The sequence below is a fragment of the Ailuropoda melanoleuca genome, chromosome 4 (genome assembly GCF_002007445.2).
Source record: "Ailuropoda melanoleuca isolate Jingjing chromosome 4, ASM200744v2, whole genome shotgun sequence".
NCBI lineage: Eukaryota > Metazoa > Chordata > Mammalia > Carnivora > Ursidae > Ailuropoda > Ailuropoda melanoleuca.
Genome location: NC_048221.1, coordinates 55335357 through 55407445, shown reverse-complemented (window position 1 = coordinate 55407445; position 72089 = coordinate 55335357). Strand labels below are relative to the sequence as shown.

The 72089-nt window shown below is 47.0% G+C and overlaps 1 protein-coding gene and 1 pseudogene across 1 annotated transcript; one reads left to right on the top strand and one right to left on the bottom strand.

Annotated features, from left to right (window-relative positions):
• Positions 1-24580: 24580 nt before the first annotated feature.
• On the bottom strand, positions 24581-51729 carry RPN1 (ribophorin I). The gene is made up of 10 exons (XM_002917637.4): positions 51399-51729; positions 47017-47081; positions 43051-43357; positions 37595-37804; positions 36066-36258; positions 31295-31394; positions 29969-30107; positions 29659-29778; positions 26289-26534; positions 24581-25192 (listed from the first exon to the last, which is right to left on the bottom strand). Exons 1-10 carry the CDS (start codon positions 51657-51659, stop codon positions 25010-25012), a joined length of 1824 nt encoding a protein of 607 aa, XP_002917683.2. The 5' UTR covers positions 51660-51729; the 3' UTR covers positions 24581-25009.
• Positions 51730-70306: 18577 nt separating this feature from the next.
• Positions 70307-71332, top strand: LOC100482749 (annotated as a pseudogene).
• Positions 71333-72089: the final 757 nt, after the last annotated feature.

Here is a 72089-nt window from a genome sequence, read left to right as displayed (position 1 = left end):
CATTCATTAGGGTTACGAAATGGTGCCATTCAATTTCCATTATTCCTCTTCATTCATTAGTAGGAATACATCCATAAAGGAAAAGTTTGTCTCTTCTACTATTTGACTACCCAGTGGTGCAGTAATATAGGAAAGGAAGGATAAATGCTAAATTCTTTCCCTCTTGCATACCATTTTTCAAAATGATGAGCAGATTCTCAATGGTGATAGTGAGTTTTGTTATTTTAGTTCTGTATTAGCATCAAACGGATGGATTTAAGCATAAGTGTTTACAATCCATTACCATTCTTATTCTTCTTGATGGTCAGTGGTTGTCCAATCTTTGGCTAGTGGGAATCATTAGAGTTGGCTCCTGAGTCTTTTTAACAGAACCCTAGTACAACCCTAGGTAACATAGCAACCTCGTGCAACTGGGTGTTCTAAACTCATCTTGTGCATCTCCTGTCCTAGACCTGGAATCAGTCATTTCTCCATGGACCTCTAATATCATTAAGTGGAGAAGGGTGTTTAGAGACCACAGTTTGAGTGCAGGGGTGTTCACTGCTATGGGTTGGCCTTGATTTGGGGCCTTTCATTGACTAAAACACAATTAACATTTTAACACAAAATACATGAGCTCATACTTCCAAACAAATTCAATACCATGGGATTTTTAACTTAAGCTTTTTAGTTGGATAAGTATCTCTTTTCTCCCAAGTAACGAATCCAACTTCACAGTGACATCAGGTATGATAGAATTAGGATGCCCCATATTTGCTCATTTGCCTTGCCCCTCATGGCATGATCAGACATGATAGGAGCTCCAGTCAGAGTGGCACGTCAAGCATTCTAGGAAGAGTCTCCACAGACTGGCTGGGAAGGGAGGCCTGAAGGATGACAGAATTGGCTGAGTTGGGACAAAATGACATGACGCCTATAGGTCACAAAGGGGACAACAGAAGGGGAGGTCCATCTCAGGACTGCACAGAATGGAAGGCTTAGGTAGGAGAACACAGGCAGGAGAAGAAAGGTCCAAGGGGTAAGACATCGCAAGCCTATGAAAGGGACTGAGGGTGGGACCCTTCATACTTGAGTCCCACCGGCACATAAAAAATTAAAGAAATGCCAAAACATGATTACATAAATTAGAAGACATTTTAAGACACTTCCATTGAACAAATTAAAACTCTTATGAGAAAAGGTAGCCACAGTGTAATTCTACTCCCACAAGATAATTAGGAGATTTATACAAATGTGTATCTATTGATTCGGAGTCTCTATAAGGAGTGAGAACAACTATGAAACACAAATTTAAAGCCAAATGAGGAACACCATCTTCTTTCAACCCTGTCAGTGGATTTCTGTGATTTTATGTTCTACCTTTTAGAAAGAAAAAAATAAACTATCTTTTTTAGAGGAGTTTTAGGTTCATAGCAAAATTGAGTGGGAAGCTTGGAAAGTTCCCCTCTACCCCCTGCCCCCACACATGCAAAACCTCCATGTCTTTTTGTGGCTTGGTAGCTTGTTTCTTTTCAGCACTGAATAATAGCCCATTGTCTGGATGTGCCGCAATTTATCCATTCACCTACCGGAGGACATCTTGGTTGCTTCCAAGTTTCGACAGCTATGACTAAAGCTGCTATAAACACCCCCGTGTAGGTTTTTTGTGGGCATGTTTTCAACTCCTTTGGGTAAATACCAAGAAGCACAATTGTTGGCTCATATGGTAAGAGTATGTTTAGTTTGCAAAAAACCACCAAACAGGGGCACCCTGGGTGGCTCAGTCGGCTGAGTGTCTCACTCTTGATTTCAGCTCACGTCATGATCTCAGGGTTACAAGATCGAGCCCTGCATTGGGCTCTGTGCTGGGCGTGGAGCCTGCTTAGGATTCTCTCTCTCTCTCTGCCCCTCGCTCCTCCTCCTCTTTCTATCTCTCTCCCTCTCAGTAAAATAAAATAAGATACATCTCCTTAAGGCAACCTGCACTTAAAAAAAAACAAAAACTGTCTTCAAAAGTCGCTGTACCATTTTGTGTTCCCAGCGGCGATGAATGAAAGTTCCTGTTGCTCTACACCCTTGCCAACATTTGGTGTTGTCACTGTTCCAGATTTTGGCCGTTCTAATATGTGTGTCGTCGTATCTCATTTTAATTCGCATTTCCCTGACGGCAGATGAGTGGAGCATCATTCCATGTGTTATTTGCCATCTGCATACCTTCTCTGGTGAGGTGTCTGTTCAGGTCTTTTGCCCATTTTTTAGTTGGGTGGTTTGTTTTGTTACTGTTAAGTCTTAAGAGTTCTTAGTGTATTTTAGATAACAATCCTTTATCAAATGTGTCTTTTGCAAAGATTTTATCTCAGTCCGTAGCTTGTGTTTTCACCTCTAGCTGTTGACTTGTTTTAGGGAGAATGTTGAAGGACTGAGTTTGAGACCCCCCCCACATGCAATATGAGGGTGACCCCCACTCTCTCATGCCCTGCGGTCCCTGAGGGGTGAGGAAGGGCCCACCAAGGAAAGAACCAGACCTCGCAGGGAGCAGGGAGGAGGAGGCCCGCAGCTGGCAGAGTCCGTGGCAGGTTCCTCTCTTGAAGGAGACATGAATGTGGGGGAAGCATGAGGCGGAGCTGCGTGTGAGGAGAGTCAGGGCCCCCCTGAGAAAGTCCGATGAGGAAGATGTTCAGAGGCCGGGGGAAGTGAGGAGACACTTGGACGCAGGCCGTGCACAGGCAGGGAGACCTGGTAGGAAATGGAGTTCAAGGAAAGCTGTTGTCCCCGAGGCTGGGGTGACACTGCTGGGACATCCTGGAGGCAGATCCACGTGGACTGTCCTGTGCCAGGGCAGGTGGACCCTGGAGCCAGCCAGCCAGCAGGACCAGGTTCAGGGACGGCACAGCCCCAACGCTGTCACCAGGGGTCCTTCTTGAGCCACTCGGAAAGCTCGTCAGAGTGCCCTCCTCAGCCCATTCCTCACACAAGACCACCCCGCACTTTCAACAAACAGATCCTAAAAGGGCCAGTAACCAAACGCCAATGTCAGGTTTTGCTATGTTCACCAACGCCACACGTCCTGGAAAAATCCACAGTCCAAATCCAAACCATTCCTAGGGCCCCACATGGGAGAATTGCATTCCAGGGAGAACCTTCGTTTAAACATTCCCTGACTTGACTAAACGGGCTGTGTTAAGGGCATGTCCATGAAACTGTTGGCATTGGATTTCCTTTTTTTCAAAAGCCACACCACCAAAAATAATCAAAGAGGTAAACATGACAGTAGCCCGGAGCCCAGCTGGTCTCTTCAGGCCTGAGTTGTTGCCAAGTTCACACAAATTCATCAACTGTCAAAGCAGAACTAGAGCTCTATCTCCACCGCCCCAGGAAGAACCGAGGCTGTCACCGTGCCCCTGATCATAAGATCTCAAATGAGAAACCTTAGCCACATTTTCTCAGCTCCCATCTATCTGGAAATACCCCAATAAGGAGCCTAAATTCCAACAGTCCCGGTTCAGGATGATCTTTCCAACTCATTAATGCTGGGCAATCTCCACCAGATCTCAGACTTGGTACCCCTCTTTGGGTAGGAGGGCATAAGGCACGGAGGCTGGAAAAAGTGAAAGGCAGAAAGGAAGTAAGATTAACATTCAACAGCATTCTGAGTCACCAACCTGCAAATGTCACTAGTAGGAAATGCGCTGACACATACACCCCCGTGACAACTGGGCACAGAGACTCCCTGGGCCTCCAGGACACTCGACTTCTGGGGGTCAAATCTGCTCCAAGGAGCACCCAGGACCTCCTGCCCCCAAGTGCATAAATCTGTTCCTGTCACTGTGGCTGGCATTCCACCGTGAGAATTTCTCATCTCCTGCAATACACACGGGGGCCACCGGGAATCAGCCTCAGGGGACGGAAATAAGAGACTTTTCTTAAGTTACAGCACACGCATTGCAATGGAATACCATGCAGCTGTAGAAAGAGGAAAGCGAATCTATCCTTGAGAGACATTGTTCGGGGAGACAGATCAAGGCGCAGAATCCATTATTATTCAGCCGTAAAAAAAAAAAAAAAAAAAGAAGAAGAAGAAGAAGAAGGAAATCCTGGCATTTGTGACAACGTGGTCAGACCTTAGGGCATTATGCTAAGTAAGTCGGAGAGAAAGACAAATACTATAAGAACTGCTTATGCGTGGGACCTAAAAACAAGTAAAAATGAAAAAAAACTGAGCTCATAGATACAGAGAACAGACTGATGGTTCCCAGAGGCGGCGTGGAGGCCTTGAGGGGGACAAAATGGGTGAAGGGAGTCAAAAGGGACAGACTTCCCGTTATAAAATAAACAAGTCCTAGATAGTAACGTACAGCATGGTCACTGTAGTTAATCACACAGTATTGTACATTTGAAAGTTACTAAGAGAGTAGATCTTAGAGGTTCTCATCCCAGAACAAAGTCTGTAACTGTGTGGGCGTGGGGTGTGGTGGCTCATTTTGCAATCTACACAAATATCAAACCATTACGTTGTACACATGAAACTAATACAATGTTATATGTCAGTTAGACCTCAATAAAAAAGAAGGGGGGAATAATAAATAAACATTAAAAAGAAGGAGGGGGAGAACTGATTTGCCTATATGCTTATACGGGAAAGCCGTCTCTGGAAGAATACCAGCTGGGTCTACATAGCATATCTGGGGTAGGGACAGCGGAAGCAAGGGGCTTTCCCTGTGCACTCTTTTGTACCTTGTGGATCTTAAATGACGTGAATGTATTATCTTTTAAGATACATTCAGATTTAAAGGAAGGGAATGAAAACAATCCATATGTAGAGACCTGGAGAGGTACACAAGATCATGATTAAATGATAGACAGTTGCTAACAGGGGGTCTAGTGTAAGTCAATCTGCGTTCGCTTTTTTTTTTTTAATAAAAAAGAACATTCACATATAGACTTGTAAACACGTAGGAAAAGACTAGAGGGTTACGCCAAAAAAGAGGTTCCTTTGAGGATCCTAGAAAAACAGAGAGGTGTTAGACTTTCCATTGTGTCCCCTTCTGTCCTGTTTGACCTTTTTTAGGGGAGATAGGGGCCGTTTCAGCTCCCAGGGAGCCAGGAAAGCCTCTCTGGGGCCTCATCCAACCCACCGTGTGCCCTGTCCAGCCTCAGCTGCATTTCAAACACACCGGAGTCAGCGGGTAAATACTGGAGGATTGCACATTTGTGAAAAATCCAAAATTTGGATTTCTCTAGGGAAAAAAATGGACGGTCTGCCAGCACTGGGCCCAGACTCTCACATCGCGAGCCTCAGGAGGGGCTGAGTAGCAGTCGCCTGCTTACGCGTGGTACATGTGCTCCCCGTTCGCCACGGCCACCCCATCCCACTCCCTTCGCCACCAGGACACAGCAGCTGAGGCATTGGCTCCATTTCTGGAGGCCTCTCTTCTTATGGTGGAGACGTGGCTCTTCGTATCCATGTCTCTATCAAAAATTGGAAAATGGAAGTAAATCAAAGGGCCATGAGTTTTATTTTATGGAGGTGAAGAATATTCGTATGGAGTCAGTCTGCAGACACGTGTCCTGTTCGCTCATGCGCACAACCAGCAGGGCCACAGCTGCCTTGTAAGGTGGTAAAGGGTGTGCACTGCTCATCTCCGGGTGCAGGGGGCGAGCAGTTGTGGGGGGGCGAGCGGCAGGGGGTGATCGGGTCATAATCTGTGTGAATGTCACCTCCTGTAGTCCCCACCTGCATGGCCCGACACAGCGTTGGCCAACTCAGGGAGCAGGGCCCTCAGTCCCTCGTCCCCAGCCCTGCATTCACGTGGTGGTCCTGTGCGCCCTGTAGTCCCCCTCTGTGGTGTGCATCCGTCTCTCACAAGAAACCCGCAGGGCAGGGCCGAGGCTGGGGCTGGGTCATTCTCTCCCAGGCCCCCCGCACTTCCTGAGAGTGCTTCAGATAACAGTGAAGATGACGATCAGCGGTAATGACACCCGGGACCTCGGCACTTCCCATAAGCCTCCGAAAAGTGATCTGAGATACATCCCGTGATCTGTGAAACCCCCGTACTCAGCCTCCGCAAATGGGAATTTTCACACCAGAGTTGCTGCTAACCCGTGAGAAAACACCCCACAGCCCCGTTCATCTAGTTGTTGAAATATCAGCCTCAAAAATTCATACAATAAAAGAAAGAGAGAAGGAAGGAAGGAGGGAAGAAGGAGAAAAGGAGGGAGGGAGGGAAAGAGAAACAGAGGAAAAGTGATATCCTTGAAAATGTTTGCTGGGCAAAAACATGCCCGGATGATCACCGTGAGTATGTAGTTCAGTGGGGAAAGGTTTTATTCATGTTGTTTTTGTTATTTTGAAAACTTTTTGCAATGTTATGTTAGTTTGATAATTCAGACTAAATCAATGGAACCTTAAAACTGGAGGCATCTCGAGGACTCCAGGCCACCCCGCGGACCCGCGTCGCCGCGCAGCTGGTGGCCCAAAGCAGACCCTGGAGTGAGAGTGGCCAGGTTCCTAGCCTGGCACCTCCGCTCCCCGGCTGAGGGGCCCTGGCAAGATCCTTGACCTCTCTTTGGCTCCATGTCCTTATTTTTAAAATGGGCACAACAGTAGTACCTATCTCGTAAAGTTGTTGCAAAGACCAAATGAGTTAATAAACGTAAAAGTGCATAGAACTATACCTAGCTCTTAATAAGTCTTTCGAAGTTGCTATTAGTAGCGCTAACAGTGGGTTGTGCTATCATTTCTGACTCACCCGCTCACCATTCTCCAGCATCACCTTGCCCATCCTCCACCCTCAAACACATCCCGAACCCAGCTCTGCCCTGAACTGCCCGCAGCATTCGCCTCCAGCTCCAGCGGACGGGTAAGGAGGAAAGATTGAGCGCTGAGGGCCACCCCCACAGCCACCCTGCACCCCAGCTGCCTCCTGCCAGAACCTCTGGCCCCCTCTCCCTTCTCCAACCCCACCTCCTCAGCTTCCCCATGCCCTGCCTTTGATGAGCTCTCTGTCCCCAGAGCCACCTCTTCCTCAGTCTGTCCCCAACTTTATGACCGTCGTCCCTCAGGGGCTGACGTGAAACTCTGATCTGAAGTTAAACAGCAGAAGGAAACTCTAATAAATTTTATTTTGTATGCTGACATATTTCAAAGTAAATCACAGGTCTCACATCACCAGCCCTGCAGGATGAAGGACACGTCTTGAAAAAGAATACCATCTTTTGGTCCATAGCTGAAATACATTATCATTAACAAAATAGCATTTCATTGATGCCATCTAATAGTTCAGAGGCAAATTCAGAGGCATCATTTTAAATTTGTAATGTTTCTATTCATCTTTTTCATTTAACTTCATCAGACGTCATTGATGGGGACCAGCAGAGGCACTAAAATGTGTGAAGGGTGCCAGGGTGGCTCAGTCGGTTAAGCGTCTGCCTTTGGCTCAGGTCATGACCCCCAGGTCCTGGGATCGAGCCCTACATCAGGCTCCTGGCTCAACAGGGAGTCTGCTTCTCCCTCTCCCTTTGCCGTTCCCCCCTGCTCATTCTCTCTCTCTTCTCAAGTAAATAAATAAAATCTTAAAATAAAATAAAATAAATAAAAATAAAACAAAATGTGGAGCACCTGGGTGGCACAGCGGTTAAGCATCTGCCTTCGGCTCAGGGAGTGATTCCGGCGTTATGGGATCGAGCCCCACATCAGGCTCCTCCGCCATGAGCCTGCTTCTTCCTCTCCCACTCCCCCTGCTTGTGTTCCCTCTCTCGCTGGCTGTCTCTATCTCTGTCAAATAAATAAATAAAATCTTTAAAAAAAAAATAAAACAAAATGTGCGAAGACCCTGTGGGGTGAGTCTGTGGGACCACAGCACATCCTACCCTCCCGGGGTGGGTGGAAATTAGAAGGTGATATGGCCGTGGCCGACGCCTATTACAGGCACAGGTCCTCTGATCCACCAAACCTACTCCAAGGAACTTATTCTGTGGGTATTCTTCCTGCTGACCAAAGATGCATACGTGAGGCCATTGACATCAGTGTTGCCAGTGGAGCCAAAGATGGGAACACCTGAAATGTCATCACGCGGGGCTGTTCATTCATCACGATGGGGACATGATCTGGAGGCTTTCACAAGTCCTGGGAGAAGTAAATGCAGTCCGTGACCCTCAGCTGGGTCTGTCTGAAGGGGAGGCACTCAACAAAGGGCATTATGGGGTCAATTGGCAGGACAAGATGACAGACAGTAAATTAGAGAAAAGTATGGCCCTGAGACGAAAACTGTGTTGTGTTTACGTGAAAGACTATCCCTCTTCTCAGGAAGTCACACCGAAGTCTCTGAAGACTTCTCACGCAACTTATTCTCAGATGGTTTCCAAAAATGCATATTAAGTATGCGTATGACACGTAATACTGTGTGCTGGCATATAGGGAGAGACGGAGGGCGAGAGGAGGGGGAGAAACGATAAAGTAAATTGTAAACGATGGACGAATTGGGGTAAACAGTATACAGGCGACGTTTTTACTGCTCTTATTGTTCACTTTTTTCCAGGTTTGAACTTATTCCCCCAGGAAAAGTTGAACCCCAAGAATAAGAGAACAAGGCAGATGACGGCAGCCAATATTCAGTCTCCCAAAGAAAGGGAAGAAGCGGGTGCCGCAGGCTGTGCGGCCGGCCCCCTCCGTTGCTGCTAAGGGAGGAATAGGAAGGGCCATGGGCCTGAGCAGGTGGGGGTGAGGACCGCCCAGGGAAGTGCTCAGAAGGGCAGCAGTGGGGGGTGGGGAGGCCATGTTCCTTTAGAGGACAAGGAAAAAGAAATGGGTGTGGGGACTCAGTGAGTTAGCCAGAGGGACAGGAGTCCTGGGTTTGCCGGGGCCATCCTGACCCCAAACGCTCCCTCTGTCACTCTTGTTAACGTCCGCAGACGTAGCCGGCTGGGAGGCCCAAGGTGGTGGGTTGGAAACCGGGTAGCCATAGTTTGGGCATGTGGCTAGATGGCCCCCGCCAGCCCGGTCCTCCCCTCAGCCCTGAACAGGAAGGCAGGGCTGGTCTCCTGGGCGCTCAGGACCTGGAGCCCCTTTCTTCATAGGCTAGGCTGCCACCGAACTTGGCTACAAGGGCTTTGCAGCAGCCCCCGACCCCCTGCCGACCCCCCTTCCCCGGGGTGCTCGGGCGTCGCCCGGACAATGCTGCCTGGAAGCAGCTTGCTGAGCAGACGGCCCAAATCCCGGACTCTTGTGGGAAGGATATCCTGTGCCAGCCAAGCCCGGGCCCCACTATCACGTCCCACCCAGGGCTGGGGCCCCCTCACTCGTGGTCGGAGGGAAGCCTGCAGAGAAGGAGACGTGATTGGTGCTTCCAATCCCGGCCCTGCTGAGGCCCTCCAGCAAGGCAGCTTCCCAGAGGAAGGGCCAAGACATCTCAGAGGATTTTAGGGAGCAGAGTGGGGACCCCTTGCCCTGCCAGTCTACACCACTCCCATCAGTTGGGGCCGGAATAAGAAAGAAACTTCCTCTCACATGCCTACTCTGGTCAGCTGGGATGCTGTCTGGGCCCTGTGGTGAGGATTCCGAGGCACAGGCCAAGCGTGAAGGAAAGACGGTACTGGTGACCTGGTGGCCATGTCTGCACGATGTGGAATGGGGGCTAGCAGTGTGCAGACCCCGTATTTGCCATCCCTGAGGTAAGGTCTTGCCTTTCCCCACTTGTTAAGCATAACCTCCAGGAGAGAGGGGTGGGGAGAGGGTATCAGCAGACTACCACCACTATTACTACTCTCCCAGCAAACGGTTCTCACGCACCTACTGTCAGCCAGGCACTTTGTAAATGCTGTCCCCATAAAGTCCTAAAAGTGTGGAGAAAATTAGGAAGGGGCGCCTGGGTGGCTCAGTCGGTTAAGCAGCTGCCTTCAGCTCAGGTCATGATCTCAGGGTCCTGGGATCGAGCCCCGCATCAGATACGGCTCTCTGCTCAGTGGGGAGTCTTCTCCCCCTCACTCTCCCTCTGTGCTCTCTCTCTCAAATAAATAACTAAAATCTTTAAAAAATAAATAAATAAAAAGAAAATTAGGAAGGGCTGGAGTCTCACCGATCTCTGACTCTCTGCTGAACCGAGGGGTAGGCATCATAACCCCATTTTACAGCTGAAGCAACTGAGGCTTACTAAGTATTCGCCAAGGTCCCACTGCTAGGAGGTGGTAGAGTGGAACGGACCCCAAACCTAGCCGCTCTTGACCCCCCCACCTTGCTTCTCCTCTATCCACCCTTCCCATCCCAGGGCCCGGCCTCCTGCCACCTTTCCTGAACCTACCCCCCCAAGTGCCCTGCAGACATGGGGGAGGGGGTATCTGCCTGCAAAGCTGTGGGTGTTCTTGGAGGGGCAGCAAGGTGGGCAGGGACTCACCACCCCCACAGGCAGTGGACAGGGGCCTCCCTGCATCCGTTACTTGCCCCCAGCCCAGGCTCTGCCCACCACACAGCAGTGATAGATAGTTTGTGAAATACCCCAAGCTTGCGGTTGACCAGAATTCTGAAATAATTCCATTGAGACCGGAATTCATGCAATGTTCTGTATCCTGATGTGGTAAAGAAGGCAGCCCGCGGGAGGGGCGAGGGGATGTGAAGGCCCAAGGATGGTGAGGCAGCCTCCAGGCCCTGCAGCAGGGGCTCCTGCCGCACCCCCCCCTCGCCCACGGGCTCCGGAAGGCCCATCTGACAGGAGCGGAACCCTGATAAGCACCACCTGACCAGGAGGCCCCAGGCAGAGAGATTAATGCACAAATTGTCAACAACCTCCCCACGATGCACCCCCCCCCAGGGGGAGCAGGGGTAGATGGGGGGGCACACTGGGAAAGGAAGGACAGAGAGGCCTCAAGCAGAGATAGGCAACAGGACAGCTCTGCCTGCCCCAACCCCTCAGCTTCAGCCTCTGCAACCTGCAGCACCCCAGCCCTGGGCGCCCTGAGCGGGAGGAGGCCAAGGCATAAGGCCGAGCGAGCATCATGGCGGCCCGGTTATTCCTCATCTGGCCCCGGGGCCTCAGCAGACTCTTGCTGTGCAGGGGGATGGGTCAGGTGCCTGTGGAGCTCCCCCTTGGCCTGGAAGCTTCCCACAGGTGTGGTGACTCTTGGGCCTCCGTGCCCACCACTGGAGCTTCGGGGGCCCGGGGGCTCTACCCAGCCCTGCTGGCCTCGTGGACGACGGGCTAGATGGAGAGGTGGGCTTCTCCTCGGCTCATGCCCCCTCTCCGTGCCACAGAGCATCCCTCTACCCCTGCAGCTGGGCAGGGACTCTAGGCCCCAGCTCAGCAGGAGGACAGGTCCAGAGGTGACTGTGGGGTCACCACAGTTCGGGGTCTCCTTCACACAGTCAATAGGTTTAGGCCAAGGAAGTTTCCCCTCCTTGCCTAGAAACCAAAATCCCAAGGGCAACCCCAAGGGTTTCCATAAAGCAAAATGCAACCACTGGGAGGGCTGCCCTGGACAGGGAGATGATGGGAGCCCCACTTTTTAGGGGAACAAAATAAAGAGAAACCTTTCCCCCGAAGGAAAGGATGGTACTCACCAACCAGACACGGCGGAGCGAAGGCCCACCGGCATATCACGTTTGCTGCGTGGGTAACTAGGCTTGCATCTCTATATCTTAAATTAAGGCCATTCTTCTAAGTTGTATTTCCAGCTTTGTTTCAGAAGCTCTGAGCCACAAGCCTCCCTGTGTGCCCCAGGCCCCAGCTCTCCCCTTCGCTCCCTCCCCTAGGCCGGCCCCTTATGATTCCCGCTTGGGGCTCTGCGGAGTTAGCCACGCCACACACCTGCCCCACACCCTGTCCACCCGTCCGTGGCCTGCGTGTTCCCAGCCAGTCCAAGCCCCGGGCCTCGCCCTGGAACGCCACCCTCGTGTGTCTGAATCCCTCCACGGGTGAGGTGCCCTGGGAGCCACCTGCCCAGGGCCACTGGTGTCCACAGCAGGACAGGCTGAAGATGCCACGCTGGGCTGTACCCTCCACGTGCTGGGGAGATGTCCACCTAGAGAACAGCAAGGACCCAGAGGAGAGACCCCAGTGCCGGCCTGGGCGATTCCGATCTAGGAGAGTGGCTCCTGGAGGGCTTGGGGGGCCACAGACTCAGCGGCCTCGGGCCAGGCAAGGGGCGCTCACAGTGTGTGGATGGCAGTGGGGGGTGGGAGCACCGTCGGCCGTGGGGGCCGGGCACACGGGAGCAGCTGCTGCTCTAGCCCGGGGCCACCAGGGGCCCTGATCCATTTTTTCAAGAGATGTAAAAAATGCCAATTTTTAGGGAATATCACCTGGCTTTTAAAGGTTGAAAATTAATTCAATATTTCATGATGATAATAACATTCTGCAGGAAAAGAAAATACAAATGCTGGCCAGCTGGTACAAACGCCCACCAGCAGCAGGGACATGCACCAGGTCCCACATGACATATGGCCAGTGTCGTGAGAACACAGAAGCAGCCTGGGCAACCTCTTCTGGGTGTGCGTTCTGGGCCCGGCCCAGGGCTGGCGCCGGGCAGCCACCTAAATCAGACCCCATCCCAGGCCTCTGGGATGTAGACGTGGAGCGACGGACAGAGACAGGTCACTGAGGTGCAGAGAAACAGGGCGCACGTTCTCCCACAGGCACCGGGAGTTTTCTGGGCGCTCACAAGTTGCCGACAAAGTTTTCCTCTGGGAGAGTGGTTGGCAACTGTGGGCAGGTAGGAAGGCAGAGGCGTTTACTTTTCTTTTCCGATCTGCTTGAATATTTGCCTCAAGCATGTATTACTTTCACAACTTTAAACCCACAGGACACGTGTTTACAAATCTGTCTGTAAACCAGGGCAGGGATACGGCTAGGACATCGTAACTCAAGTCACAGAGCGCCCAGCAGGGCAGTGGCTGTCCTCCTCTGGGGGAGAGAAGGACGGTGCCATTAAGCCTTCCCAGGGGTAATGCTGGTGGCTGGGTTTCGAGAATGAACAGTTTTTCCCAGGCAGACAAGGTGGGAAACTTTGTTGCAGACCAAGGAAATCGGTGGCTGTCGGGGTCACTGGCAAAGTGGGGCCTGAAGAATAAGCAGGCTTGGAATGGCAGAAAGGATTAAGGTGGTGGACGTGGTGCACACATGGACATGGACGGAGAAATGACCCGGCACGTGTCAGGGGTCTGGTTCCAGAGCAGGGACTGCAGCCTGAGAAGGTCCCTGCGTCCTCACAGGACCTGGCCCGGAGCTGGCCTGGAGCTACATCTCAGAGGTCCAGGAGGACCTCAGTCCGTCACTAGTGGGCGAATGGCTGCCTCGAGCGCCCTGCCCATATGCTGCCCATGCAGGTTCTCAAGGGAGCCGGGCCCACCCGCGGGTAGTCACAAAGGCCCCAGTGGCGTAGCATCTCTAGCCCCCAGCTGGGAGCCCCCACCTCTCTTCACCACAGTGGGACCTTTAGGTGTCTTTCCCTAAGCTCCACTTTCCTTAATAAACCCTCTAGCGGCGGGGTAATCGTGAGGAACCAAGGGAGGAGGATGCCAAGTTCCCACCGCAGGTCCTAACAGTCGCTGACATTTATCTGACACCCACTTTTCAAAGAGCTCTACCGCCATCAATCTGCTTAGTCTGCACAAGAGCCCTGTGTGGCAGTTCCAGTGCTAACCCACGTGACAGATGAGGAAACTGAGGCAGGCAGGGTTAGACAGTCAGAGAGTGTAGGAGCCGGGGTCTGAACCCTGACCAGCTGGCTCCAGCATCCAGGCTGTCACCCCCCACGCCCTTCATGCTCACGCCATGTGTCGAATTCCAAAGTCGAATCTGGCTACCCTCAACAGAGGCGCTCTGTGCCACAGCACAGGCCACCAACTGGCAAAAGCAAGCCACAGCCAGCGCGAAATGCCCGGGCCTCCTCTCCACCCAGAGGTGTGCATTTCCTGTGCGGGGGCGCCCTCTGGTGGCGAAGGGCTGAGTCCCCACTGGCCTTGGAGGGTCTTTGGAGCAAGGTGAGGCGGGTCCAACTCTGACCTGAACCTGGCTCACACTCGGCTCCCCCACTTTGTCAAGAGGCAACCAAGGCCCTGAAAATGGAGCAGTAACTTTGTCCAGGGCCACAGAACAGTCCATGGGAAGAACTGCAGGAAGAAGCCAGACATGTCTAGCAGCTGGCCTGTGGGATGAAGTGGGACACTGTGGGATGAAGTGGGACACCAGCACTTACTGAGCACCTGCTGTGTTCTCTGCGCCCCTGGTCTCCTATGACCCCTATTATAGAAAAAACTATTCATGGCACACGCTAAACACAGGGGGCCCCTGCAGTGAGGACTTGAAGTGGGGGAGTGATGGGGCTCAACACTGAATACAACAAAGAAAGGGGAATTTATGGGGCGGGGGTGTCAATGGATGGAAATGAGGAAGGGGAAATACCAGGAGAAGGGGGCATCTCTTGCTGAAGGCAAGCCAGGTGATCGGACATCGCCTGAGCCATGCTGGGGGGAGGAGCCTGGTCGGATATGCAGGGTGGAGGATTCTAGCTAAAACTGGATGCTGCCGGGGTGCCTGGCTGGCTCAGTCAGTGAAACACGTGACTCTTGATCTCAGAGCTGTGATTTCAAGCCCCATGTCGGGGCTACTTAAAAATTAAAAGAGATTACTTAAAAATATGAAATCTTTTTTTAAAAAAATAGAAAAGAAAAAAAGGAAAGGAGGGGGGAAGGGAAGGGAAGGGAAGGGAAGGGAAGGGAAGGGAAGGGGTTGCTGAGGAACACAGAAGCCACAAAGTCAGGGCCTAGCTGAGAAGAGACTTCAGAGGAGCCGGTTTAGTCGAGGAGAGCCTCCGTCACCGCTATGGCAACCCTGCGATGGTCCCATTCTACGGATGAGACCCAAGGCTCAATGCCGGGCTGATTGCAAAGCCACCCTGCGGGCCAGCCTCCCAGGGAACTGCATCTTAATGGCCCCTGTGTTCCATGGGGTCCAGTGGAGGGTGGTGTAAGGCAAAGGGGACCGTTTTTCCTCTGCAACAGGAGCTGAATTACATGGGTGTCTGCCAGCATTCAAGCCCCACCTTCAAACCCTGTGCCATATGCTCTGGTCTCACAGTCTGTGTTCCCACAATGACAACACACCCCACCTCATGCCCACTGCGGGTCAGCACCACCAACAGCTCTCAGACTTAGAAATTAATAGTGCCCCATTTTATGGGTGGGGAAATCGAGGCCAGAGCACTTGAGTACCTTGCCAGTCACACCGCTCAGGAGTCTAGTGGAAGCTAGCAGTCCACCCCAAGGGCCTGCCAGGGGGCCACCGCCTCCCCTCAGGTTGGTCTCATAGTCTCACTTAGTTGGCTTTTTGTTTGTTTAAAATTTTATTTATTTAATTGACAGAGAGAGAGCGCACAAGCAGGGGGAGCAACAGGCAGAGGAAGAAGCAGGCTCCCCACTGAGCAGAGAGCCCGATGTGGGACTCGATGCCAGGACCCTGGGATCATGACCCGAGCAGAAGGCAGACGCTTAACTGCCTGAGCCACCCAGGTGCCCCTAGTCTCAATTAGTTTTAATGAAACTTTGCAATCTACCATTTCACTGGCCTAAATAAAAGGTACTGTGAAAAACAAATAGAATGTAAATCAAATAAAGGGATTCCATTCGGCTGCACAGAGCGGTTAGCGGGAAGCCTGGCGTTTGGAAGCAGCTCTGTCTTCGTGAAGAGATCACATGTTCGGGGCTGTGAGACCCATAGTTGCCCCACCTAGGTCTTTCTCCTCCACCCGCCCCCTGAGTCAGTTTGTCCCACCTTGCCCAGGGAACCCCACTCCCCAATCGCCCCAACAGTGGGCATGGCTGTTCTCCGGGGACACTGATACCTCAGAGCAGACTGGAGCTCTACGCCAGGGCCCCTTCCAGTCTTCACGGTAAAGGGAAATGAATTAGACCCACCTGCCAGGTTTGCTGTAGGGACTAAACAGAACTCTGGACAAAGTATCAAAACAGGGAGACACCATGTGCACCCCAATGTTTATAGCAGCAATGTCCACAATAGAAAACTATGGAAAGAGCCCAGGTGTCCATCGACAGATGAATGGCTCTTTAAAGGAGATGTGATATACATATATATACACATACATACAGTGGAATGTTACTCAGCCATTAGAAAGGATGAATACTTCCCATTTACATCGACATGGATGGAACTGTAGGGGATTATGCTAAGTGAATTCAGTCAGAGAAAGACAAATATTTCACTCATATGTGAATTAAGCAACAAAACAGACAAACATAAGGGAAGGCAAGGAAAAACAAAATAAGACAGAAACAGAGAGGGAGACAAACCATGAGAGACTCGTAACTATAGGAAACAAAGTGCTAGAAGACAGGTGAGTGGGAGGTGGGGTAACTGGCGATGGGCATTAAGGAGGGCACTTGATGTGATGAGCACTGGGTTTCTATGCAACTGATGAATCACTAAATTCTACCTCTGAAACTAATTAAAAAAAAAAAAAACCGGGGTGACACCACTGGTGGGGCGGGCACACTGGTGGCCATCCTGGCAGAGCCCGTGGCCTGCCAGTCCTCCCACCCCAGCAACTTTGGCCAAGCCTACTCCCTGCAGCCGCCTTTGGGATCTATCTATCTTTGGGAAGAGGGGACATGCCGGTGTCCATCACTGGGAATGAGGAGTGGGACATGAGGTAAGATGGGGGTGTGGGCATCCATCACTGAGGGTGGAAGGTCGGGAAGTGGAGGACACAGTGAAATAACCTGGGATAGAACACTGTGCATATACACACAGCAAAATGGGTAGACCCCAAAAATGGAGCCAAGTGAGGTCAACAAGAAACAGTATGATCTAGAGCCAGCGGACACACCTGCATGAAAATGCACCACATGCTTCCCCAGGACACACACACGAGGACGTGCACGCTACACAGCCGGCCTGTCCACAGCGACAGGGGTCAGGATGAAGATACTGTGAGGACAGAGGCGGTGTGTCCCAATTTGAGAAAAAGATCCAAGTAGAAAAGATTAATAACCGAATGCCCAGCACGGAAGCTAGACCATCAGGCCCAGATGAAGGCCTACGGTCCTGTGTCCACGTCTATCACATGGGCGCCTCGGCGGGCAGGAGGGCGGGCTGTGAGGAGCCCGTGGCAGGTGACCGTGGGTCCTGAGTCACAGAGGGCAGCGCCCCTAGAATCACAGAAGAGCCACGCCAGGATGGGCCTTCAAGACCGGCTCTGCCAGCACCTGCAGTTCACAAGCCCTAAAAGGGCCCTCAAATCCTCCCCAACACCCACACGATGTATTAAGCACGCACAGTCTTGGTGCTGGGATATTTACTTACATACATTTCATTGTCGTAACACAGGCGTCATTGAACCCACTGTTTGGGCGGAAACGTAAGTGACTTGCAGGACCAAGAACCAGTTCCAGACAGGTCTGATTTGCCCTCTTCCAGCTGCCCCAGGGCTGCCTCCCACCACACACACATACACACAATTCACACACGTGTGCGCCCGCGTGCACGTGCACACACACACACACACACACACATACACACGGGTCACAGCCTGACAGAACACCTTCCTGGAGCTGCCTCTTCCCCTCCTGCACCTCGGGTGTGCCCAGATGCCCCATCCCAGGCCTCACGCCCCAAATCGCCCTCTCCAGCTCTGCCAAGTTCGAACAGGTCTCCTCCTCAGGACCCGGTTTCTATCCCCAACAACACTCCCACCCCGCCCCATGCTCCTGGAGTCCCTCACTGGGGTCTCCAGGGGCCCACCTGCTCTCCTGCCCGGCTCCCTCCTGGCTCTGAGCACCCTGTTCCAGTGATGGGGCCTCAGAAGCCGGAAAACCTGGGCTTTCTGGAAGAGCTCTGGGAGCCAGGGGGTGAGAGGCAGTGACTTCACGCTCCTGCAACACTCCCTCACTGCGGGCACAGACCTACCTTCACTGCGGGCCTTGTGCGGGCCCCAAAACCCAGGGCCTGCGTGGGCCTCAGCCTGGTGGCCGGGGTGGCCAGCCCTGGCGGCTTCTGTGCCAGGCCCTAAGGGGCAGGGGCCGAGACTGAGGACACAACAGACAGGTGCCCTCCGGAGAGAAGCCCGTGTGAGCGGGGACAGAGGAGGGGGTGGCACGGCTGTGTGATGGGAAGGTGCGCATGAGAGCCCCACGCAGGGGGCCTGAGGGTGCAAACAAGTGTTTCTGCTCGTGAGGGGGCTCCTGGAGCGGCCTGTATGGCCTGAAGGACAGTGTCTGAGGGTGAGAAGACAAGGCCCGCGGGCAAGAGCGCCAGCTCTGGGCCCAGAATGCCAGGCCTGCCTGTTGCGCCAGCCCCCTGGGCTGCAAAGTGAGGTACCAGCACCCACCCACAGCAGCTGAGGGCTGACAGGCGATGCGTAAAGCGGCTAGAGCAGCGGCAGTACCTGGCGTGCGCCCTGAGTGCCGGCGGCCGTCATGACCATGTCTGTGGCCTTCTGAGGTCCGTGCGGGCGGGGACTTTGCCCACCCCCCACCTCGCATCTGGCATCCGTGACTCGGCCCAGCAGCGGGTATGCACGTCCACGCATCCCCCTGTGCGTGTTTGTCTGTGAATCTTGGTGAGAACCAAAGTTGGCGGGGGCGGGTAGTGTCCCCAGTCTCTGATGACTGGATGCCTCTGGCCGTGTGCCTTCTCCGGGTACACAGGAGACAGAGAGAGAGAGCCTCCAGTCTGCTTGCGCGTGTCATGCAGGCCTAGGAAGGACTGCTCTACTCACCGCGCCCCCACAGCTCAATGACAAGGCAGCAAGGAACCAAGCCCAACACTGGGAAGAAGCCGAGGGGGGGTGGGGGGGGTAGCCCCGTGCCTCCCCCCTCAACTGAAGCTTCTCCCTGCCTGACGGGCCCCAGCATCCTCAAGTGTCCATGCTAGAAGGGCCCTCAGACATCTGTCGTTGTGCCAGAAGACTTGAGTCCCAGAGGGGAAAGGGACTTGCCCGAGGTGGCCCAGAGCCTGGCTGCAGACCTGAGACCCAGCCTCCATGCCCAGGGCCTCAACCCAGTGCACCTGGGGACCCCCGTCTGCACCCGAACCAATGAGTAACGGACACTTATAAAGGCACTTTGTAAACAGCTGAGATCTTCTGACAAAAGGGTTACGCTGATCATTCTAGTACCTGTGGAGGAAAGAGACTCCATTCCTTGAGCCACTGCTGTGGAAGGGTGTCACTGTGCCATGTCACTTGGTCCTTCCAGACCTCGCCATCATTATGGTCCCCAATCTCCAGGTGAGCAAGGTGAGGCTGGAGAACAAGCTGGGTCTCAGCTGGGTCACACACCCAGTCAGGAGCCTGGCCTGGGTAATGCCCTGAGGCAGAGGGCTGGGGAAGACAAGGAGGGCCTATGGCCTCCAGGAGAGGGAGCCCGCAGCTGAGGATGTGGGTTGCCCTGGAGGGACCGGGTGCCCTGTCAGGAAGGTTCTGCAGCCACCAGGGCCGGGGGGGCGGGGGGAGGCAGCGGGACTTACAGCGTTCGCTCAGGCTTGCAGCCTGCACTCTGCCATGCCACCCTCCAGAGCTCCAGGCCTCGCAGTTCCAGTTCAGCTGTCTTCTCCCAGGGATCCCTCCTAGCCCTTCAGACTAAATCCATTTATCACAGCAGCCTATTTTGTCCTTCCTAGCACCCATCACTCCCTGCACACATTTATTTTCTAGTTTCTTTCTAAAAGTCACACGACAGTGCCCTACTTACCGTGTCCCCAGTGCCTTTTAGGCACAGTGTCTGATACACAGTAAAGACGTTTAAGTGAATCATAGGCATTGATATGATGCCTTTTTGACTCTGTTCAGAATGAGCTGCTCCCAGTCTAGGGAGGCAAGCAGTCCACTGCACCGCCGAGAGCATTGCCAAATTGAGGCCGCCCAAGAGGTGAAGCTTGAACAGGCCTCTGCCTGTTCCCCTGAGGTGCAGGTGGGAGGCGTAGCCAATGGCTCAGAGATCTCCCCGGTCTCTCCCCTCAGCCCTCAGTCCCGTGCAGTCCCACTCTTCGGGCCCCCACTCTCCTGGATCTGCAAGCTTTCCCTCCCCGTGACCTCTTTCCTTCCCTCAGCATTTAAAGGGGCTCCTGTCTTTCTCATCTTCAAATGAATCTTTCTGGATTTCACCTCCTGCATAGAAGTCAAAACTGGGGGTTAGAATCTGGACTCCTCTCCATCACCTCCCACATGCAAATCCTTCAGGGCCGGTTATTACTTAACTATGCTCCCATTCTGTCTGCTTCTCCCAGTGCCCAGTATTACTACTACTGTTTTGTTTACTTCTGTGTCCCCTGCGTTTCCTTCTGGGCCTGCCACAGAAAACACATAACCAGTGACCTGAGGGAGGCTGGGAATTTAGAGGGCTGAGTCGGAGACATGATGGAAGGACTGGCCATAGTAGTGGAGAGGCTCTGGGTTGGGTCTAGCCCAGTCTGAGGGTTCCCTCTTCCCTCCCTGTCATCTCCCAAGCCTGTCCAGGCAGGTGACAGACAAGTTCCCAGATCCCAGGCCAGAGTCCCAGAGACCAGCCCAGCTTCAAAATGGCGCCGGGGCCCGGTTCAAGGCAGCAGGCCTGTGCGGAGGCCATGGGCCCTGGGGTACGCTTGGGGGCGTTTCCTGTCTGGGCCTACAGCCCCCAACCGCTGGCAGCGCGGTTTCCGGCGGGGCTGCGGCCGGGGCCTGCACTATCAGCTCGGCACCAGATGCCCGGTCAGGATACTTGTGGTGAAACTGTGAGGGTGCACTCGGTCCTTTGGGGTTTTCTCCCGTGTCAGCCTCCAAGACAAATGAAGGAGAGAAAGTGACATCCAGCCCTTCTTCAGCCATGTTTTCCCCCTTCTGAGCTAGGGGCTGGGCTGTGGGCAGCAGCTGCCCAGGGCTGGGGGCCTGCCACCCAACCACCTATGGCTGCAGGGGCAGCTCAAAGCTCCGGCAGTGGAGGAGGCCAGGGCCAGGCCACCGGGGTCAGGAGTCTTGGTCAGGGCTGGACAAATGGGATTGGCCTGGGGATCTGAAAAGCAGTGGGAAAGCTCCAGGTGAGCACTCCTCTCCACCTGCCAAGAGGGCCTCAGAGTGGGCAGGCTGGGCCTGAGACCAAATGAGAGGTATCAAGTATCTGAAGCATCTCACCCCATACTGGGTGGGGGTTGGGGGTGGCTGGGAGGGTGGCAGCTAGGCCTGGGCCAAGGCTCCACACTCAGGACCCCACTTCACCATACCCGAAGGACTTACAAGGAGGAAACTGAAGCCCTGTCTTCCACAGAAATCAAGGACCAGAGAGGCAGAGGGCTGGCCATGGACTAAGATGCTGCCCTAGAGCTAGGAATACGAGGAGCAGGGAGAAGGAGAGTGTGGGATGCCTCACCTGTGGTCCCAGCCCTGATGCCGGGTAAGCCATGAGCTCTGGCCAGCCCAGCTGGCCCCAAACCCTACGGAACATCTGGGAGGCCAAGTCCTCATTGCCCTTTGGCAGCAGCACAGCCCACCTTGCCTGCGGACCCCAGACCCAGTTCTAGCCCAGGCCAGGGCTGTGGTTCCCGACCCACACCCCTAGATGGCGCCACAGCCAGAGCATTGGCTTTGGGGAATGTGAGCGCTGCCCTGCCCTTAAAAGTGGCTGCAGCCCTGCACATGCGCTGCTCTTCTAGCCCAGCTGACCCTCTGCGCCTGTGCATTTGGCCTTACTTCCTGGCGCCCCAGTGACGTGTCCACGGGTTTCACACTGACACCAGGGCGCAAGCGCAGCAACCTCCCCAGGCCTGCAAGCTGCCTACCAGCCCAGCAGAGGGCGCCCGTCAACACAAACTTTTGGTTCCTGCCAAGGTGTCTCTTCCTGCTCCAAAAGTGAGAAAAGATTTAACCAAATGCAAAAGGGTGGGGAGGGCTGAGAAGAAACTGGTCGAATGGCCTAAGATGGCATCTACCCAGGGTAACCAGGTCCCCACCCTGAGACACACAGCGGCCCCTGGGGCTTCCTTAGAGAAGCAGAGGCCGCGCTGGGAGGCAAAGGAGAGGAACGGCCACTGCAAGACTGCTGGGGCTGCTGGGCAAGCAACAGGAAACTTCCAGAGAGCGACGGGAGGCCCAGCTCAGTCCCACGGAGGGGCGCCAGAGGCTGGGTGCCAGGCCCATGAGAATACCACTGTCAACACCTATTAAGACGGTTTCCAACCGAAGGCCAGGACACCCCAAGCACCCACCCAGGCTCACGCCAGAAGCACTGACTGGTGAAATGGAAAAGATTAAGCGATGGAACGGAACCAACAGTTAATGTTTAACGAGCAGCTGCCCTATGACCCTGCACGTCTGTTACTCATGTGATCCAGCCTATGAAGCAGATAACCGAGCACTGCTCCATTTTACAAACGAGGAAACGGAAGCCCCTAAGACTCGCTTGAGGTCACAGTAAGGGGCCTTTCTTTGCAGGCTGTCTTACTGCATGCCGGAATCTTGAGCCAACGTTCTCCTCCATATCCAGGTCCTCTCCTTCCTTCCGACCCTGGATCTTCTCACTGCCGGAGAAACCTCACCCTGCGCACCTCTTCCTTCCTCTATGTTCAGTCTCTCGTGTTCCACCGGACCCGTCCCACTGGCACTGAACACGCTTGAAGTCTCCCCTCTGAAAGCTTTAGGCAGCACCGGCCCCGTGGCGCCCCCAGCCTTCCCTCTCACAGCCTGTCTCTGATGCACACCATCCGCACTGGAAGGAAGCCCTGCCTGGTCCCACTCCCTTTCCCTCTGCTCCATCCACACAGTGCTCAAGTCCCTGAAGGACCCCTTCGGTGACCCGCTCCCGGCACACGCCAACCTCTCCCAGCCCTCCTCTTGCAGGGCCACTCGGCAGCACGTGCTGGCTGCCTCTCCTAAAGCTCCCTCTTCCCTGGGCTCCCGAGACCCCGCACGCTCCTGCCTGAATACTTCACAGGCCAGTTCACAGCCTGTGTGCAGTGAGCACGGGGCTGCAAGCGGCCGCTGCACTCCGAGCCATACATTCAGCGCTGGGTCTCTTCTCCATACCCTTCCTAGGCACCCTCACCCACCCCAACCTCGACCTCACCATTTCCACAGCCATTCCACAGCATGTTGAACAACACCCACGTTTATCATTTTCACACCAGGCCCCTTCTCCAAACTCCAAACCTGAAAACCCAACCGCCCCACATTCCCACTCGGAGGCTGCAGCACAGCCACCTCACCGCGTCTGAAGCAGAACCCATCATCCTCATCCTCAAAACTGGTCTTTACAGACCTCTCCACTTAAACGAATGGTACGCCAGCCCTCAACCCACCCCGCCAGTATGTCGCCACTGTGTCACACACCAACCCAAACATCTAGCTGATACCATAAGGGGACCTCATCGGACGAAACCCCTGCCCCGTCGGAGCTAGTTCTGGTAATTGCACACATCCCAACTGTGATATGATGTGGAGACACAGTGGAACAAGACGGCCTGACTGGGTCTGGAAGATCATGGAAGGCCTCCCCGAGCCAATAACCTTAAGCTGTTACCTGAAGGGTGAGCAAGAATTACCTAAGTAAAACAAGGCACAGACCTCAGGCAAAGAGGAGAGGGGGAGAAAGCATGACCCTCATTTCACATAGTCCATTCCCCCACCTAAATCTCTCAGTTGCATCCCTGTGGGCACATGGCCATCCTTGCCCAAGGTTTTCTCCCACCCTTATCTATGGCCTTCAGCAGTTTGCTCTCAGCCAAAGTACAATCTAAGCATGTCTCACACAGTAGTCGGTCTCTCCTTGACTTTAGGATAAAGCCAAAACCCTTGTCAGACCTACAAAGCGTGATCTTGTCAGGGCTCTCCCACGTCTGCAGCCTATGCCCTACACTCTTCACCTCACTCTCGGGATTCCCTCCTGGTCCTCAAGCCCCAGCCTGTCCCAGGGCCTTTGCCCATGCTATGCCCCTGTCATCTGTGTAAGTCCTACAGACCCTAACTCCAAAGTCACTTGCTCAGGAAGACTGCCTGATTCCCCTCTCCACCGAGACTACACTCGGTGCTCTCCAGTGAATACTGTCGGGAGAACCCTGTCCCCTTTCTGCATGGGGTTGTCACAATTTGTGACTATGAATTTGCGTCTGATCATCTATCTGTCCTCCACAAGAACCACTGTTCTCTTTTCATCCATCATTGGGTCCTTAAAGCCTAGCAGACATGTGATACAGTACAGATAAAGTTTAATAACAGAGCCCTCGGGGCGCCTGGATGGGGCAGTCGCTAAGCGTCTGCCTTCAGCTCAGGGCGTGATCCCAGCGTTCTGGGATCGGGCCCCACATCAGGCTCCTCCGCTGGGACACTGCTTCTTCCTCTCCCACTCCCCCTGCTGTGTGTTCCCCCTCTCTCTGGCTGTCTCTGTCAAATAAATAAAATCTTTAAAAAAAACAAAAAACAAAAACAGAGCCCTCGTTCCACTACTCTGGCAACCTTACATAGCGCACTTTACCTCTATGGCCTGTGTTCTAACGTGTAAAACAGAGGCAATGCCTGCCATGCAAACTTGCTCTAAGAAGCAAATCCACTACTTAATGAATAAAAAGCACTCGATAAAAGTACTATCCTCAAAGTTAGTACGTTATGAGATGCGACTGTCACCAGAACAAACAAATGTTCAGAGTCCCTGCTTTATTTTCATTTGGCCACACACGTTTAAAAAACAAACATACACTCGCAAAGTACCCAAACATCGGGAAGTAGAAGGGCAAAAAACAAGGGGTTTATGGGCTGAAAGGATATCCTAGGCTTCAGAAAAAACCAAAACCAATCACCTACTGAAAATTTCTTTGTTCAAAACACAAAGATACTTTGTTTTAATGGGATTTAATTAAAAAAAAACAAAAACAAAAACGCTTTAAAGACAAAAACTAAGCTGCTTGTGTTGCCTATGGCAGGACCTGTCTTCCCTTCCTTGAAGGCCTTTTGTAAAATACAGATGCCTGCACACAGCGGCCTTGATGGTCGCCCTCCCCCTGGTGCCCCCCACCTGCCGTCTGAAAGTGCAGCACCCTGGGCCCACCCCGATGGTAACGGTCAGGGGCTACAGAGCATCTAGGATGTGGTCGATCTTGGTGACCAACTCCTGCCGCTTTCCAGAGATGAGCTTCTCATTCTCAATGTATGTGTCTTTCTTGAGCTTGCCGGCCACCAGCCGCTCGGCTTCCACCGCGGACTTCAGCACCAGCTCCTTGACCTGCGCGTCCAGCTTCTGCATCTCGCTCACCTGGCAAGAGCAGGGCAGAGCTTGAGAGCGGTCCTCCCACCCACACTCAGCAGGGCCCACCTCCTCCCATGCCTACAGGCCCTGGAGCTCCCAGGGCAGAGGGTCTGGCTTCAAATGCCAGCTCCCCTTTCTGTTCCTTTAAGCTCTGACCTCAGGCCTCAGCTGTACAGGACTGAGGATCAAGTGGGAACATCTGGACAATCCCCCAGCACGGTGCAGGGCACACAGCAGGTCCTCGAGGTACATTTAGGCCAAATTAGGTGCAGGGACTCAGCTGGGTAAGACTAATGGCGGGGGTGTGGCAGAGAGACTGAATGACTCCCCTATTATCACCAGCTGGGTGTGAGGCTGAGGACTTCAGTCATAATCATTCAACATTCAACAATCACTGAGTGAGCTGCAGTGCTAAGCACAAGTCTGGGTTCTGGAAAACCGCAGTCAAGATAGATGAGGCATCTGACCTTCATAAAGCCACCAGGTAATTAATACTCAGGCACATGAAGAGGAGAGTTGCAGAAAGAGGGAGGTCCTATGACAGGGTAAGGAGAGGGAGCGTAGGAGTGGCACGTGGAGACGGGGATCGTCAGAGGGGCACCTCTGGGGAGGAAGGGGTCTCCTCTTTCTTTATAGGTAACAAGGACTCACTCACAAAGCAGGTCCCAGGCAGGGTTCTCAGCACTTTACATGCACTAACTCATTTCGCACTCACAACTCAGTGAGGAAAGTACTGAGACATGAAGAAACGGAGGCACGGAAGTTAGCTAACTTGCCCACGTTAACAAAGTCTGAATCAAACACCTGATTCTAAGCCTAGGATCTTCTTAGCACACAGGAGCAGCCTGAAGCCTTGCCCATGTGGACAGTGACATGAAGTAGGCTAGCAGAGCTTTCCAACCCAGCCCGTAACCAAGACCCCTAAAATTCTTGTTCCACCATAAGGGTTGGCACCACGGGACAAGCCAGGAGGGAGCAAGAGCTGCCCGGCGTGTGACCCACCCAGAGCAGCCCCATGGTACTCTAGAAGGTGGGGGCAATCCCTGAAGGCATGACAAGGGAGGGCAAAGAGCCGAGTGACTCCAGGATGGCAGACACTTACTTTGTCGCACAGGTCAGAGCCCTCTGTCTTCAGCCTGGACTGTAGCAATGCAATCTCACTGGTCAAGGCCTTGTGCTCTGTCTCCAGGCTCTTCTTGCCGCTGTTGAGAGTTGACACATCCCGCGACTGCTTGTACCTATTGATGGTCTCATCAAAGTGACGGTAGAGACCTATTCTCTTGTTGACCAGGGTCAAGACCTGCTCCGTGATGCAAGCCACCTTCATCCTGGCCTCCGCTGCTGGATCCTGTTGGGGGGACATCGTGAGTGACAACATCCAGGCCTGAGCCTGCTCCAACCTTCACCTCCCAAAGAGTACCCACCACTGGCTGTGCAAAGAGGAAAAGCCACCTTCCTGGAAAGTCAGAGAATCAAACCTTTGCTGACACTAAACCTGGACCAGTTCAGCAAAGGGTAGGACTAGGGGCATGAAGATGAAGTAGACGTTTACGTCAAAGCCCGGCAGGGCAGAGAGAGGATGGGAGAAAGGATATTAATGCTAGAATACACCAGGAAAGGGATAAGTGAGGTGCTAAGGGAAGAGAAATCTCAGTGCAGGCCAGGGAAGGCTTCCAGGACGTTTATTATGTCTCCTCAAAACCTTCAAGAATTTCCCAGGGCCTAAAGGATAAAGCCCAAGCTCCTCATCCTGCCATTCATGACCCTTTAGATAAGGCCCTACGTACTTTCTAGAATTCTCTCTCGTCACACGTCTACTTGAGAAGTTCTAACTTCTCAGTTCAAAGGCCAAATCTGGTCTGCAAATGGTGGATTTGGCCCACAAATTTTTTTTTCTCAATAAATTATCATAGGTTTAAGACAGGGAGATGTATACATAAGAGGCTGAATAAACTGACTGGTTCATTTAATGGAGTACTCTGCAGCTATACAAAAAAGGAAAATAATGAGGAAGAGCTTTATGAACTGGTATGAGTAATTCTAATAACCTATTTAGTTTAAAAAAAAAAAAGGACAAAACATACATACTTGTGTTATCTTTTGTGCAAGAAAGAGGAGGAAATAAGAATTAAATAACTGCTTATTTCTGCAAAATAAATCAGGAAGGCTATCCAGAGACTGATGAATCTGGTTATCTACAAGGCAGGGTTTTACAAATTCATAATAAAATTAAATAGTGCCAGTTGGAGAAACTACAATAAAATTCAAACAGAAATAAATGAACCTACCTATATTTCAAATGAGTTAACACAAGAAAACTCAGCCAATTACCTTGGAACACAGTACTTTGACAAGATATTCTCAGTCTAAAGACAAAAAGAACTGCTAACCAATCTTGGGACTCTACCTGATAGGTCTGGTGCTTCTGGCGGCATGAGCACAGCAATTCTGAAACTATTTGTGTGTTTACAGAATTCAACAAACGAATAAACATATTGATGCTGGGGTCCAGGAGAGAAGGAACAACGGTGGAATGAGAGAGGACGGCAAGAACCCTGTGACATCAGACGGAGCGAGACATCGCTGTTAACTGCTACTATAAACACCATATCTCTCTCCCCTAGCTCTGTCTGCCGAACGACCCAGACGCAGAGACACCCCAAAAGCAATGATCACACAAAGCTCCCAGATCATGCTTTCGAGGTACCATTTCCACACTGAAGGAACCAGGGCTGCCTGGAGAAAGTTCAGAATATGCCTGAAACATGCTGCTGTGCCCAACGATAAGGAAATGCTCGAAAAAAATGACGAGACTTAACAAAAATAGACAAATCTGGGATAATTTGCGTATCAAAATAAGTAGCACCAGTGGACAGTAGCCCACAGAGTAAGGTAAGATGCCAGGAGTCCCAACAAGTAACCACCAGCCAACCAGTCAACCGGGAAGAGAAGCTTCTCCTTCCAGCACAATGCCAACAAAAGGATTCATAGTTTGCCAACCACCTAACACATTCAGACAAGAATCAATACCAAACGCTAGGACTAATCGGTGAATGTATATGAGAGTGTTTATATAGCCTCAAACAATCATACATTAATTACAAAGAGAAAAACCATAACTGTAACATGAAGAAATTAGGCAGACATCAACTTAGCCAAATAACATCCCCAGCACTGGGACCAGCTGACATCAGGTACCCTGATGGGATGCGCTGCAGAAACGGCACCACTTTACAGCCTTCTTGCCAAAAATGCATAATCTCAATTTAATCAGAAACATACGATACACCTAAGTGAAGGAATATGCTACAAAACCGGTCTCTACACGTCAGATATGTCAAGTTCATTAAAGACAAAGAAAGGCTGAGGAGCTGGTCCAGATTAAAGGAGGCAAAGGAAGCATGACAACTGAATGGGATGCACGATCCTCCGCTGGATTCTGGCGGATGAACAACTGCTAAAGGTGTTACGGTCACTGGGACAGGCCACCAAATCTGAACACAGCCGGCATGCTGGTTAACAGCGTTCCAGCGACATAGCATCTCCCGAATTTGGTCATCCTACTGTGGATACGTTACGGGAATACTCTTGTCCCTAGGCTACACGCATGCTCTAGTACTCGAGGGGGTGAAGGATATAGACGTCTACACCTTACTCTCAAACGGCCCAGGAAAAATAATTCCATATCAAGAGAGAGGCCAAATGTTAAGTGCTATGTCTAAGCAAAGAGTATACAATCTTTATTTTTACTATTCTTGCAAAGTTTCCATATATGTGGAATTATTTTAAAGAAAAGTTTTAAAAAAACAAAGCAGGGGCGCCTGGCTGGCTCAGTCAGTGGAGCATGTGACTCTCAAATCTCAGGGTCATGAGTTCACGCCCCACATTGGGTGTGGAGCCTACTTAAAATAAAATTGAAAAAATAAATTAGAAAAGGAAAGCAGCATTTATAGCTTACAAAGTAGAACTATCTCATAACAAAACCTACACTCAGCCCCTCTGTATGACAAGACTTGCTAGCAGCAGCCGAGGCAGCCAAGGCAGCCTCACTGGTCTATGGAGCCAGCCGGATCTACGCCTTTGCTGCCTGTACCATACTGCTCCATACGGGTTCCACTGCAGCCCCCCCTGCTGTTGCACAAACCGTTCCTTCCAGCTGAATGCCCTTCCCCATTTCTCTGCCCATCACCCTCCTCAGGGTAGCCCCACCATGAAGCGCACACTGCGGGCTGCCCTGTTCCCACAGTACTTGCCCACCAGCAGCACCCTGCCTCACGTTAACACCACACGCTCTGTGATCACAGCAACAAGAACAGCAAGGGTTAGCAGAAGCCATAGGCAGGGGAGAGGCTTCTGGGCAACAGGGTTCCGCTCGGGCTTGTTGAGAGGGCCCCAGTGCTCAGGAAAGCTAACGAGACACATTATCAAGGCACAAAACGACTAACGAATGCAGGCAAAAAGCCAAGGGGTACCTTTGTGATGGAGAAGTCGAGCCTGACGTAGACGATGACGGTGAAGAACAAGATGTAGAAAGCGGCCACCACCAGCAGTGGCTCCTGCAGCATGAGCACCCTGTTGAACGTGTAGTGGACCTAGGGCAGAGAGCGAGGGTGACCGGCCTGCACGGGTCTGCATGGACTCAGACGCCTGGCCCCAGAGGGGACTGCGCTCAAACCCCTCCAGCCCGAACAGGGAAGGATAAAGACAGGCCAGGTCCTGGCCCCCCCGGACCCCATACTCTGGGGAGGAGGACGCCAAAGGCAGAGCAGTGGCGCTACTCACCACGATGTCCTGAATGTGCTGTTCCACCAGGTTTTTCTTATAGGCAACGATCACGGGGCGGCCAAACGTGTCTAGGTAAGTGTAGTGCAGCTCATCCGGGGCCCGACTGATTTCATAGGGACTGTCAACTTGGATGTGCCTGGACGCAGGGAGAACGAAACACAGCCTAAGACCAACTGCACTGACCAATGAGCTTCATTTAGGATGGAGAATTCTAAGGCTCAGGGGGCCTTTAGGGTCACTAAGTTCACAGTCCACTCTGCTCTCCTCCCGGCACCAGGGACCACCAGACCTCCTGCCGGAATACCCGACTGTTAGACCACTCTCCTGCTGAGGTAACGACCGTCTCCCTGCATCTTGTTCTTGCGAGTGCTCACTGGGACTGGCCAAGCCCTGGAGTCACACAGCCCACACAGGCCTACTGCACACTCCACCCAACAAGGGCCCCTCGGGGACTTGAAGAGGCCCCTGAGAAGTTACTCCAGAAGTTCTTTCTCCCCACATGACTGAGAACTTTTATACGGTAAGCAGGACATGTCCCATTTTTGTCCACCTAGATCCACTCTCCATCCTCCAGGTTCTCACACTCTAGTTTCTAGTTTTGCTAGAACTCCCCATCCCCCATGGAATGTCCTCCATTGGAGGAACCACCAAGGTGCCGATCTTTCTGGTGACCAGAGTGGGCACGTGACCAAGAGAGGCCAAACAGACGCTCCACTCTGAAGTGAACCTAGAGCGAAGTGACACAAAGACACACGTTTATCACTCATGCCAAGGGCAGGCCCCCCGTGAACAACTGTCGGTTTCCACCAAATGGACTCCCAAAGATGCCCTGGCTCTGCAACTGTTGCTGCCAATTCCTAAGAAGTGCCTTACCCTTCCAAACGCACTCCTTTGTGCTTACACTGGCCGAAGACAGCATTACTGTTTATGAGCACGGAACCCTAACACACCATCAGCACGCCCCTTTCTGAACCTGGTCTGACCAGCCCAGGATAAAATAGAGCCACCGTTCCATTGCTCTTCTTTTTTGTATTAACACAGCACAAGGGCCACCTGGCTGTCCTGACTCGGCATTCTGTCCTGTTGCAGATCATCCCCCCCTTTGGAAGCTTCCCCTGTCACAGAGACGCACGGTCTGGGGAATGTATTTCATAAATAAACCTTGTGCCCTCATTTGAGTCTAACTTTTCTGTTTGAACTCCAGTCAGAAAGTCCCTGCAGACCTCAGTCAAAGCTATGTGCCGGGACACGGCTTCCCCCTGAGGCAGCACAAGGCCAGTACGAGAGAAATGGGAAGCGGAGGAAAGCAACAGTCACACTCACTTGGCCCCTTCGGGCAAGATGATCTTCACGGTCAGAGAATCTATCACTTGCTCATCAAACACATGGTCCACGAACCTCATCTTCAGTGCATACTGGTCACCTGAAGAAAGACAAACACGTGCAGGGATGTGAAAAACAGAGAAAATGACACAGGAGCTAGGAGGAAGCACAGGGTATGAACACTCTCGTCGTACAAGGAGAGGAATACGGAGATGCTACCTAAAGTTAACGGAATAGGAGATTCTGGGAGACAGAGGTGGTGCTGACAGCATACTTACGGGTCTTCCCCAATTCTTACACAAAGACAGAGCAACTAGATAGCAAAACCAAAAACCCGCAAAACGTTTTTTACAACAAGATCTCCACGAACCCCAAAACAAATGGGGGGGTCACAAAACACCAACACACAACCTGCACATTACTAGTGTCTGTAAAGGAGAAAGCAGAGGGAGGCAACAGGGCAAATGACAGACCTGAGAAGAAAAGAGAAGAGCCCCAAAGAGGCCACCACATTGACGAGAGGAGGAGGCAGGCCAACTGTAGAAAGCGGCTGGAGCTCCAAGGAGTCCTTCCCTGCCCCCACATGGTGGGCGAGCAAAACAGGCCCACGGACCTGTGAGTCTAGAGCAGTCTAGTCCCTGAGAACTTGGAAAAGCCATCAGAGCTCCCCTCCCAGGACAGTACCCTAAGCGGAGGAAAAACTGCCCGAGGAAAATCAAAATCAAGCGTAACAGGGACAACAGAGCTACAGGAAACCAAGCCAGAGCAGGCTCCACAAGCAAGCCACCATATTTAACACTACCCTAACTCAACAGAGAACTGGTCAGTTACAATACCTCCTCCTAAAAACTCACATTAAAAATGAACAGCAGGGCACCTGGGTGGCTCTGTTAGTTGAGCGACTGCCGGAGTCCCAGGATTGAGTCCTGCACGGGCTCCCCGGCTTCTCCCTCTGACCCCGCCCCCTCTCGTGTTCACTCTCACTCCCTTATACAAAAATAAAATCTTAAAAAAAAAAAAAAAACAGAGAGGTGCCTGGCTGGCTCAGTTGGTAGAGAATGCAACTCCTGACCTCAGGATTGTGAGTTTGAGCCCCACACTGGGTGTGGGCCTACTTAAAAAACATTTTTTTTTAATTAAAAAAAAAATGAGCAACAGAAAAAGGGTGCCCCTCACTCTTAGATAAGTTATATTTTTAAAAGTTACAAAAAAAGAGAACATCCCAAGAAAAAATAAAAACGCGCCAGGATTTCATGCCACAAAACTGATTAAAACGGTTCCTGTGGGGCACCTGGGAGGCTCAGTCGGTTACGTGTCCAACTCTTGGTGTCAGCTCAGGTCATGATCTCAGGGTCCTGATATCAAGCCCCACATCGGGCTCCATGCTGAGCGTGGAATCTGCTTAAGATTCTCTCTCCCCCTCTGCCCCCACCCATGCACTCTCTCTCCAAAAATCAAACAAAAAAACTGTTCCCAGTATTTCAAAACAAACTAAAAGTATTATAAAAATGACACAAGTCATGAAAGAACAATATAAACCAGAATTATAGAAATTCAGAGAAGTGATGGAATGCAGGAAAAATTTCAGGAAATAAATTTTAGAAATAAAAGAATTGTTTTAGAAATGAAGGATAAAGCTAAAAGGAATAGTAATGAATACAACACGTAATGTCTTATAATAAGTAGAAATAAAAAGCAAAGTTTTCAATGAAGGAAAGACTCAAGAGAAACTGCCAAATACAGAAAACAGGCAAAGATTCAACACAGAAATAAGAGGAGCCTCGACAGAGAAAACTTACAAAAAGGTTTCAAAACTCTAAGTTGAAAAAACATAATACAGACCCAAGAATAGCAACATGACAACCACTGCCAAAACATGTTCTAGTAAAAGTATTAGATTTTCAAGAAAGAATCCCTTTCAATATTTATATAAAAGGACTTAGAGGGGGAGGAGACTTATAAAGGGGAAAAGTTAGATCATCATCAGACCTCGACAGTGACATTTTATACCAAGAAAAAGTACCATATTTAAGATGTTCAAAGACATGTGCGCCAGTGATGCTCAAAATGGCTTATATGCACAAAAGGCACAACCTGTTATGAACTATCAGTATGTGAGGCCTCATTCCCACAAGCCCTTCCTAAGGAATCTACTAGAGAATGAGATTCAGATCGTTAAAATAACTAGAGCTGTCAATGTAAACACTGACGGGGTGGGCGTTAACTACAGTTACCACAGAGCTAAGACTGGAGTTAAAAGGGGGGAGGCACGGGGCGCCTGGGTGGCTCAGGCGGTTAAGCATCTGCCTTCGGCTCAGGTGTGATCTCGGGGTCCTGGGATCGAGCCCTGTGTCGGGCTCCCTGCTCCTCGGGGAGTCTGCTTCTCCCTCTTTCCCTCTGTCTCTGCCCCCCGCTCATGCCTGCTCTCTCTCTCAAAATAAAATCTTTTTAAAAAGTGGGGAGAGCACGCTCTATAATGGCTACTTGTTCTGACAATATACAGTATACACACAGCACACCAAAACAATGGGGTAGAATGGGGAGAGGATATGCCAAAAATAAACAAAACTCTTTTCAGTAATCATATTGGAAGTGGCAGTATGACCATTTTTATTCTCAGACTGTTGTGTATTAGGTGTGGGATAAAACAACTGTGGAATGCTCTAATTCTGTCACCTCTGTCCTTCAGAATGAGGACTCTCGATATGGAATTAGATACAGATATAATATAGGACCAAAATCCTTATAGTTCACACTATTAAGTAACTATATAAATTCATAACTTTTTACACATAGACATTATACACACCTAGCTCTGTTAACTGAAAAGGCCTAGATACTGACCAAACTAAGAACAATATGCATTCCTAGTTCTCGGACTGTGGTCTTAAAACATGTTCATCCACAAGAAGAAACTAGAGCTTTGAGGAGAAACGGCTGATTCCAGGTCTGGGACTGAAAATATACAACCTGGGAGCACCTGGGTGGCACAGTCAGTTAAGCATCTGCCTTTGGCTCAGGTCGTGATCCCAGGGTCCTGGGATCAAGCCTCATGTCAGGCTCCCTGCTTAGCGGGGAGCCTACTTCTCCCTCGCCCTCAGCCTGCTGCTACCCCTGCTAACGTGCTCTGTCAGATAAATAAAATCTTAAAAAAAAAAAAAAAGGAAAAAAAAGAAAAGAAAAGAAAAGATACAAGCTGGTCCAAGAACGTCTTTCGTAACACAGCAAGGAAGATAACAGCTTTCAATCTGCAAGAAATACAGAAGACATGGAAATACACTGAATTGCACTTTATGAGTAAGGAGTCAGCAAAATCCAGACTATAGGCTACACTGCAAGTGGCTCATACTTCAATAGATAAACTGTTAAAAAGAAAGAAAAAAAAAAACAACAGAGGAGTGAACTATGGATTAATAAAGACTCATAAGACATCAAATTTTTGGAAAAGGACAAAACTAAAGTAGAGATTCTAGAGACACACACTTGGGTGATAAAACTGAACAAAGTCAAGAAAGCAGTTACTGAAAGTCGGGATGGTAACCACTGTTGTGGGGAAGGAAGAGGTACATGGAGAGCCTTTTGGCTGGCTGGCTCAGTTCAATTTCTTGGCCTGAGCGAGTGGTGGTTACGAGGTGTTCTTATAGTCATTTACTGAACTATACATTTGTTTGTGTGGTTTTCTCTATTTTTTTTTTTTAAGATTTTATTTATTTATTTATTTGAGAGAGAGTATGAGCAGGGGAGGGCCAGAGGGAGAGGGAGAAGCAGACTCCCCGCAGATCAGGGAGCCCCACATGGTACTCAATCCCAAGACCCTGGGATCATGACCTGAGCCAAAGGCAGACGCTTAACTGACCGAGCCACCCAGGCACCCTTAATTTTGTATTTAAAAGATCTTTTTTTTTTTTTTTTAAGATTTTACTTATTTATTTATTTGACAGAGATAGAGACAGCCAGCGAGAAAGGGAACACAAGCGGGGAGTGGGAGAGGAAGAAGCAGGCTCATAGCAGAGGAGCCTGACATGGGGCTCGATCCCATAACGCCGGGATCACGCCCTGAGCCGAAGGCAGACGCTCAACCGCTGTGCCACCCAGGCGCCCCTGTATTTAAAAGATCTTAAAAAGAAAAGACTTGACAAAAATATGGCAAAATGATTATAATAATTAGTTCTGGATGCTTGTGTAGAAGTGTTTATTATTCTCTGAGTTTTTCTCTTTACTTTTTAAATACCTCAAATTAAAAGAATTGAAGCAGTTCCATCTTAAAATGGAACTGGGGGTAAGAAGAGGATTTTTACTGGGGCGCCTGGGTGGTTCAGCCGTTGGGCGTCTTCCTTCGGCTCAGGGCGTGATCCCAGGTCCCTGGGATCGAGCCCCGCATCAGGCTCCTCCGCTATGAGCCTGCTTCTTCCTCTCCCACTCCCCCTGCTTGTGTTCCCTCTCTCGCTGGCTGTCTGTCAAATAAATAAAATCTTTTAAAAAAAAAAAAAAAAGAGGATTTTTACTGGACTGTTTGAACTGACTACCAAATACATGTATACTTTTACAATAGTAATTTGTCCCCACCCATGAAAAGTTGTTCCTAATATCCCAGCCTTCCAAAAAATGACAATACTCTCCTCCCATCAAAAGTGACTGGCAATTGTTAAAACACACACACACACACACACACACACACACACACTACCACCACCACTAGAAACAAAAATGCAAGAAATGAAAGAAAATGATAGTCTCTCCCTTTTCTACTCCCTAACTACTAAAGACTGACCCAAATTATAGAGGTACTCATAGCTTGGGAGGTTGTAGCCAACGATGTAATGGGTCTTCCACCCGCCAAACAGAGGGAAGCGAGGCCGGATTTCCATCTCTACAGAGTCGTCCAAAATAAGGAGGTGGCTGGTGGAAACGTTGCCTATCTCGTCCCGGTAGTAAACATCCTGGGCAGCAGCAGGGAGGATGGTCTGCAAGAGAGGGAACATGCCTTCTAAAGCCCCCAGAAACTTACTCACAGGAGACGATCCTAAAGACAGAAAAGACTTTCTGTGCTAAGAGCCTCCCCACGGCACTATTTAATTAAAACAGTCCCCAAACTGGGAACAACCTAAAAAGAAGTCTATCTCCCCACCAAGGCTTCAAAATCTCTAGATATTGCATCTATTTTCTCAATCATGGTAGGTAAATGCCAATTCTCCTAAACAATAAATAATGAAGACAATCATAAACACCTTTATGAATACTGAAGGATTAATACAAAGATAAACATAACCTCTAAGTTACTCTGCAGGCAGAGAAACTAAAAATGGGAGAAATCCCATCAAATCGCCAGGTGGTAGGGTTATGGAGCGGTTTCTCCACCTCATATTCTTTTACTATAGCTTCCAAATCTGTAAAAGTATTTTCATCATCAGGAAGAAGTAACTCTGACACTTCATTCACATAATGAGCCCTTCTAGAACATGAAGTACAGATGACCCTTGGACAACATGGGTTTCAACTGCATAGGTCCACTTATACGTGGATCTTTTTCGGTAAATACAGTAAATACTGTCAAGGTACTTTCTCTTATGATTTTCTTAACATTTTTTTCTCTAACTTATTTTGTTGTAAGAACACAGTACATAATACACCCAACAGACCAAATGTGTGATAATGGACCGTTTCTGTTAATAGCACGGCTTCCAAAAAACAGGGAGTCAAAAGTTATATGCAGATTTTCAACTGTGCAGGGGGCCAGTGCCCCAACCTGTTTTCCAAGGGGGTCTTCAACTGAATATGTTTTCAGTTTTTGACTATACGTGAAAATACAAGATTTCATTTATAAGACTAAAAATATATAAAACGTCATGTACAATATGATCAAATATCTTTTAAAAAGAGCATTATAAAAGAGGAAATATTAAAATATGAGCAATACTAATTCTGGGTGGTGATATGGTTCTTCCTTTCTCTATTATTTAAATTTTCTTTTAAAAACATGGCCTACTTTGGGGCACCTGGCTGGCTTAGTCGGTACAGCACATGACTCTTGATCTCAGCGTTACGAGTTCGAGCCCCATAGTGGGTGTAGGGATTACTTAAAAATAAAATCTCTTTTAAAAGAAAAAATGGCCTATTCATACAAATGGGGGCATTTTTCATTTTTCAGATTCTTTCCGTTGGTTCTAACCCTGTGAACTGAACTACTTGAACACCAATCGATCCCAAACAATGGTCCATATTTAGGTACTTTCAAAAAGCCAAAGGGCAAATGTAATAAAACAATAGTTTCTCCCAATGTCCACGTTGTACACCCCGTACCTTAAATGAGCGGATGGAGGCTATTCCACTATCTGGCTGTCTCTGGTAATCGTAGCGTGAAAAGGGTCCCTTCAGCACAGCCCCTGTGTGCTTCAAGTCCACATTCTCTTCCACGGCAATGTTACCCCAGTGAGAAACCTCAATGACTCGGGTCATGCTGGTGATGGTCAGGAAAGGGCTGTTGTTCTCATAATGTACTTTAAAAGTATCCTGGAGAGAAAGGAAACAAGTAGTTCCAAGTTTGGGTGACAGATGTATCAGCATTAGTTTCAAATACAGTGGAGATAATCCATACATCAGCAACAGAATGATCAATTATGGTGTATCCAATGCACACTATATTCTAAAATGACGCTTACTAGGACTTGTTAATGGCATATAGAAATAAATATTTATGATGTATTACTAAATGGAAAAACAGGCTACACAAAATTGTTTTAGGTTCCAACATAAGTATCATTTGTATTTTAAAAACAAAAACTTCTACATGCCACTTATCTTACAGCCACTATAGGAGTAAAAAACCAAAAAGAACCTGAAATACAATGTAGGAAAATCGCAAAACAAGTAGGAAATAGCGTTCTTAGATTGTTCCTACTTTCTCCTTGTAGTTTTTATTTTCAAAATTTCTACAATGAGCTTTTTAAATTGCCTTTTGAATAATTTTTGCAGTTTTGAAAGAGAATGAAATCTTCAACTATAATAAAGAAAAATTCTGACGAGGTATAAACATGATCTCATAAACACATACTGTCTCCCCAATGAGCTAGCAAATAACCTCAAAACTGAGGATGATTCACAGCACGACTGGATTTTTTCTAACACGGAGAAGAAGACTCACCCAGACAAGTTCCCAGCAGAGAGACTTGTTCAGCTAACATGTACGGAGCTAACATAAATATGAGTCAGTCACTATGAGCGCTAAACAAATGCATGATCATTTAATCCTCAAAACAACACAATGAGGTAAGTACTACTTACCTTGTTTTACAAATTAAAAACACTGAGGCCCAGCAGTGTTAACATATTCAAGGTCATAAATAAATCTAAGTGGCAATACGAGGTCTTCGGGTCTTCAACTTTTAACCCTGGCTGCGCGCTCCTCCACAGTAACTACTGCCTCCCAGGGAGGCCTGAGAATTAATGGAGGTACCGCTGGAAATTCCTCCACGTTGCCAACTTCACCACCTAAATTAGTATTACATCTTTCTAGTCACTAAGTAATATAAGTGCCCTTCTATGACTACACACCTGGAACCTGAGAAATGGAATCTAAAAGGACAGAAGGATCAGGAAAACACCCTTCTTCCCCAAAAGTCCATGAAAAAGGACATTTTATTAATTTTCATAGCTCCTGCTACTCTATTCACTCATTCTATGAGTAGATTCTTAAAAGTTCAACTTCATCCATAATCATATTTGATAGTATTTAATGCTGATATTGATAAGGGTGCGAGGAAACAAGCAGTTTCTGACTGCCAGTGCCATAATAAATTGGCTAAATCTTTTGAAAAACCACTTGGCAATATATATCAAAAGATTTTTAATTTTTTTAAAAGATTTACTTATTTGAGCAAGACAGTAAGGGCACGTGTGTGGGTGGGGAGGCAGAGGGAAAGAGAGAGAATGCCAAGCAGACTACCTGCTGATCGCAGGGCCCCAGGCAGGGCTCAAAGCTGGGTTCAATCTTGCGACCCTGAGACCATGACCTGAGCAGAAACCAAGAGTCCAATGCTGAGCCAACTGAACCACCCGGGCACCCCCACATCATGAGGTTTTTTTTTTTAATATTTTATTTATTTGACAGAGAGAGAGAGAGCACAAACAGGGGGAGCGGGAGAGGGAAAAGCAGGCTCCCCGTGAGCCCGATGCGGGGTTCATTCCCAGGACCCCGGGACCACAACCTGAGCCGAAGGCAGCTGCTCAATTGACTGAGCCATCCGGGCGCCCCACATCAAGAGATTTTTAATGCTCATATGCATGGATGTGAAAACTTTTACTTCCGAAAATCTCTCCTATGGCCGACACATGAAAAGATGCTCATCATCACTTATCATCAAGGAGATGCAGATCACAACCACAACGTGGTATCACCCCACACCTGTCAGAACAGTTAAAATCAACAACACAAGGAACAACAGGTGTGGGTGAGGATGTGGAGAGAAAGGAACCCTCACGCACTGTGGGTGGGAATGCAAACTGGCGCAGCCACTGTGGAAAACAGCATGGAGGTTCCTCAAAGAGTTAAAAATAGAACTACCGTACCTCCAGCAATCCCACTACTGGGTATTTGCCCAAAGAATACGAAAACATGAATTCAAAGGGATACATGCACCCCTATGTTTATAGCAGCATTATTTACAATAGCCAAGATATGGAAGCAGCCCAAGTGCCCAGCAACTGATGAATGGATAAAGATGTGGTACATATAATATACATATATACACACCCACACGCACACACACACTGGAATATTATTCAGCCATTTAAAAAGAATGGAATCTTACCACTCGCAACAACATGGACAGAGCTAAACAGTATAATGCTAAGTGAAATCAGTCAGACAAACACAAACAGATGATTTCACTCATATGTGGAACTTAAGAAACAAACAAGCAAACAATATGTATATATATGGAGAGACAGAGAGTGAGTGACAGAGAGAGAAATATCAAGAAACACACTCTTAACTATAGAGAAAAAACAGAACACACTGATGGCTACCAGAGGGAGGTGGGTGGGGGAATGGGTGAAGCAGGCGATGGGGATTAAGAAGGGCACTTGCTGTGATGAGCACTGACTGAGTGATGTATGGACGTGCTGAATCACTATACTGTACACCTGGAACTAATATTACACCGTACGTTAACTAACTGGAACTAAGGTCAAACTTAATTTATAAAAAAGAAAAGAAAATCTACTCTGAAACTATATAAAAAGTACAGAGCTGTAAAGAGATGACCACTAGAGTGTTACAGAAAAAAAGTTAACTGTCCAACACAGGAAACTTGGCAAATAAGCTATAAGACATCATATTATAGGATCTTAAATGGCTATTAAAAATGGTTTACAAAGGTAATGTAAAATGTTCAGAGACTACTCTAAGTGGTAAAAGTATCATGCAATACTTTATACACCACATAACTTCCACATTAAAAAGCCCCTATGCTTAGAAAGAAATGACTCAGGTACTACTAAGCAAAAGTGGATGTCAAATGGCATCAAATTTTCCTCTGTATTTGCCAAATAGTCTCTCATGAGCATTTTATTAATTTAAAATGGAGAAAGTCCAAAATCCAAAATATTCAAAATTTAGAAGCCTATGTAGGAGACAAACAAATCTCTGTCCCCAACATGAACTGAATCATTCAGTTTTAAATAAGGAAAAGAAATACACAACTCAGAGAGGAAACACAACTCAGAGAGCAACCAGTCCCTCAGCTGCACAGAGGCATGAGCCCCCAGGGCTCTCTGCATCATTAGGAATCACTGGGGGCCACTCTCACTCCCCCACCAAAACCCATGAGGCCACAGTATACACAGGGTGTTACTTTTTGAGAAATGGGGGAATATAAATTTACTATAATCTGCATATATTTATAGAAAAAAACATTAGAAAGATAAACCAAAAGCTAACATAAATGGTCACCAAGAACAGACAGAAGGGAGAAGTGGAAGCAAGAGTTCTCTGAATATACCTTGTTATATAATTCTGGCTGTTTTCATTTCAAAAAATTGTATCAATTTAAAGAAATTGTTTATAGTGGAAAATGACCAAAAATGAACAGCCCTAACTATGTCAAACTGACATCTGAGACACTGAGAAAACAGAAACAATTATTTCAAGTGACATCAGAACAAATATCTTGACTGTACATCCTCAGTGACATATGTTCTAAACACAGAGATGCATAGAAGTCTTAAATATCCACGTATCTCAGAGATGATAATCAAGGACATAGGCTAAAATGACACGATTAAGATTTGCTTTAAAATATTATAGCGAGAAAAAAAAAAGAGTGCTGATAAGTGTGGTAATATTCTGATACCCACAGAGTCGAAGTGATGGGCGTATGGGAAGTTATTACACTACTCTCTATACTTCTGTATATATGTTTGAACTTTTCCGCAACAATAGTCTTTTTTAAGCCTTGACTGCTCCCTCTAAGTTTAAGGCCCAACTCCTAGGATCAGCGAGGCAGCCAATTTTACTACCCCAGCAGCGCCCCAGACACCACAGCACCTGGTCTCCCATCTCCGGGCCTTTACCCACAATGCCTTGATCCCTTCTCCCCCAACCCCACTCCAACCCTCCAAATGCTACCTCCTTATTTTTTATTATTCTTTTTTAATGTGAGTATATTTGCTAGAATTATGCTACATACAACTTGCCCATCTTCCCTAGAAATTAATTTATTTGTAATCTACTCCTAGAGGAGTAATTTAATTTCACTGATTCTGTTTTCTTGTCTATAGCTACAGAATAAAAAAAAATTTTTTAACTACATTTTTAACTCTGATTCAATGAAATGATTTTATTTAATACACTATCTACAGAGCCTAGGAAATAAGATGGTGGGTCAGCAAGTTGGTCTTCCCTTCCCTAACCCCCTTCTCCTCCACCTTGCTTACATTTAAAAAGTTAATGCCTCTGGGCTCACATTTTATTTCATATGATGGGAGTTCTGTTAGTATAAGACTCTGAGCCTTTTCATCCAGAGGACCAGTATCCCCCAAGTAAGAGTAAACTGGAGAAGAGTGGAGAGGCATGCTCTGCCCAGCTCCTCTTCTCCATCTGGCATACTTGCCCGCAGGCAGTTTGAGATCTCACTTCATCTGCCAGAAGACTTCCACGTGGAGAGGCTTGCCCTGGCCCACCTTATTCGCATGGACACTTCTGTCCCAATTTGGGGTTCCATATTAGGAAACCTCCCGCAGTACCTGCAGATAACTCTATCTCCTTCAACCTAGGCTTTACCTGTGATAAAGCTACACATTTTTCCACTTCCTACCTACCTCAATACTTTTGTTTCTCAGTGTGTCAGAATCTGGGAAGGGGGAAGAGGATTGCTGTTTGTGGGGCTCCCTCAGAGACCTCTGCAATCCCCAGTTATCACTGTCACTGGCTAATATTAGGCTTTGAGAAGTCCTGAATGCTGATGCAATAATTCAACTCAGCTCGTGTGTCACTGCTTCAAAAATCCATCTGCCATGTTTTTCCTTATCAGAGCCCTTCTTAAAAATCTTCCTACACCTCCCAGCCTCTAGCTGTACTCCCAAAATAAGAAAGCTGACCCCCACGGAGTCATTTCACAGCAGGTAAGAATATCTGGGAATGATCTTAAAAATGACCAGATTTACACCCATCTCACACCACCAAGTCCGTCCACTAGTAGTCGCTCCAGAAGACAGCCTCTGAAGTAGGCAGGGACAGACTGGACTCCACACGAGCCTACCTGACTATAAGCAGGGATGTCTCTGAAAGGTCCATAATCTAGGAGGTCCTCAGAGCGCGTGGGGTTGCCCAACTTGGTGTAGCTCTCTACATTTCGGGAGGCAAGCTTCACACGCATCGTCTGTGTCTTCGTTGGATAGGGAGAGTAGAAATAATGGTTCCCCTCAAACACGACAAACTGTTTCTCTGACTGGGTGATCTGGGTTGGATACGGCTGAAGCACGTGGGTATAGACTGTTTCCACAATGACTGAAACCTTGGCCCCAGGATCGAGAGCAACTGGGAGCTTGACTGTGAAGAATCTCCCACTGGAGAAAGAACAAGGCAAGAAAATTAAGACATGAAGGGAACTGAAAACAGAAGTAGCAACTCAAAGTCACAGCAACATTTTGTACCCAAGACAAAAGCAGTTCCCTTTAAGAGATCACCTTTAACCTATTAATTTAAACCTTTTAAGACAGATGTCTAGGTATTCATTTCACAGTTGTTTATAATAATAAAAGAGTACAGCGGTGCCTGGGTGGCTCAGTTGGCTGAACGTCAGACTCTTAGTTCCAGCTCAGGTCGTGCTCTCAGGTTCATGAGACTGAGCCCTGTATCCGGCTCTGTGCTCTGTGCTCGGCAGGGAGTCTGCTTCAGATTTTCTCTCTCCCTCCCCTCTGCCCCCACCCTGCTCTCTCCCTCTCTAAAATAAATAAGTCTGGGGGGGAAAGAGCATGAAACGTAAAGGTCCAACAGGGCCCAACAACAGGATAATGGTTAAAAGCATTCCAGCAGAGCCACACAGTGGAAAACTGGCAGCCACTAAAAAAGATGTTTGGATTTTACAGATATTAAGCATGTCCATGTACGATGTAAATAAATGTTTACAAATGGCACAGTACGATTCTATCTTAAAAAATAAATACATACAAGTGTATGTGAAGAAAAGTATTCCAATGAATGTTTCTAAACTGTTGATGGTAACTGTCTCCGAGAGGAAAATAAGCTTCATTTTGTTATTTTTTCCAATTTGTTTTATGAACTTGTATCAATCTCATAATTTACAAAAATAAAGCTACTAGCATTTTAAAGAAAAAGAGATGGCCTGGAAACTACTAAAATCCATAGGATATCAACTCAAAAATGAATGTGAGTTTTCTAAGCCAGAAGATCACTTTTGGTAGGCCCAGAAACGGTGAGTGGAAAATTAAAGGCATTTAACATGATTCCTTGGAATTTGTCCTCCGAGGGCAGAACACAGATCACTTTTCCTGATACGGCTTTACGGAACTCTAACCTTGCCATGTCTTCGTCAGTCACGCCGTCACACACCTATCACCACTCTGAAGTACCTACTTAAAATACAGTAAGCCCTACACCTTCTCCCAGGATGGCCTTGACCAATTCCGGGCTTCAAGTTCCAGATCTGCTTCTCATCCCATGCTCTGCCCTTGAGCGTGACACTCCTATTTTCAGATGTTCACTAGACAGCTCCACTGACCACCCAAAATACCCAGTATCATTCATAATCCCAATTCCTTACTCTTTTAATACTACTACCATCTGACTACTTCTAAACCAAAACGCTCCAGCATGTTCAGATGCCTTGCTCTACTCCATCCCTAATGTCTGGTAGAATGTCTCTCAAATTCATCCCTTCCTGGCTTTCCATTGCTGCCCCCTCAGTTCAAACAATTCTCCCTTGCCAAGATTATTACATCCCTTCCTAATTAACCCCTTAATCTCTTTCTCCCTCTAGCCTATCAACAAAGTATGACACAACCCCACCTTAATTTTCACATGAAATGTCCCAGCATAATTAAATCTCACTTTAACAACATTTCAGTGTTCCAGGTGATCATTAGAAATATCAATTCTCAGGGGCACCTGGGTAGCTCAGCCGGTTAAATGACCGACTTAGTTTCAGCTCAGGTCGTGATCTCAGGCTCCTGGGATTGAGGCCCGCATCAGGCTCCATGCTCAGCATGGAGTATACTTGGGATTCTCTCTCTCTTTCTCTCTGCCCCTCCCCCCAGCACTCTCTCTAGAATAATCAATCTTTTTTTTTTTTTAAGACTTTATTTATTTGCCAGAGAGAGAAAGAGGGAGTGCACAAGCAGGGGGAGCAGCAGGCAGAGGGAGAAGCAGACTCCCCGCCAAGCAAGGAGTCCAATGTGGGACTCGATCTCAGGACCATGGGATTGTGACCTCAGCCGAAGGCAGACACTTAACCAACTGAGCCACCCAGGCGTCCAGAAAATAATCAATCTTTAAAAAAAAAAGAAAGAAAGAAAGATAGATAGATCAATTCTCACGGCGCCTGGGAGGCAGCCAGTTAAGCATCCAGCTCTTGGTTTTGGCTCAAGTCGTGATCTCAGGGTTATGATATCAAGCCCCAAGCCCCACATAGGGCTTCGTGCTCAGCGTGGAGTCTGCTTGAGAGTCTCTCTACCTCTCCCTCTGCCCTCCCCGCTCCCGCTCACTTGAGCAAACTCTCTCTCTAAAATAAATAAATAAAACTGAAAAAAAAATCAATTCTCATTACAACTCGGAAACAGCAGCTAATGAAGGCTTCTGATTGATAAAAGGCTAGGCAGACAACACAGAGGTGACTATACTGGTGTCTAAGGACCAGATTTTTTCATGGATCAGAACAAAGACCTGTAAGTTGTCATATTAGGATTGCAGGATAAATTACTTGTTTAATGTTGCCGTTAAGCTTTATACAGACATTAATAAATATGAAATTATCCCATTTATACACTTGCATAAAATTATGTATTTGGGGCATATGCATAAAGAAAACAATAATTATTATGTCATATTCTCATTTTTTAAAAACTCAAAACTAATGAGAAAAAATTTTTTTAAACTTTGCCAAGCAAACAAAACAAACTCTGCCAAGCAGGAAGACCAAATTTAACACTTTCTGAATCACGTGGGGACTGGCACCTATAAGGCTCAAAGGTTTGCTGGTCAAGGGTCAAATATTTTATTTCTTTTTATGATAAACTACAGCATAAGCTAACTCTGCCTTAGCAAACGGGATTTTTTTTAACCTTGGCACTGCTGACATTTGTGAGTGGGGTCATTCTTCGCTGGAAGGAGGGACCTGTCCTGGGCACTGGAGGATGTATTGGGGCATCCCTGGCCTCAGCTATAACCTAAAATGTCTCCAACAGTGCCAAATGTCCTGGGCGGGGTAGGGGCAGGACACGACTATTCCCTCCTCAAGAATCATGAGGCTAAAAACATTTCTTCCTCCCACATCACTCATTCAACAAATATTTCAATGCAAATAAATAATAATACCATGCAAAATACGGATACCTGTTGAAGCTGGGTGATGCAATATATGTGGATTCTTTATACAATTCTTCCTGCTTTTTATGCATTCTAGAAAATATCTTTAACAAAGTGTTTTACAATAACTAGTAAGTGCCAGGCCCCATGCTAGGTGCTGAGGTTAAAGCAGAGAACAAGGCAAGTCCGACCCCAGCCTTCAGAGAGCTAGGTCTAACTCCCGCAAGGAAGCATCACATCAATGCGCTGACGGCTCAAAAGGAGGTGAGAGGGGTAGAGTTTCTGCCCTTTGGAAAGAGGAAGGTAGCCAACAACAGATGGGAGGCTATTTACGGAGACAAACAGCTTGGAGTTCTCACATACTGGTTCTCCATCCACTGTTTGGGGATCCCTGTCCCCACATACATTAGCCGACCTGACCTGGTATGGAAAGCAACTACCTTCCTGTAAAACAAACTGCCACCATTAGGGGCAATTTTAGCATTAGTAATCAGAAAAGACATAAATGGGTCAGAATACATTACAGCCTGTTGCTTACTTACAACACGCTATATTAACTGAAACAGCCTCTAAAACACCAGGTACTTCCTCAGCAACTCTCCTACCTTACGATTCCAACCAATGGGGTAACCTGTAACAAGAAAAGGCAGGATACAGCTATTCTGACTATTTGGTTGCTTACCTTTTACCCTTAATTTTGGTTTCTCGTACTTCCAAATTGTTCTCTTCCTCATCTTCTCCCTTCACCTGTAACAGGACAAAAGGGCTATTATGTCTTTCAGCCTCTAAATTTGAGTCAACAGTTAGCCAACTGCCTTAGAATGTCCACAGTAAAGTACTCAAACTACAAGAACTTTTTAAAGACAATCTCTGGTAACAATTTTTTTTTCCATACGAAACATAAGAACATTGTCACAGACTTACTTCTGCGCTGAATTAGTTGTATACTAAGCTCTATAAATACACAACATTCTCCTGAATGACCAAACACACACATATAAATAAAAACTACACTTACACTTTACATTTCCCAATACAAAGGTGATGTTTTCTTCTCCATTTACATTCACATACACAGTTGCAAAGAAAATAACTAGTATTATTTACTGTTGTGATAGAAAAGTCTCCCACGTGGCCAAAATTGGTTCTACTTGCATGAACATTAACAGTGGCATAAGTCCAACAGCCACTGCTTGTCACACTCCCTTATTCTCATCCTTCACTGCAAAAGGATGTGTAACCACGAAGAGAATGTTCACTTCAGCAGGCTGCAGGGTCTATCTGAGAAAGAGCAAACACCCTGAATCATGAGATGGTGGAGAAGAATGTGAGGAAAACCTAATACACACTGCTGATCTCTTTGCCAATCCAAACTCTGCTAGGGGAAGAAAAAAAAATTAAACTACTTTTTGGACTGAAGCACTTGTTCCCAATAGGGCACACAGAACTATAATGAGGAAAAAGCTATTTTTAATATTTTAAAATGCCTAAAAGTGGGCACCTGGCTGGTTCAGTCGGTGGAGCATGCAACTCTTGATCTCAGGATTTCAGTTCGAGCCCCATGTTGGGCGTAGCTTACTTAAAAATAAAATTCTTTTTTTTTTTTTTTTTTTTTTAAGATTTTATTTATTTATTCGACAGAGATAGAGACAGCCAGCGAGAGAGGGGAACACAAGCAGGGGGAGTGGGAGAGGAAGAAGCAGGCTCACAGCAGAGGAGCCTGACGTGGGGCTCGATCCCATAACGCCGGGATCACGCCCTGAGCCGAAGGCAGACGCTTAACCGCTGTGCCACCCAGGCGCCCCTAAAAATAAAATTCTTAAAAAAATCTTTAGGGGCACCTGGGTAGCTCAGTTGGTGAAGCATCAGACTCTTGGTTTCTCTTGGTTTTGGCTCAGGTCATAATCTCAGGATCGTGGGACTAAGCCCCACATTGGGCTCTGCACTTAGCAGGGAGTCTGTTTGTCCCTCTCCCTATGCTCCTCCCCCTGGCTTGCACTCCCTCCCTCCGTTTCTCTCTCCTTCTCTCAAATAATAAAATCTTTTAAAAAATTTTTTAAATAAAAATAAATAAAATGCCTAAAAGTAATCATACAATCACCCTCAATATAGCTGCACAGACTAATAAAAACAAGCTTCCTCACTTTGACTGGAATCTGGTACAATGGTAACATTCTAGTATACTCGTGCTTATCACCATTCAGTTACGTGTTGATTTGTCTTACTAAGAGGTATCAATAAAAGATCAGAGAGACTAAAGATTTCAAATACAGGATCCACAGGAGAGGAAAAATACTAACATGGATCCTTGGTAGTAAGAAGATAAGCAACCACTAGATCCTCATCAGAAATCATCATTGTGGTGGGGCGCCTGGGTGGCACAGCGGTTAAGCGTCTGCCTTCGGCTCAGGGCGTGATCCCGGCGTTGTGGGATCGAGCCCCACGTCAGGCTCCTCAGCTATGAGCCTGCTTCTTCCTCTCCCACTCCCCCTGCTTGTGTTCCCTCTCTCGCTGGCTGTCTCTATTCTCTGTCGAATAAATAAATAAAATCTTTAAAAAAAAAAATCCTTGGAATTTTGCATGTATTTTGATTCAGCAGTAACAATTACAGAAAGTTTTGTTANCCCGCCTTTGGCTCAGGTCATGATCCCAGGGTCCTGGGATTCTCCGCTCAGTGGGGAGTCTCCTTCTCCCTCTGCCCCTCCCCCGGCTCGTGCTTTCTCTAATAAATAAATAAAAATCTTCAAAAAAAAAAAATTTAAGAGATCACCATTGTTCCTTCTAACCAGTTCCTAAAATTCTACATGGAAGGCTAAAGATAAATCCACTGAAAAAAACTTCTAGCAACCTTATCAAGGCCTCCAAGTCAACTACTGAAAAATACACACCCTCTTTGCTAAGGCTAACATCCAGTTACATTTCCCATTGGGAAAGGGGTGTAAAGGAGCACATATATCCATTTAACCCGTCTCTCTCTAGGACTATGAAATTAACAAATTGTTTTTAATAAATCTGGTGATGCGGCTGCAGGTCTTACATCCCAACACAACCCTACCTCAAGCCATCTAGGCCAAAACAGGCAATGAGGTACAGTGAAGAGCACACACGGTCTGAAACTAACCTAAGCCTCGATTCACTCATTACTCTAAGAGCTGACACAGGAGGTTTAAACAACTTAACTCCTAGACTGCACTCCTCACCTCCAGTAAGCCTATACCCCAAAGGGCCATTATAAGGGTTGAAGAGAATATACTTAAAAACCTACCACAAGACCCAAAACAAAGCAGATTGCCAACAGGACATGTCTGCAGTAATCTAGCATTCTCCAGCATGATGGCAGATAGCTTCTCCTGCTGTCTTGTTTAACTGTGGCAACTTCAATACATCAGGACTAGTTTTTCATTTGTATGGTTTTTTTTAAGATTTCATTTTTTTTTTAAAGATTTTATTTATTTATTTGACAAAGACAGAGGCAGCCAGCGAGAGAGGGAACACAAGCGGGGGGAGTGGGAAAGGAAGAAGCAGGCTCATAGCGGAGGAGCCTGATGTGGGGCTCCATCCCAGAACGCCGGGATCACGCCCTGAACTGAACGCAGACACTTAACGACTGCACCACCCAGGTGCCCCAAGATTTTATTTATTTTTTTGACAGAGAGAGAGGGAGAGAGCACAAGCAAAGGGAGCAGCAGGCAGAGGGAGAGGGAGAAGCAGAGTCTCCTCTGAGCAGGGAGCCTGACACGGGGCTCGATCCCAGGACCCTGGGATCAGGACCTGAGCTGAAGGCAGACACGCAACCGACTGAGCCACCAGACGCCCCAGAACTAGTTTTTATAAAAGAATGGGATTTAGGGGCACCTGGGTGGCACAGCGGTTGGGCATCTGCCTTCGGCTCAGGGCGTGGTCCCGGTGTTCTGGGATCGAGCCCCACATCGGGCTCTTCTGCTATGAGCCTGCTTCTTCCTCTCCCATTCCCCCTGCTTGTGTTCCCTCTCTCGCTGGCTGTCTCTGTCAAATAAATAAAAAATCTTTTAAAAAAAAAAAAAAAGAATGGGATTTAACATTCAAAACACTGAAAGGTGGCAGCACGCATTAAAAGGAAGTTTTGATCCACCTTTACACAAACCTTTGAGTAAAGCTGTGCATTCCATCACGGACAAGGCATGAAAAGGAAGAGGAATCCTTTCAGAAGTGTAATCTCCATAAACCCAGCTTTATAGCCAGATTCAGTCAGAGAGTAAGGTGTACTTAGAAGGAATATGACACTGTAATGACTACTCTCCCTCAACAAATAATTGGGTAATCACTTAATGGACTTTGCTTAATGAAAATAGTAATAAAAAGCAAACCTGTGAATATGCAAACCCACATTTTCTTTCCTTGAGAGGTGTAGAAGTGTTCATTGAAATGCTGGGGAAGTACAAAAAGCAAACTTCCAAGCCATATACTGATGAAGTGCAAGAACAAGAAACGGTAGGGGGAAGGGAGTGAATCAGTCTTGACCTTTCTGTAGTTTAAGAGAGGTTTTATTACCTACATTACTTCTTAAGCTAACTTTAAGGAAAGGAACAAAATTTAAAAAGCGTTCATTAGCAACCTTAAGTATATCACACTAACAACGGTTTCAAATTACAAACTAGAAAATACACAATGTTACATTTCTGATTGTATTGGACAAAGGCTAGAAAGAGCACCTACTATGGGGCAGACACTGAATTAATGGAATGATATTCATCTTTGAGCTCATTTCTTCGTCCTCCGGTTGGACTCCTGCGTCAAGTCGTGGGAAATCAAAGTTTGGTGCACACCCGCGCCCCGCTAGGCCCTTCGCAGAGGCGGCCACTCCCCTAGTTTCCCCGGGCAGGGGGGGCAAGGGGAGCCCGCTCCGCCGGAGGCCAGCGCGGGTACTGCCCGCCCGCCCAGGAGGAGCCCCCTCGGAGGAGTAGGGGCTGCGATCAGAAGGCTGCTCACGTGGGCGGCGGCCTCTCTCCAGCAGACTTACGCTGACGTGTCCACCGAGACTGCCGGGCTGGCGCGCGCCGACCCCCGCCGCTCACCCGCACTCACCTGCACGCCGAGGTGCGCCAGCCGGGCCTCGAGCTCGGGCTCCAGGGCCAGGAGGAAGGAGGTTGCGCGGGACGTGGAGCCGCCGCCCGGGTGTGCCAGGACCACCTCGGCCGTCACCTTAGCCAGGTGACTGCTGAGGTCCACCGTGCGCTTCACGTCCTCGTTGACCAGCAGCGGTGCCTCCGGGGAGGCGCTGCCGGGCGCCGGGGCCCAGGCCCCGAGCAGCAGGAGCAGAAGCTGGCGGGCGATGGGCGCCTCCATGACCAGGACGAGCTGAGCCGCTGGCCTCGCCGAACGCCGCCGCCGCCCCGCCTCCGGCCACTCTGCAGCCGCTCATTGGGCCCGTGCTGGCGCCACAAGATGGCGGCGCCCATGGAGGAAGGACCCCATCTCCAGGGCAACGGGCGGCCCGCCGGGCGCCCGACTACACGCTCCTTTGCCCTTGCCAATCGGCCCTCCTGGGGTTAACTATGACTTTCTACTCCTTGAGACAGTAAAATTTACTTCAAACGGAGAAAGTAAAAGCCTAAGCAAAAATTTGAGCAAAAACAGGCTATCTGCACAGTCTCAAAGTACCTCCCCTAAAATATTTAGTAATTAGAAAAAGGGAAATAATAAGTTTACCGCGGAGAATCCTGGCAACCACTACCTTAACCAAACGATTAAGGTTAATATCACCAATTATAAGACGTAATGACATGATGTACCCACTGATCTGATACACCCAGAAGGGCACCTCACTTCTGTGGTATTCTCAGAATTGCTGAAAATGCACAGTATAACCTCAATGCAACCAGAAGAAACATCAGACAAACCAGAGGCACCTTGACTTCAACCCAGTGAGACCCATTTCAGACTTCTGTCCTCCAGAACTGTAGAGAAAATAAATTTGTATTGTTTTTAAGCCACTAAGTTTGTGGTAATTTGTTACAGCAGCAGTAAGAAACTATTACAGAAGGTAATTTCTCTGAGGGCAGGAAGTTATCTAGATTGTTTATCCCAGAATGTCAATAAACATTGGTGTCAATAAACATTGGTTGAATGAATAAATGAGTTTTTCATTAAAATATTATTATCCCTGTTTTATAGATGATTAAACTCAAATATCAAACCTAGTAAATATCAGGTTGTTTACAAACCTGGACCGACTCTGAACTGGAGTTCTTGTCACTACCCCCACACCCTTGAATAAAATCCTAGGTTCATTTACACAAAAAGAAACATTAGGGATCCCACTCTAATCCTTATTTCACAGATATGAAACACAGGCCCAGAGAGGGTACCTTATCCAAAGTCACATAGCTATCCAAGAGCAGAACTTGGACTAGGAAGCTGATCTCCTAACATCCCATCAAAAGTGCCAGAATGGATAGTGTTAAACATTTTAACACAGTCGTTATTAAAATACAATACAAGGAAGTCGCTTTGCCAGCAGTCTGTTTAGGGAGATCCACCAGGATCCAAATGAATGAACCGATCTGATTTTTTTCCACCAAGTGACAATTACAACAAAGATATCCCTGAATCATCCTGGAGTTTCAGGCCTTCCATTTTCCCTAGGTAACTTCTGCCTTGGTCACAGTCTCTTTCTCCCTCCCTCTCTCTCATTCCTCTTGCCAACAACCACTTAAGTGAGCTTAGAGCAGCTCTTCTAGCCCTAGTCAAGTCTTGAGAGGCTATAGCCCAGATGACAGCTCACTCATGGGGCTACGGCAGGAGGAATCAGAAAGAGGCAGAAACCAAGACAGAAGCCAGAGTGTCTTCTGCAATGTGTTGATTCACAATGAGCAAACCTTTCAGAATCTTTAAAAAGTAAGGAAGAGACTTTTATTCGAGCCCAAGTTAGGAAAGCTGCCCAGGAAACATGCTCTTCACAGGAAAGAAAATGTTCCAGAGAATGAACAGTTTTCAGTTTTGTAAAAGATCAAAAGGTTATAGATTAGCATATAGGCAAGAATCACAAGTTTTAATATCAAGGAATGCAGGGAGTAGGAGCATTGATCAATATATTAAGAACCAGATGGTTTTCCTTTAGGCTACTCATTTCTAAAGTAGGTGCACAATGTAAGCCTGGTGGGCCATAAATCATTGGTTTAAATGAAGTTTATGCACAGTCATGCTGACTTAGAAATCTAAAATGGCTTCCCTTATATATCAGGCCTTTAGAGTTTTTTTTCTCTCATCAAATGAAATCTCAGAAATGACATGCCATCATTTCTGCCATATTCTATTAGTGGCAGACCAACCCCAGTACAATGTAGGAAGGGATTATGAAAGCCATGGCGAGTACCAGGAGGCAGAGATAGTTGGGGACCATTTTGGAGGTGGGAGACCACAAAGAGTATACAGCGACAAGTCAGTCTTCATCTTCTGTTCTCCAGGAGCCTAGTCACACTCCCAGGAGGTAACTGCTGTTCCCATTTCTTTGGTCCCCTTGCAAAGATAGTCACAAAGAGGGAGTACGAACTGCATCTGTCACTGAGTGAACAGTATTTTTTTTTAATTTTAGAAATTACTGCCCCAAAAATGCTCTGTAAACATTGAGGTCATTGACTTCCCCTTCATTCATTCATTCATTCACTCCCTCAAGAAGCATTTGTTGTGCTTTGGGTTGCATCGCCACCTTACCCATCTGAACATGGCAAAGAACACAGTGTTGGTGAGGAAGAATGAGAGATGTTGGGTAGATAATGAGCAGTCTGGGTCACATAACTCCACAATTCTTTTGAGGAACTTTCATTAGCTCCGTTTGGGGAAATAGTCAAAGTGTACCAAACACCACTGGAATCAGAGAGGGAACAAGACCCAATGTAGACCAGACTCTCTCTACCAGAAACTAGAATCTTTAATGCAGCAACTATACCTGATAACTGCTGAACTAATTCATTTCCACTGGCAGTCCTGGCCTCAATCTTCTCTAGTCCCAAACTTTTCAATGTTGGCTGTTTCCGCTCCTCCATTGACTGTGAGCTACTCCATAAACCTCCACCATATTCCTTTTTTTTTTCCCCTATTAAGTCAGCTGGAACAAGTTTCTGATAGATTGGAGGATGAAGGAAGATGGAGATGTTGGGAAGATATTCACAGTGTTATGCCAGGGACAAATTAGCAGCTATTCAGACTGACAATTCAAGATAATGCAATATAGGAAGGTTGTCCCAATGGGTGCCAGCATGGATAAATAATAGCAAGGACCAAGCGCTCCCTGACATGGCACTAAACAATACCCTCCATCCCACTCCCAGGATTTAGAGCAACCTGGGAAAAGGAGGGGAAAAAAAAACTAAATTGACCAAGATTAATTTTTACCATCCAGAGGAGAAGGGAGCTGGAAATCAAAATAAAGATGTGATACACAAATATGTTTATATTTCTTAAATACCTGTGTTTGTGGCCTGTACATCAAGAAATTGTGATGGCTTTACCCATGCTATTCCTTCTAACTAAAAGCCCCAAACTCTTTCACTGTTCCCTCTGTTTACTTCTGGTAGTAGATTTAAAATCACCTGAGAAGGGCAGCTGGGTGGCTCAGTCAGTTAAGCGTCTGCCTTTGGCTCAGGTCACAATCTCAGGACCCTGAGATGGGCCCTACGTGGGGCTCCTTGTTCAGTGGGGAGTCTGTTTGTCCCTCCGCCCCTTCCCTCTGCTAGTGTGCGCTCTCTCTCTCTCAAATAAAATCTTTTAAAATAAATAAAATTAAATCATCTGAGAACAATTTATGAATCTTACCCACATACACACACGCACACACAATTAATCCCTCTTACCTCTGTGTCCCCTAGTAGGTGGTCTGTATACCTGCCTTTCTTTAAAGGAAAGGGGAACACCAAGCTGTAATTCTTCATGAAGACTCCCAGAGTGCATGAGGTATTGCAGATGCTCAGTAAAAAGGCACAGAAAAGTGTTTGCATTCAGTCAAGTGAGTTTGAGAAATATCACTCTGCATATTAGCAGTGAACCCTCCTTACTATTCCCCTGCTTTGGAAAGATGGAACTGTCCAGATAGCACAGAAAACAAAGTCCAACACTGAGCCTATCATACCCACAGAAGAATGTTCAGAACAATTCTTTTCTTTAGACCCCAAATTCCAGTTGTCATTTGTATTAGTCAAAACTGTTTTAGTAGCAAGAGATAGAAACCCCACTGAAACTGAGCCTAGCATAGTAGTATGCAGTACAAACTGTTGTTAGAAAATTCCCAAACAACAATGGATTAAGCAAGAAGAATGTTTATTTCTCATGTAATAATCCTATGGAACCCAAGAACACAGCTTCCTTCAATAAGATTACTCACCTGTCCTTACCACATGGCTTCCATTTCATGAGCCAAGATGGCTGCCCCTGCTTCCTCATAATGTCTACATTCTACCAAAGGGGAAGAGAGGAGGGGGAGAGCATGTTCCTTTCCTAGAGAGCAAGAGTCTGAAAACTATGGCCTGCAGGCCAACCACCTGTTTCCGTAAATGAAGTTTTGCTGGAACATAGTCACACCCATTCATTTACGTATGATTTACAACTACTTTCACACTACAAAGCAAGGTTGCATAGTTGCAGCAGAGACTGTATGGCCTACAGAGCCTAAACCACTTACCATGGGAATATTCACAAAAAATGATGCCCACTCCCATTCTATTATTATGCAAGAGGTTCACACAAGGAAAAGCTGGGTGAAGGTGAGAGAGGCAAACTAGCAGCTCTGCAGACAATCAGATTAGACAGGGACACTCTCTACTATTTTCCCCAACTCTTCTGCAAATCCAAAACTCAAATTAAAAATAAAAGGTTTTTCAGGACACCTGGCTGGCTCAATTAGAAGAATGTGTGACTCCTGATCTCAGGGTTGTGAGTTTGAGCCCCATGTTGGGTATGGAGATTACTTAAAAATAAAATCTTAAAATAAATAAATAAATAAATAAATAAAAGATTTGTCAAAAGATGTCATAAATGAAACACAAACAGAGGTGGAGAAGGTCACTGAAACACATATAACACAGAGGACCTATATCCAAAATATATACAAAAATACAAATTAATGAGAAAAAGACAACACCATAGAAAAATAAGCAGAAGAATTTGACCAGGCACTTCCAGAAGAAGAATTATTCAAATGGCCAATAAGGATGAAAAGCATGCAGTATCATTAATAATTAGGGCAATGCATAGTAAAACCACAAGAAGATGCCACTATTCACTCACCAATTGACAAACCTTTTAGTCTCACAATACCAACTCTTGGTGGGTATGTGGATCAAGGGGAACTCTCATTCCCTGCTATAATTTGGTATAACCACTTAAGAAAACAGTTTGGCATCATATACCAAAGATATGCATAGCAAATGGGCTAGCAATTCCACTTCCAGATATATATGCTAGAGAAATGTGACCACATGTGCCCCAGATACACAGACAAAAATGTTCACAGAGCTTTGTTTGTAATAACAAAAACTGAACACATCCTATGTAGTCATCTATCAAGAGATGAAAAGTAAAAACTTTTGCAAATACTACATGGACAAGACAACAGCAGTAGGAATGGCAAAGTAAGGACCTCTAAAATCCCTCTCCTTCATAAATACAAAGAGAACACTGGAAAAAATGGTCAAAATCCATGTTTTGAAACTGAGGAACGAGATGTCCCATCTTCTTGGGATCTAGAAGGCCACATATACACGTAGGGCTACACACATGCCCAAAAAATACCGAGGAGACTCTTAGCTCTCACTTCTGGCTGCTCATGAGGCTGTGTGGAAACAGTAAGTGAAAGATAAGGTGAAGTTGCAAAATGCCTTCATGAGCGCAGAAGGTGTGCCTGATGTGCACAGAGCCCCTCGGCAAAGGCTGGGAGATTTAATGGTTCCAGACATTTAATGAAATCACTATTTAATCATTAGCTGACCACTAAGCTAACTGATCAGAGACTTCACTGGCCACATATGACAAAGAACACAGACTTCACAGATTTTGTTCATGAAAGTCACTAAACAAACAAACTGCAACAACAACAAACAGCAAAAACAAGTCCTGGAGGAGAGGCAACTCCAGAGTTGCCACATTAGATTACTTCAAATGTCCAGTTTCCCACAAACATTATGAGGTATGCAAAGAAATAAGAAAGTATGGTCCACACTTTGGGGGAGGGGAGGCATAAAGAGAAACTGTACCTAAGGAAATCAAACATTGGACTTCTAGACAAAGACTGAATCAATTATTATACATATGTTGAAAGAACTAAAGCGAAGTATGAGAAAGGATAAATTCAAAGCAATCCATACCAAGACACATCATAATCAAGTGGACAAAAGGCAAACACAAAAAGAGAATCTTGAAAGCAGCGAGAGATGAGCAACCATTCACAAGGAATCCTTGACAAGCTGAACAGCAGACTTCTCATCAGAAACCATGGAGGCCAGAAAGCAGTGGGATGCCCTCAAAAGGCTAAAAAGAAAAACACCGTCAACCAGGAATTCTATATGAACAAAATAATCCTTCAAAAATGAAAAACATGGGTGCAGGACTTACTTCCAGCATGACATGAGGACCTCCACCGACCTCTGTGGTAAAACTGGTGAAGACTATAAAAACACAACCATTTAAAGCCTCCGGAAATGGTCATGAAGGCAAAGAGCAAATGAAGAAACACCTATTCAACAAAATCTATGAAAACTCAGTAAGGAAAGCAAGAGTCTGAGGTATTTGAACCAAGACCGCTACCTCACACCACCATTCTAGCTCAGCAAGGCAGAAATTCCACACCAGGCCGCAGCAGCCAAGGACACAGGGCTCCCTCTCCCTCTAGCTCTAGGAGGGTTTTCTTTCCAGGAGGGGTGGGGCAGCATTTCTCAGCCTGCACCCAGCTACCTGGTGTTCAATCTAAGACCTGGAGGGGACATTACTATAGACCTTACAGAAATAATAAAGGATTATAAAGGAATAATATGACTATTTGTACATGAACAAAATATATAACTTAGATAAAATAAATAAATTCCTGGAAAGACACAAATTACCAAAACTGACTCAAGATGAAGTAGACAATCCAGGGGTGCCTGGGTGGTTCAGTCAGTTGAGCATCTGACTCTTGGTTTCAGCTCAGGTCATGATCTCAGAGTCATGAGATGGAGTCCCACGTCAGGCTCCACACTGGACCCACGCAGAGCCTGCTTAGGATTCTCTCTCTCCCTCTGTTCCTCCCCCAACTCACGCACTATCTCTCTCTTTCTAAAATAAATAAAACCTTTTAAAAAAAAAAAAGATGAAATAGACAGTCTGAAAAGACCTATAATAAGTTTTTAAATTAGTAACCTGAAAAACTACCCATAACGAAAAGCCCAGGGGAGATGGTTTCACTGGTGAATTCTACCAAACACCAAAGAAGAATACCTACTGATTCTTCACAAACTCTTCTCAAATATGGAAGAGGAAGGAACACATCCCAACCCATTTTATGAGGCCAGTGTTACCCTAACAACAAAACTAGACAAAGACATCACAAAAAAAGAAAACTACAGATCAATATATTTTATGAATATGGATGCAAATGTTCTCAGCAACATATTAGCAAACAAAAGCAAACAATACATAAAGAATTATACACCATGATCAAATGGGATTTTTCCCAAGAATGAAAGTTTGGTTTAATATCTAAAAATCAATGAATGAAATAATAGAATAAAAATGAAAGAGAAATTAAGACTTTTCTAGATAAACAAAAACAGAATTTGTCACTAGCAGACCTGCACTACAAGAAACGCTAAAGGGAATCTTTCGGGCTAAAATGAAATGATGCTAGTGAGTAATTCGATTCCAAATGAAAAAACAAAGAACACCAATAAAAGTAACTACTTGGGCAAATATGAAAGACAACATAAATGTCCTTTTTGTTTGTAGCTCTTTTCTTCCTCCGATTTAAAAGACAACCACATAGGGGCAGCTGGGTGGCTCAGTCAGTTAAGCATCTGCCTTCGGCTCAGGTCACAATCCCAAGACCCTGGGATTAAGCCCCACCTTGGCTCTCTGCTCAGCGGGGGGCCTGCTTCTCCCTCTCACTCTGCCGGTCCCTGTTGTGCTCTCCTGCCCTCTGTCAAATAAATAAATATTTTTTTAAAAAAAGACAACTGCATAAAGCAATAATTGTACATATTAGGTGGATAAAAGTGCAAAGGTCTGATGTTCCTATTTGTTCTGATTTGTGTTGTCCTGCATGAATGTTATTCATAAGTTTGAGGATGATATTGTAAGGACAATATTGTAAGGACATTCAACTCTTGATTTTGGCTCAGGTCTTGATCTCAGAGTCATGAGTTCAAGCCCTACATTGGGCTCCATGCTGGATGTGGAGCCTACTTAATTAATAAATAAATAAATAAATAAATAAATAAATAAATAAATAAATAATATTGTAGAATTTTAATGTGTTAGATAGTCCTAGAAAAATAAGAAAAGGCTTCCTTATTTCATTTCTTCCAGAAGACAATAACATTTGTGCATTTGTATACCTGAGTGAACAAACCTTGTATATTTCCCAAGGACAGAAACAGCACCTTCTCCAGGTACTGGTTCTCACCCAGGTGGAGGAGGAGGATATGACGATGAAGAATTAAATTTTGACTTGCCCTTAACCAAGTGGTAAATGCATCCCTGTTGATTGTGACTTGTCCTTAACTAAGTGGTAAATACATCCCTGCTGAGGTGCTAATAACCAATGTGGAAACTTACAACAGATATGAAGGTATTTTTGCACTTTAAAGAGAGGTCTCCTGAAGACCTGGAATGCATCCAATTTCCAGAGACAGGAAGCTATCCTAATGGAATTGGAGGTGATCTGATTGATGGTTTAAAGCAGATACAGCAGGGAATATTATCTAAAGATTCTTAAAATCACTGTTTATTTCCAATGTCTTACTTAGGAAATAGGGGCTATGGATCTTGGAAGTGTGAATACCAAAGAGATCTAGTTCTCCTCCTTCTTTTGTTTTTTGTTTTTTTAAAGATCTTATTTATTCATCTGACAAAAAGAGAGACAGCCAGTGAGAGAGGGAACACAAGCAGGGGGAGTGGGAGAGGAAGAAGCAGGCTCCCAGCGGAACCGGGAGCCTGATGTGGGGCTCAATCCCAGGACCGCCCTGAGCCTAAGGCAGACGCTTAGTGACTGAGCCACCCAGGCGCCTCACTGAGCCCAGGTGCCCCACTGAACCACCCAGGTGCCCCTAGTTCTCCTCCTTCTTATGAAGACCCTGACAAGCAGGACCCCTGCAAGAGAAGCCAGGCTGCCAGACTCCTGAGACAGAGCCTGGACACTGCCTCCCAGGGCCTGCCCAACCTCAGTCAAGTTTCCGACTGACAGAGCTGCTGGCTGGGTGGTACAAGAACACCATCACATGACAACTCATCACCAGCCCCAGGTAAGGAACAAGGCTGTGTGGGCTGGCTTCTTCATGTTGGGCCTATGGACTATGCTTCCCTGGAATGTCTTTATAATGACCTCTATCTGCTTCACAAACCACCTGGGCATAACCCTCAACATGTCGCTGACCTTATTTAGCTTACTAGGTATGTTCGTTCCTCATCTACTCCATGGGTGGCCCTCTGGAAAGAAGTTGCCTTAGCTCTCATCAACAATGTCCTGACCCAATACACCACGATGCCCCTACTGTCCTTTACTACTTCAACTTCTCTCTGCTCAGTAAGATCCTTCAGTTTGCGTGCATCCCGGGCAGCCAAGTGGCCATCTTGGTGATGGGACACCTAGAGACCATGCCATTCTCCATCATCGCCACAATCAAGGTCATGCCCTCCAACTCATCCAGTGCCACTTTGCAGGACAGCCCATTCTCCTTGGTTGGTATCCTGACTGCCAACTACATGTTTCTTATAAACAGCCAGTGCCTGATGATCATCTCCCCCCCCCCCACCCATGACCAGGGCATGTCCACAGCGGAACAGCATCAGACCGTGCCTTCAGCTTCTTCTTCATGGCCTATGTGGTCATCCTGCTGACCACCCTATTTCCTGGCCCCTGTCCAGACTAGAGTTCTGCCGCTACCACAAGCAGGTGGACCAGAGCAGCAAGGTGGACCACACATAGACAGAGAGGATGAGATATTCTGCCCTCAGCCCACAGCCTTCCTCCAACACCCCTCAGTTGATTCTCAGAAACATCACAGTCCTGGTTCCCATCCATCTGCTTTGTCTTCCCTGGCACAGATGAGGTGTCCCCACCAGGTCCACCAGGGTTAGGCCCGGTGTTGAGGGCACCAGCACTAGGGGAAATTACTTTATTCCTGTGTCCTACTCCTTGACTATTTTTTTATAGATTTTATTTATTTATTTGAGAGAGACAGAGATAGCAACAGAGATACTGAGAAAGAGCATGAATGGGCAGGGGAGGGAGAAGCAGGCTTCCCCCTGAGCAGGGAGTCCGATTTGGGGCTCAATCCCAGGACCCTGGGATTTGCCTTCAGCTAAACACTTAATGACTGAGCCACCCAGATGCCCCCTATTCCTTGACTTTTAACATCTCAGACTGGTTGAGCCACAACCCCATGGCTGTGTGCAACTGGCCAGGGAGGGCCAGCTCAGTGCTGGCTTCAGTGGTGTTCCTGCCATGGATCTTGCTGTGTATAGTGATTGTGATGCACACCTTCGTGGGATCTCCTAGCTCACAGGGTAAAGGAGCACAAGAGGGAGTTTCTGGGATGCTGGCAACATTTTCTTTCTTTTTTTTTTTTTAAGATTTTATTTATTTATTTGACAGAGATAGAGACAGCCAGCGAGAGAGGGAACACAAGCAGGGGGAGTGGGAGAGGAAGAAGCAGGCTCATAGCAGAGGAGCCTGATGTGGGGCTTGATCCCATAACGCCGGGATCACGCCCTGAGCCGAAGGCAGGCGCTTAACCGCTGTGCCACCCAGGCGCCCCAACATTCTCTTTCTTAACTTAGGTAGTGGTTACATAGACATTCGTGTTACAATAATTTACTAAATTGGTTGGGGCACCTGGGTGGCACAGGGGTTAAGCGTCTGCCTTCGGCTCAGGGCGTGATCCCGGCGTTATGGGATCAAGCCCCACATCAGGCTCCTCCGCTAGGANGGAGCCTGCTTCTTCCTCTCCCACTCCCCCTGCTTGTGTTCCCTCTCTCGCTGGCTGTCTCTATCTCTGTCAAATAAATAAATAAAATCTTAAAAAAAATAATTTACTAAATTGGACATTTATGTTTTATGCACTTTTTAATATATGACTCACATGAAATTTTTTTGCATTAAAAAAAGTCTGCATTCCTGATGGCACACCATACCCATACAAACTTCAGACCTACCTATGCATGGACCACTTATATGCACTAGATTAACACTGGTCTGTTGAAGCTGCAATAGAAGAGTATTCTATTATTTGCAGCCACATGCATCATAATTATATGTGATCAATATGACCTTGGAGCTCATTCCATAACAGCACTGCTTTGTTCTTTTTAAGAGCTGCATAGGGGTGCCTGGGTGGCTCAGTTAGTTAAGCTTTTGGCTTAGGTCAGGATCTCAGGACCCTGAGATGGGCCCCACGTGGGGCTCCTCACTCAGTGGCAAGTCGGCTTGACCTTCCCTCCCTCTCTCTCCCTCTGCCCCTCTCCACCCTGCACACTCTATGTCTCTCCCTGTCTCTCTAAAATTAAAAAAAAAAAAAGCTGTTAGTACTCCATCACACAGATGTGTCATATTTTTTTAAAGATTTTATTTATTTATCTATTTATTTATCTATTTATTTGAGAAAGACTGTGTGCATGAGCAGAGGGAGGGGCAGAGGAAGTGGGAGAAGCAGACTCCCCACTGAGCAGGGAGCCTGACGTGGGGCTCAATTCCAGGGCCCTAAGATCATGACCTGAGCCAAAGACAGACAGTTAACCGACTGAGCCACCCAGCCTCCCCAATGTGTCATATTTTTTAAACCAAACCAATCCCCATTAATGAACGATAAGGTTGTTTCCAGGCTTTCACTATTCGAAGAATGCTGGTTTGTTATCCCCTTGCACACATGTCTGTCCACATTTGGAACACACCTATAAAATAATTTCCTAAGCTTTTAAGTGGTTGATCAAATGATTCATGGAAAGAATTGATTCTATGTTAACACATTTCCAGCTTGGCTTCTAAGGAGGCTGTAAAAACGTACATTCCCTCCACCAGTAGGTATCACAGTGCCCATTTTCCCCAGCCTTGCCAACACAGGGTCCCATTAAAAAACCACGCCAAATGATAGTGTAGGACACCAAAACTCTCTCTCAAAACAATCTGGCCCGGTGGCTGGGACAGGGATTCCTATTACCCCAGTTTTATAGGTAATTAAACACTGCCAAGGATAAGGGACCTACTTTTCCAACTTCAGCCTCCTAGGGCTGGATTAACACCTTCTAAGAATAGACATGGTAACTACTAAACGAGTCATAACAATTATTATTACTATCATCCTGACTTCCCATTCCACAAGCTGGAATCCATTTTTTTCCACTACCGGTGCAGACAAGACAAAAATGTTTTATCCTCTTTTGCCCATTCCCTCTGGTCAGTCCTCCTCTACCTCCCACCCTCTTCTCTTCCCTCCCAGATAAGTCTGTCCTTAGAAGCTCCACTTCTCTGTCACAAGGCTGCAAGAACTATGATAATGGGTCCCTGTTTCTTTACCACCTTTTTAGCACCTGTTACCAGAGAGTACGTATAGCAGTTAAGATCAGTCCCCCACCCCAATCTACCCGGGGCATTTCTACTTACTATTTCACGAACTTGGTCAAATTACTTTTGCTTTCCTCACCGTCCTCATTTGCAAAATGGTAATGCTGATACTACCTACCTTATGGAGTTGTAGTGTAAGTGAAGTTAGTGTGTGCCTGGCAAGTGGTTGTTGATACTATGTTATTACTACTGTCAATGCGGAGGAACCTGATATTAATTAAAAACCAGGCACTGAGTCTCGACACTCAATCTTCACAACAATCCCTCAGATTAGACGCTGTTATCCCATTTTGCAGAAACGGTGAGGGGAATGCTTAATTCTGGCTTTATCAGGGCCTGGCAGACGGGGGAAGACGGACGAGTGTTTCCTCATCTGCAAATGGTACATCTCTCACATGGACGTGGTGGATTAACACAGCACGCAAGGGCCCTCAACAAAAGTGCATTTCCTCCCCTAACTCCCCACGCCACGCCACGCCACACCACGCCACGTCACGCCCCGATCGCTCAACGCGCAGGCTCAGATTCCACCCTAGCCTCGCCCCAGCTCGGCGTTCCCAGAGGGGCCCGGCGTCGTCAAGGCCTCGCCCGAGCAGACCCGGAAGCAGAATCCCCAACAGGTCAAAGCTGGAGTCACTGCTAGGGCGCCAGCGCCAGGGGGCGCGAGAGCCGCCTATGTTGCCTCGGGCCTCCCCTGTACGTCAGCGGGCCGGTCCGGAAATGGAGGGGTTTGACGTACAAGATGGCGGCTTCCTTTGTGGCTGTACGGAACACAGAGTTTTTCCCGTTTCGGAGAAACGCGGTGTTCTGAGCGCAGGGATTGCAGTGCAGCCTTCTCGTAAAAGATGGCTGCCGCGGTGTCTGTCTTGACGGGGTAAGTGACCCAATGTCCAAGATGGCGACTCCCACTGAGGACGCGGAAACAGCCGGAAAAATGGGAGCGTGCGTGCGTGCGTGGGGCAGGGTGGGGGAACTGGCCCCGCCCCCGCCGCAGGTGGGATGGGCCTTGCTCGCTGGGTCTTTGTGTGCAGGTGGAGTGGTCGGGGGCGATCCCTTCCGGGGGTCTCTGGCCCAGGCTCTTCCTGGGTTTCAGTTTGGTCTTAATAATACCTCCTTGTAGCGCGTTAAGAAACTTCTCCCTCCCAACAACTAAGAAAGGCGGGCAGAACGAGGATTCCTAGTAACCCCAAACTGACTCATGTAGACAAAAAGACAACTTTTTCCTCTCTTAAGCTGTGAAACTAAAGACCAACCAAGTGAAATTAGAGTCCACTTTTTTTTTGAAGGAATAATTTGCCAACGCTAGAAAGAGCAAAGCAGCAGTTTACATACTAATACGGAACAAATTCTAAGGTATATTACATGAAAAAAAGCAAAGCACAGAAAAATGTCTATGGCTATAACATTGTTTGCATTTTGTTTTGTTTTGAGACCCATATGGGTAGTCCTGGGGCTCCTGGCTGGCTCAGTAGGTGGAGTGTGAGACTCTTGATCTCTGAGTTGTGAGTTCAAGCCCTACCTTGGGTGTAGAGGTTACTTAAAATATTAGGGGCGCCTGGGTGGCACAGCGGTTAAGCGGCTGCCTTCGGCTCAGGGCGTGATCCTGGCGTTATGGGATCGAGCCCCACATCAGGCTCCTCCGCTATGAGCCTGCTTCTTCCTCTCCCACTCCCCCTGCTTGTGTTCCCTCTCTCGCTGGCTGTCTCTATCTCTGTCAAATAAATAAATAAAATCTTAAAAAAAAATAAAATCTTAAAAAACAAAAACAGACCCACGTGGGTAAAGATACAAAGGGACTTGTGAGGGGGAGCAGAATATGCCACCCCAAAATGTGCCTGCCGCTTTGGCATGTGGATTATTTTGAGCTGAAGTCAATCCAGACCTAGCACACTCAGGAAAAACTTTTACCTCTCCCTTAACTTTCTGAAAGAATCTAAATAGGGGGACCTGGCCCAGAAAGACAGTTATTACCAGGGTTAGCTTTTTATCTCAAGGACTTAACCTGCATGGCAGGGCAAACATCTGCTTTTATCTTCCTGTGAATTGCCCTTCTCCCCTTTGAAGTCCCAAGCCCTTATCCCATTCCTTAGCTCAGAAATGGCATATAAGCCTCAATTGCTTGAGTGTCTTTGGGTTTCACCTTTTTATGGAGCTTCTGTATATACAAAATTAACTTTTTCCCCCATTAATGTGTTTTATGTCAATTTAATTATTAGACAAAGAACCTAGGAGGATGGAAGGAAAATTTTTCTGCCCTGACACTTGCATAGGCATAAAATATCTCCACAGAGAAACTGGTAACAGTAATTGCCTGGTCTAACAAAAGCAATAGATATGACAAGGTGAGGAACAGGAATAGAAAGAAAGATAAGTTTTATAATTATTTAAATATTAAATATATGATTTAATCACACGAAGTTTCTTTATAAGGCCATCATATTATTAAATGGCAATACACAAAAGTGGCATTTTTCAGCTGTAACTGAGAATTTAATAAAGATCCATGAGATTCAATTTGTAAGGATAAAATTTTCAAGGTCAATACTATAGTACTTGCTGCAACGGCTCTATTCTATATCCATGTGACAACCTCTTGAAAGCTAGTTATATGGGGGGGGGGGTTGTTGCTTTTTTGATTTGGGTTTTTTTGTTGGTTTTGTTTTTGTCTGTTTTTTGAGGGGAGGAGGGGGGAACAGGAAGTTCGGCCTGGCAAACAGAAGACACTCAAAACCTATTTGTTGAATGCATGAATGAATGAATGCCTTTCTACTATAAACACATATTCTTAATGGCATCTTCTGGTATATCTTCCTGTTTTTAAGGTTGGTATCATGGAAAACAAAGGCAGCATTGAACTAGCATTCGAACCAAGTTCTGCCTTAAAATCATCCAGGAATGTGTTTCCAGTGCTCAAAAAATAAAGTAGTAGTAGTTTCAGAATTGGCATTGATCTTGGAAATCACTTATTTCAACGTGAAAGAAGTATTAATCCTTTGTCCTGAAATAATTGACCATTCCTGAGCCTTTGCCATTGTGCCAGGCACTGGACCAATAGGCACCCTTAAACATATTACTTGAAGTTATTGGATGTATTACATATGGTAATGTAATCAGAGTTTCACCAAGTTCCTAATCTGTACTAAATGCTCAATAAATATTAGCAATTACTATTTCGTGGCACCCCCGAGTTGCTTACAGTGCATTTTTGCCTCTGAGACCTTATGAGGGCTTTTAAAATGTCCCAGTTGCTGTAGGGATTTTATTATTATTATTATTATTATTATTATTATTATTATCATTATAGAGGCCACATGGTGTGATGGAAAGAATTTAGCTCCTTATTATGCATGTTTGAGTAAGTTACTTAACCTTTCAGAACTTTGGTCTCCTCATGAGTAACACAAGAATCACAAAGCCTCTTTCAAAGAGTCCCTGTGAAAATAATAGAAACAATATGTAAAGGACTTTGTGCAGGGCATAGTAGGCACCCAATAAGCAGTCTCCAACTCTGTAATATTTCAGCATCAGAGTTAAGGAACTAATACTGCACTCAGAGGCAAGAGAACTTCTCCGGTCAAGGGACAGGAGCAGGTGGCCACAGGGTGACAGTTACCACAGGAAGCTACAAGGAGAAGTTGGAGGGATGGCAGGTCCACTGGCTTCGGTGCCTCAGGCTTCCTGCCTCCATTGGAAAAATTGCAAGCCTCCACCCCAGCAGATACGTATGGTCTGCGGGCCGTTTGCAGACATGCCCCCTTGCCAACAGCCACCTGCTCTGTTCCAGCTCACAATCACCTCTTTGGAGCATTTACAATGCTTCTAAGAGGCACCAGCCACTATTCCTGAGGCTCATTCCTCATACTTGAGTGTTTACTATGAAGTGCTTCCCTCATATGTTTAATTATTTTAGAATTTTTAATTGTGGAAAGATACACATGAAATTTACCATCTTAATTGTTTTTAAGTGTACAGTTCAGAGCAAGAATGGGTGCAACAGCAGTGATCGTGGGCTCACAGCTGGTTGAATCCTTTTCACAAGGTTGATGACATCACACTTCAGAACTAAATTAGATGCTTAGAATATTGGCTGCTCAAGGTTTGAAAGATATTTAACAGTCATTGAATCCAACTTCCCAGTGCTCTGGACATCTTGCCCACCACTTGAGTACCCAGTTTCCACCTGCATTGCTCAAGGAGCAGGATGCTTTCTAACTCAGAGGGCCTGTTCCATGTTTAGAGAGCTCTGGTTATGAGAAAGTATTCATTCATTTGGAGCCAAATCAGATCCCTTGCTCTGTTCTTCAGAGATGCACAGAATGGGTTTGTGCCCAATCCATGACAGGCAACGAGGGACTTCAAAGTATTTACCCTGAACTCTTATGACCTGTTTTTTTCTAGCCCAGATCTTTTGTCCAAGCTCCTGACCTACACATCCCACTTTCCCCTGGTTCTCCACATGTGGCTCTCCCACGAGCGTCTCAGACTCAGCATTTCCAAAGCACGACTGGTCTCTCCTCCTTCCTTATCCAGAACTCAAGCACAGTGCATCCTGCTGTTTGTCTCTGGTACAAGTAACAGACAAATGAGGGTTTGCTTTTTCTCTTTGGTAAAAGAAGTTTAGATTTAGGCAAATGCGGCTCCCCATGATGCCAACAAGGACCCAGACTCCTTCTGTGTTTTGACAGGAAACCCGTGGTACCTTAGCCAAACAGGGATTTATTTTTCTCATGGATTGAGAAGTTCTGAGAAGTGCAGTCAACCCATGAAAGCATCAGAGGCAGAAGCTACTTTTATACTTTTGGTCAGTTCTCCTTATCCTGTGTCTTCCGTCTTCAGAGGTTTATCTCCTTTGTCACATCCATGTTGCGGCCAAGGTGAACAGGAAGGCAAATGGCAACCATAGCTGCCAGCTCAGTCGGTCTTTCTTTTATTAACTATTCAGGAAGTTTCATTCAGCTACTGCCACTTCCACCTCGTTGCCTAGAACTATGTCACCTGGCCACATCTAGCTGTAAGGAATGCTGGAAAATGTGGTTCTTTAACTGGGCACATTGCTGCTCTGAACAAATCAGGGTTGTAAGAACAAAGAGCAGAGTATAGATGTGAACAGTAATGTCTGTCACAGCAAAGCTTCACTGAGCAACAGGAATCATGTTTCCTAACTGCAGGATTTCTCAGAGCCTTTAAATTTCCAGGGAGAGATACGGTATGCAGTATCTCATCCACAGAAAGCTCTCTTTTTGCAATGGTCGTGTCTCAGGAATTCTGCTTCGTGATATGTGTTTCAGGAAGCACAGAAAAACACAGTCTCTAATACTTTCAAAGAAAAATGTTATCTGAATCCAGGATGGATTTATTAAGGTATTTCTGTTACTATAATGTAATAAGAATGACAGATTTAATGACTTTCATGAAAATTGCATCATTATTCTTTCCATTTCCCAATCCAAAAAGCTTCTGGTCATTTTCACTATTTTTTCTCTTTCACAGTGCTTAGTTTTCGTCCCTGAGCTCTTGCAACCGAATCTTCACCCTTAACATTTTGTAAAAGATTTTATTTATTTATTTATTCATTCATTCATTCATTCATTCATTCATTCAGAGTAAGAGTGAGAGAGTGAGAGAGCACAAGCAGGGAGAGCGGCAGAGGGAACGGCAGAAGGAGAGAGAGAGATCCCAGAACCCTGGGGTCATGATCTGAGCTGAAGGTTGATGCCTAACCAAGTGAACCACCCAGGCGCCCCTCTGCTTAACATTTTTAAGTATTTTCTTCTAGTGTTTTTTTGTATGCATGGTATATGTATTTTTATAAATAGTTGAGATAATATGCATATATGCAGCAGCAAGAATGATGTTTTGGATCTTTTTTTCTTTCCATTCCCCATCCTAAGGCTAGGAAGACACTGTGATTAATACAAGAGGGAACGTTTTGGTCACTATGGTAGGCTCTGTTGGTTGATATTCCTCCTTTCTCTTGGCTAAGGCACACTGGTTAGAAAGCTCAGAGTTAAGAAATAGATACAGCTACTATGACAGAGATGCAAAATAATAGTTACTTTATTAAAATGAAAATGTGTAGGGTGCCTGGGTGGCTAAATCGATTATGTGTCTGCCTTTGGCTCAGGTCAGGATCCCAGGATCCTGGGATCGAGCCCTGTACCTGTATTGGACTCCCTGCTCAGCAGGAAGCCTACTCCCTTTCCCTCTGCCTGCCACTCCCCCTACTTGAGTGTGCTCTCTTGCTCTCTCTCTTTCTCTATCTCAAATAAACAAATAAAATCTTTTTAAAAAAAAGGATGAAAATATGTCTCCACATAAAAGTCCAGTCTTGGCTCCAGTGGCCAAAGCAAGATGGGTCAAAGTCAGAGTAGTGGTGGTCATGGTTCTGGAGGTAGCAAGAAGGATGACAAGTACAAGAAAACGAAATATGCACCTTGTGTACCAACTAGAGTGGGGGAAAGAAGGAAACAGAAGGATCAGATACTGCCAGCAGACTGTCACATTCAATGCCGGTTAAAATTATTGAAGTTAGAGGAGGAAGAATTCATTAGAAATCAGGAATAAATGAAGCCTTTAGGAGAAAAGCAAGGAGAGGAAAGATCAAAGCTGAATGATCTGAGTGTAGCCAGTTCTTACCCAGTGTCGGTAGGAACCTTGGAAGAGGTCATTGATGATCAAAGACACGCCATTGTGGGCTCAGAATACCACATCAGCATTCTTTCATTTGTAGACAACAATCTGCTGGAACCTGGCTGCTCAGTCCTGCTCAACCACAAGGTGTATGCTATGATGGGGTGACACGGATCCCCTGGTCACGGTGATGAAGGTGAAAAGTCCCTCTAGGAGGTCTATGCTGTTATTGGGGGGTTGGACAACCAAATCAGGGAATTAAGGAATCTGTGAGTTTCCTCTTGCTCTTTCTGAATATTATGAAAAAGAATCAGTATAAAGCCCCCAAGGGAGTCATTCATTATGGTCCACTTGGCAGAGGTAAAACCTTAGTAGCCAAAACAGTAGCAAACCAAACCTCAGCCACTTTCTTGAGAATAGGTGGCTCTGAATTATTCAGAAGTACCTAGGTGATTGGCCCAAACTTGTACAGGAATTGTTTCAAGTTGCTGAAGAACATGTACCATTCATCATTTTTATGGATGAGATTGATGCTATTGGACAAAAAAATATTACTCAAATTCATATTCCAGTTGATCTTTCTTAGCAAAACATCCTATCCTATCTTTAAAAATGTTTTTTATTTGAGTATAATTAACATACAGTGTTATATTAGTTTCAGGACTATGATATAGTGATTCCATAATTCTATACATTACTAAAAGTGCTCATCATATACTCTTTATCCTCTTTACCTTATCATCCTTTGTATCTTTTAGAACATCATGTGCAGGATGCCCTTTGGGCTACCTTCATCTTTTGGTCATGTGCAATGCTCTCTTTCAAATAAAGTGTGCTCTCTCTCAAAAAAAGAAAAGTCCAAGCTTTTTCAACAGCTTTTTTTTTCCCGAAGGTTTTATTTATTTATTTGAGAGGCAGAGAGAGAACACACAGTGGGGAGGGGCAGAGGGAGAAAGAGAGAGAAAGAGAAGCAGACTCCCCACTGGGCAGGAAGCCTGATGCGGGGCTTGATCCCAGGACCTAGAGATCTCAACCTGAGCAGAAGGCAGACGCGCATTCAAGAAATCAATAGGTAGCGAGGTTCCATCCTTCTAGGTGCTTTGTCATCTCTAAGGAGTTGTCATCGTCTAAATAGTCTAAAACTGGTTGCCACCACATCCACTTCTAGCCAGTACAAAGCGGGGAGAGAGAAAAAAGAGGTACACTCCTTATTTTTAAGGATATGACCTAGAAGTTTTTCACCCATTGGCCACCACTAAGTGCCTTTATTCTGAGCATCTATGTGTTCAGATAAAAACTTGAGGATTCTGTTACAGTAAGAGGGAGGCCAAGATCTTTGCCTT

Bases quoted from the DNA above. Each gene is read 5' to 3' on its own strand.
- RPN1 (XM_002917637.4), bottom strand. From the start codon at position 51,659: ATGGAGGCGCCCATCGCCCGCCAGCTTCTGCTCCTGCTGCTCGGGGCC. The intron at 47,082-51,398 runs GTGAGTGCGGGT...GTCCTGTTACAG, and splicing joins TGGCGCACCTCGGCGTGCAG to GTGAAGGGAGAAGATGAGGA. The intron at 37,805-43,050 runs GTAGGCTCGTGT...CTTTCTCTCCAG, and splicing joins ACATCCCTGCTTATAGTCAG to GATACTTTTAAAGTACATTA.